The following is a 72,089-nucleotide window of genomic DNA, read 5'->3' as shown; positions in this document are numbered from 1 at the left end:
ATTGGATAGGGTGCTAGATTGATTCCTAGTTTTTCAAGTTTTCATGATTTTTTTGACTCCTGTTTAAGATAAACAGCTGTAATTTTTAGGGATTAATTAATTCAACATTATACATATGTTTTTTAAAGAATTGCTATTGGTTGGGGTGCTGTATCGATTCCCAGATTTTACGTTTTTCTTATTAGCTTAATGCTTCAAAAGATATTATACATTTTTAAAAGGTTTCGTGATTTATTTCATTTATGTCTTTTTAACATACTCAAAAGATTATTTTTTCCTGATGTCTATCAATAAATTTTGAGCTTCGCTACTTATGGATGTGGTCATCCTTGTTTACATCTATGACCGTTTTCGGTCTTCTTATCAAACATCTCGCAGTAAAATTGTTATTTTAAGGTAAGCCACCAAACCCAAGAGCATCAGCTGCACATCAGACAGAAGGGTCAGGTCAAGATCCAAGTGGGAGGAAAATGGAACCAACTTTTGGGACAGGTATGCATCAAATTTGAAATAACTAGGTAATTTGTAAAAAAGAGAGAAAAAGAAAGTGACAGAGAAAGAAATAAAGAGACAGATGGATAGATAGACAGATAAGAGAATGGACAAAAACTGATAGACACAAAAGAAAATCAAAAGATAAACAACGAGAAAAAAGAGATAAAAATTTAATGAAAAAAAAAAGCGAAGAGGTAGAGGGAGAGGGAGAGTGAGAGAAAAAGGTAGACTGAGAGAGAGAAATGGAAAGGGTGAGAAAGAGAGAGAGACAGAGAGAGACAGAGAGAAGGATGGAAAGAGAGAGAAAAAAATTATATGAGAGATAAAAAAAAGTTAACCAACGCGAAAGAAAGGAGAAAAATTAAGCTAGTAAAAGTGGCTGACTCAGATTATGACGTCAAAAAATTAGCCAATGAGAGGCCACTATAAATTTTACCATTGGTCAATTACAGTGTATACTTGCCTCTCATTGGTTTATTTTTTTGACGTCATAATCTGAGACAGCCAGTTTTACTAGCTTCAGAAAAATGAAGAGAGAAAGAGACATACCATCAGAGCAAGAGAGAGAGGGAGACAAAAAAATATAAATGTAAAAAAGTTAGGGTTTATTCGTAAAACAAGGATGACAACATCCATAAAAGCGAAGCTCTGAACGATATGACAGACGAACATTAACTTTTGTTGAGTGTCAGAACTGAATATACAAAATATGAAAATATAAGGTTTGACAAAATTATACGTAAATTTGTTGCAAAACTTCTTAAATACAGAAATACAGAATACAGAGTTGCTACGCTTTCTAAATCGTACCTAACTACTACAGGAATCACCATGCAAAGTTTGAAATCGATAGGACAATTCTAACATGCCTAAATTAACGAATAAAAGCTAACTATCTCGGACGGACGTACGGACGGACCGACCCTAATTATAGAAAAGCTTCGCTTTTTAAAAAAGTTGAAGAAAAAAATTAACTTTAGGTTGAGCATCCCTACTATGGAGTAATGGCTGGTTTAGTTTACAATGGAATCAGAATTCTAGATATTGCTAAAGATAAATTAGGTAGGTTTGATACCTTTACAAAAACATTAGTCAGCCTAAAAATTTTAGATACATTCCTTATTCAAACGAGTGGTTTAAAGTTCCTACCACTTTATTGCGGAACCTAAACCTTCGGTGCCCTAACTCTAAAGTTCCCAATGTAATCTAACTTAACCTGACCGAAAGAACAAACAAACAATGAAAAACTAAGCCCCCACTTATTTAAAAAGTAAGGGGAGGTTCTACATGTATACATTGTCTAAATGTCTATATTACTTTTATATTCTATCCGTGGAAAACTATTCGATAACTATACAATACAAATTGATTATTATTCTTAGGTGGTGCAGTTTTAATGGGAGATGTACGAATGCTTACCAATATTCCTTTTAACTACAGGTATAATTTTATATTTTTCTCATCACTTTGCTTTTAGGGATGTTTTTTTTCTTTTTATACATATTTTTATATCTTAGTTTTTACTAGCGGCTACGCCCCTAGAGGCCTCAAGTGGCACTTTAAATGTTTTTTTTTATATATTTAAATATGTCTATGTTGCGTTTGAAGTTTATGTTTCGTTGAACACTCTTTGGTAAATCGAGAAACGTAATTTTTTTAGATTTTTTTTTATTTCTCTTGGGAGGGTGGTGGTACCATCCCCCAAAATAGTTATAAACCTTCCCGGGACCTATGAGAATTTACCCTGTTAAGGAGAACCCGATCGGTTCAGCGGTTAGTTAGATCTTTCGGTACAAACACACAGACAAACAGACATCCTGTTACTTTAGTATAAGGATTTCTGTTTGTTCATATGTTCGTATGTCTGTCTGTTGGTCAAACTATCTTTATTATTTACACTATTAACATTAATTAATTGTGTCCGTCAAAATGTAATATTAAATATTTTAGCAGGGATCTAAAGGGATAAGGCAAATCCCCCTTCTGTAAATTACAATCAGTAGTTTAAACGTTTGTACCTAATGAACCAACCAATTTAAATTTAATAAAAGTCCCAAAAGTTATAGAGCCAACGAATAATAAAACGTTATTATAACACTTTTGGGACTAGTGTAAAAAACAGCTAAATTTTTTCCTACCTCCATGGCCATTTTTTATCCGAATTGTTGGCTTTTAGTATAAAAAAGCGAAGCTCTTTTTTCATTTAAAAAGTAAATTAATTTTCATAAAAACTAATCTTTTTTATCCTTTTTAATTATTCAGGGAATTAAACCTGGAGCTGTTTGAGAAAATGCAACAGACAGCTAGCAGTAACTCTCCAGGTGTTCAGGTAATACAGTCAGTTAGATAGATAGATAGATAGATAAACAGACAGCCAGCAGTAACTCTCCAGGTGTCCAGGTAATACAGTCAGTTAGATAGATAGATAGATAGATAAACAGACAGCCAGCAGTAACTCTCCAGGTGTCCAGGTAATACAGTCAGTTAGATAGATAGATAGATAGATAAACAGACAGCCAGCAGTAACTCTCCAGGTGTTCAGGTAATACAGTCAGTTAGATAGATAGATAGATAGATAAACAGACAGCCAGCAGTAACTCTCCAGGTGTCCAGGTAATACAGTCAGTTAGATAGATATATAGATAAACAGACAGCCAGCAGTAATTCTCCAGGTGTCCAGGTAATACAGCCAGATAGATAGATAGATAGATAAACAGACAGCCAGAAGTAACTCTCCAGGTGTCCAGGTAATACACTCAGTTAGATAGATATATAGATAGATAGATAAACAGACAGCCAGCAGTAATTCTCCAGGTGTCCAGGTAATACAGAGAGATAGATATATTAAAAACCATCTGACAAAGCAGCAGTTTGAACCAGCATCACACTCATTAAAATGCTTAAAGTAATTATGTGTTATTTTTTAGTTAAATAAGACGTAAGATGACGAAGTATTTTTTCTTCAAATGTGTACATGTATCAAACGCCAGTTTTAAGTCAAACTGCTTATAATTACGCACTTCAGTTCAGGCTACTTGATAGAGGAATATACACAAGTTCATCGTATCATAGACTGCACTCCACAGATAGCAAGATAAGAAATATTGACTTCAGGTTTGTTGTCCCCGAGGAGCCATAGGCCAAGGACAACAAAAGTGATATTATTTTTTTCATTTATATTTTAGATTCAGTATTAATTCATTTTCTTATTTTAGGATAGCATAATAACAGCTAAATGTGCGTCCAAAAGAAAAAATCTCAGTTCAAAGTGTCATCAGTATTCAGGTAGATAGATAGATAGATAGTTAGATAGATATATGGATAGAAAGATAGATAGCCTAACTGATAGATAGATGGTAGATATTAAATGATATCTACATGTAATATAAATATATTTTAATGTAGAAAGAATTAAATAGATATAGAACAACAAATTTGGTGAATTTCCTCAATAAATCGATTGTAAAACTTATAACCACCCCTTGAACCAAAACAAGAGAATACTTGAATATAGCCTAAAACCAACCCAAGACATTAATATAAAAATGAAATAGCCTAGAACCGATCCGGGAGCTATTTAAAGCTTTTCTGTAATAGAAAATTCGATTGTTTTAGTGATTAAAAAGGAAAAACAAACATATAACTTTATTGTTTTATACCTATCGAATAGCTTATAAAGTTAAACTATAACTTGGTATTTTTTTATTTTTGGAAAAAGTTTATATGATGTAAATTAACACTTTAGATTGATTTTCAATACGAATTACTAGGTTCATTAGGTGTAATGTTATATGGAAATATCTCTGTAATCAAGTCTAAAAATGTACAAGAGCACCCTATATATAATTTTTGAATAGATTTATACGGAATTTTTGTTCCGACTTCTAAATAATGTTTAATAAATGCATCGTTACTCTAAATTTTTTAATGTTCGTATGTCTGTCCGTCTGATTTGTTGTAGAGTAAGACGGGGGTGAAAGAATTCATCCGATTACAAAATAAAAGATTATACTACAAAATTTTCCTAATCCCCTCCAAATAAGGGTGCAAATTTTTAAATCCCCCGGGTTTATTTATCTTTTCCCATATCTATTCTCTCTCTCTCTCTCTTTCTAACTCTACTTTGTCTTTCTATTTCTTCATTTATCTCTTTTTTTCTTTACCCTCTGTCTCTCTATTGCAAATACCTTACTATCTATCTATCTATCTACATATCTATCTATCTAATCCTCAAACATTAGCCAAAAGAATGCGAAAATTTGCAACCAAAATTTTTGCTTGAAAACTTTGCATGATTTACAGGCGGTTTCCACATTGCTAATACATTTTTTAAATAGCTAAAATGAACTATTTTGATTTTAGAAACATTAAGTTCTTATAAAATTACATTTACAAATCAACAAAGTTTAAATGTATTGATTATAGAGTTGTTATCCTTACGTAATTCTATCTAATTGTTACAAAAATCAACAAGCCCTACGTAATTGTATCCAACGGCTGAACATACAGATCATGCCCGCACACTGTTTTAAGCGGCATAAGAAGGCCTACAAATAATCTGGAATAGCCCTAAATCAATAATGCATAATTACCTTGCAGTGCAGAGAAATGCGCGAAAAAGACCTATTTTGCGCGTTTTTTCTTCAGTGAAGCTTTCCCTGTGCATCATTGGATCTTGGCTATTACAGATTATTTGTAGGCCTTCTTATGCCGCTTAAAATGGTGTGCGGGTATGATCTGTACGTTCAGCCGTTTGGCAGCTAGCAGCCTTTAAAATTCATAGATTTTTGGAAATATTGCTTACTAGCAATATTTTACCGTGAACTGCAGATAGATATTTTTAATAAGTAAAGGGAAGGTCAATAAAAAAAATTAAAATATTTGAAGATAAAATATCCTAAAACTAAGTCTAGACCAATGTAAAGCTACACTATAAAGAGGAATCCAATCAGTTCAGATTAACGGATAAATAAACAAAAAAAACATTACTGCTTTATATAATACTAGCGGCTTCGCCCCTAGCCTGCAGGGCCTTTGCCCCAAGAGGTGATCAATAAAAAATAAGGGTGAAATTCGTAAAAGGACCAAGGAAATTTCTTGCAAAAAATGGGGGGGGAGATTTTTTGGTTTTTTTTTTGGGGGGGGGGTTGGGGGTGTCCCTCCCCCCCCAAGAAAATAGCCTAAAACCACCACAGGACCAGCAGGTATATACCCAGAAGAGTAGAATCCAATCGGTTCAGTGGTTACCGAGATCTTAAGCTTCAGACGGACGAACGGACAGACAGACGGACAGACATCATTCTACTTTGTATTATAGAAGAATACCATGCTTGGTTAGTTTGTAAGATAACTAATTTGAAGCAAACTTAGAACAAACATACACACACACACTCACATAAAAATCAAACAAACACAAACACACATGTATTACTTTTACAAAAGGTTTATAATATGTTTAGGGATTGAACAATGGAAGATTAATATACATATTATTCCCAATTATTGCAGTTAAAATTGTCTATTTTTGGTTGGCTTTTTAAACTTGTCTTTTTTATCAAACATACATGAGTGTTTTTTATAGAATCAAGGATAACAACATTCATAAAAAGCGATTTATAAAAAAAGGCGACAGGAGACGGTACTACAATACATTCAAAACATCCACGAATGCTCACAATTAAATCGTTTAAACAGTTAGGATAGGAAGCTCAGTTGGAATAGGTATTAAAATCTTATTTTATATGTAATTGTACAAGTTAGTAACTATATTATAGCTGCGCTACTACTTGTACTCATACACACCAGAGATCTAAAGTGACAAGACAATGGCTGATAAATTTTTATACATCCTCAATGTTAATACACAAATTATCCTTCTGCAGATAACAATTAGTTGTTGAAACGTTTGGACACTCAACTTAATAAAAGTCCCTAAAATTGGTAATCCAACTAAAAAGAAAATGGAATCATAAAAGTTTGGGGACTATTGAAATAAACAGCCTAATGTCCCCTCCCTCCCTTCACATACACACACACAGTACAAAACTTATCAAAACCTTTCCTTCAAAACTTCTAAACAAATTTTACTTGTTTTGTGGGTTTCAAATATTTAAACTTGAAAATTTTTGGGGTTTTCACAAAATAGACAAAAAATCTAAATAATCGTACAGAAATTAAAAACTTTTTGCTGTTCTTATATTAAAATAACCACCTATAATTAATGAAATATAATTGAAAATTGATGGTATAATCAATCATAATCGAGCATTTAACCCACCAATACCCCTTATTTCCATATAATTCAAAACTAAGAAGAGAGTATGCCAGGTTAGGTTGTATTGGGTACTGGGTAGCCCCGCAGGGATAGGGCAGTGCAGGTACAGGCCCCGCAGGCGAAAGCATAAACAAAAAAGTATTAAATATGGCCTCAACATTTTGATATAATAAAAGTACAAACATTTTCAACTCCTTTTCAAGAACATTTCAAACTTAAAATAAATGCACTTTGAAGTTAAAGCAATCACACTTTAAAAACTAGAAAAAGCACTGAAAGGAAGATTTATAGATAAAACAGCCAATGCCCCTAGCTTCTAGGACCTCTGCATATTTGTTGTTGGTGTTTGGGGGTTCAATCAGTAGCCTAAAACCGTCCCAATATTTTACAGAATGCATTGTATTTTTAGCTTTTAATAACAATACTAGGAGATTTTTAGGGATGAATCGGGGAAATAGCCTAAAATAATCCTAAAATTCAAATTAAAATTTTTAAAAATTAGAATTGTCATATTTTTCTCTTGTTTTATCCTACACCAAAATAGATATAAATATCCCCCAGGGACTGTGAAGCTATATTGTAAAGGAGAACCATATCGGTTCAGCGGTTAGCGATATCCTTCGGATTAGACGCATAGATAGACATCCTGTTACTTTTATGTAGAGATGTATCAACGGATGAAATCTAGATATACGTACTAAGTAGGGAGCAAAATTGGATGGTTGATAATTAGAAGTAGATTAACGTATTTTCCATTGTTCTGTCACTGATTGAATATGTTTATGTCAGGTGCAGGAGACGAACTGATCACCCCTGTATACACAGCTCCCACCAGATCACCGGGATATGAGGTAAAATATTTTCCAGTATATTAAAACCGGTTCTCAGCCATACTGAAAAATCATGTATGGAATCGTATTATAGACAGTTTTCCATGAATATTAAGATAAAAATCATAGAATTGATACCAGTTTGTTAGCCCGGAGCTTCGGCCCCTTGGATCTAGCAAAACTGGTTTTATTTTTCATTATGATATCCGCGGAAAGCTGTCTATAATACGATTTAATAATTAACTTAACTTTGTTATCAGATGCGAAGCTAAAATAAAATTTGTCGTAAATTTAACTTAATAATATTGACCTCATTGATTGGTCTGTTCGTTTATCCAGTAGAAAGAGAGGGGATGGGGTAAAGGGTGGGGACATGAGAGTAACGTTATTTTGGTCAGCTGTGAGTATCACTTTATTAGAGTTTCTGAAAATCTGTTGCAACAACCATGTAATAATATATCCATTTTTGTAGGTGAGCACTACCTGGGCCCAGAACTGTGTGGACGATGAAGACTGTTGGAAAGGTGGAGGAGGGGGTGTCGTCGATGACAAGGGAAGCTGGGGAGGTGCCGGGGGTGCTAGCGGCGGGGGATGGGGGGAGGATGTGGAGGGAAGTGGGGCAGGTGGTCCCTCGGGGGGAGGGGAGACAGTTACTAGTTTTAATCCTTGGGAACGTAAGTAGCTTTTTAACATTATATGAAATAAGGCTTATCTTTTATGTACAAAACATTAATAGTTATTGAATGAATTTTTATTTTTTATTTATTTAGTTAATAATTCTTCACATAAATTTTCGTCTATTAGCTATATACAATACATTAACTAATCAACTAAATATTGCACCTGGATGTCAAAGGTTTGAAATGATATTTAAGATAAACCGCCGAACAAACCAATACGACATGTTTGAAAGATGTTAAATTAATTTAGACAAGTTAGAATATTTCCATCGATTTCAAAATTTGTATAATAGTTCCTTTATGAGTAAGGTGTGATTTAGGAAGAGTAACAAATTTTAATCATTACCAGAAAGTCCACAAAACCATTTAAAACTTTTATCTTTTTAAAATATTTTTCTTTGTTCCAGCTGCTACCTATCCAGCTTATTATGATATGATAACCCAGGCACCTGATCCTTTACCTCCAGTAACTATTCTTCCACCTGTACAGGTAAATATCTATCTATCTATCTATATATCTATCTATCTATCTATCTATCTATCTATCTATCTATCTATCTATCTATCTATCTATCTATCTATCTATCTATCTATCTATCTATCTATCTATCTATCTATCTATCTATCTATCTATCTATCTATCTATCTATCTATCTATCTATCTATCTATCTATCTATCTATCTATATATCTATCTATCTATCTATCTATCTATCTATCTATCTATCTATATTTTTATCTAGCTAGCTATCTATATATATCCAATTGTCAATCTATCTAATTTTTGACTGTATTAAACAACCGTGGCTCTTAACTTATTAATTACAGTTTGACATAAATATAGCACTTGATTTATATGGCTACAGAAAGCATCTAAACTTTCATTCTGATATGTTATAAGATTTTATTTCTTTTTATATACTAGCGGATGCGCCCATAGCTTCTTTTCCTTAAAAAAACACTTCATAATAGTACCTGCCCCCATAGCCTCTATACAGCCTGTATCTAAAAGAAAATAGCATAAAACCACCCTGAGGCTTTTATATGAGGCTTCCTAATAAAGCTTAATTCAATCTTATCAGCTACTTTTGAGATCAGACAAAAAAAATTGCTAATTATAATACCTATAGATTGTTGTTGCGCTACTTGTGTGTATGTAATTGTCGTAAAATTCATTATTTTTTAGGTCCATGACACGCACAGCTACGACAACCAAGGAATTAACTTTAACAACAACAATTTCGGCGGAGGCGGCGGTAAACAACCCAGCTATGAAAACTACGACCCCAAGTACAACCTGTACGAGAGCCCTGACGGCGAGACTAACGACAATACCAACAGCAAAGCCGCCGGCGGTGAAAGCGCGCAGGACGACGCCAAGACCCGTGGCGGGGAACGGGTAAAAGTGCGGATCAATTTTACGGGGACGTTGCTAGTTGTCGGAATTATTTTTGTCGTTCTAATCGCCGTTATTTTGATAATCGTTATAGTGCTAAAAATGCGCACTAACACAGACAACAATATAAAGGCGGAAAGCAGTGATAATTTGGCCGCTGCTGGCGGCTTTGGCGGCGCTTCCGGTGGCTCCCTAATGGCCGCCAACACGGCGGTTTTGGCGCCGAAACCCAATCCGCCGTCAATGGCGGTGAAAAATAATAATAATAAACCAGTGAAAGAATGGTATGTATAAAAAAAAATTATGAATATGCAATTATAAAAATTATAAATTTAAACTATGCAAGGTGATTTAAAAAAACTTAAAACTAAAACTAAAAAAAATTCTTGTTAAAATTTCTCATGTGATATTTGTACACAAATCTAGAAGAAGAAAAACTATTTGGATAAAGTGATATTAATGTTTTCATGCTTTTAGTAGAAAATTTTAATAATTTTTGAAATGTTAATAAAAGTATAATAATGTCCATAAGAAGCGCAGCACAGCAATAACAGAAGAAAAAACGTATGTATTTATATAAAATTTCTAAGATGAATGTGCCATTGGCACCCTCAATTTTTTTAAGAGGGTGGGTGGTGAGGAAAACGAAAATCTGATCTATTATTAAAATCATTAATTTCTTTAAATTAATAGGAGGGGGGGGGGTCTTGATTACTACCCATTTGATTTTAAGATTGCCTTTATAGCTATGAGAATGCAACTAAGGACTGCTTACAGAGTAGCTGCATTTTATATGATTGTGGGTAGGTAAAATTCTGTATTTTGAATTATAATTTTTAGACAATTTTTGTAAATTTTGTGTTGAATATTTATATTAATTTATATAGATATTTTACAAAAAAAAGTCTTTTAATAATGTTTTCTTATTTGTTTCTTAACAAGTTTGGAGATATTTTTTTTAATTTTGATTTGTTGGTTCATTTAGTATCCAAACGTTTCAACCACAAATTGTAGTATACAGACTTCAGTCTTAGGATAATTTTGTAAAAGCAAAAATAATTGCTTTAAAAAACTTTCAAGGGTCCAAAGAGAAAAAACATTGTTGCAATTAAAAAATACATAAAACATTTTAATTAAGCTAAAAGCGCAGTGCCTTAATTTTTTTTTACATTTTTGTTCTTGTTATTTATATGAGAGAGAAAACACTATGTATGATCATTTTTTGAAAATCACATTTACATTTACATGTTCGCGGAAAATTATATAAATTTAGATAGGAAAATTCAAAGTTTTAAGCATTGATGCAGTAATTGATATCAATAAAGTAAATTAGCCAGGAATAAATGTTATTTTTGATGTAAACAATCATATTTAAAAAATGATCATACATAGTTTTTTTTTCATCTGTAGTTAATATAATTATTAAAATTATTAGATTTATTAATAACGTGTATTTGTCATTTTATTAATATAATTCATAAATAAACTTTCATTAATTGTTTTTCCTTTGTTTTCTTTTGTTTTTAGAAGCTAAGCTACTCTAGGGTTTAAATTTATGTATGTAAATTAGTCAGTTCATCTATAATACAAAGTAGCTTGATGTCTGTCCATCTGTCTGTCTGTCTGAAGCTTAGGATCTCAGTAACCACTGAACCGATTGGATTCTATTCTTCATGGTATATACCTATTGGTCCTGTGGTGGTTTAAAGCTATTTTCTTGGGGGTAGGGCACTCCCAACCCCCTCAAAAATGAAAATTTACCTCCCCCCTCCCAAAAAAAAAAAAAAAATATTTTCTGTTTGAACTATTTTAAAACAAACGGAAGCACCAGAACTTATTTTTTTTTAAATTACCTCTTGGGCGGCAAAGCCCCTAGAGGCTAGGGGCGAAGCTGCTAGTAACTATATAAAGTAAAATTTTATTTTCTCGGCTGCTATGTGTAAAAGTCTTTCTCTATAAGTGCATATCGAACACTGAAACCTCCACCCATCTCAATTTTTAAAATAAATTGAAAGTAAGGGAGTTAGTAGTTATCTTATTTTAAATGCGGAGGCCCACCCTATCTACGTTGCCTAATTCTGTGGTGCCTTTAAACCAACGGCATAGGCGTAATTATAACGTCTGGGCTTGCTGTTGGGTTCGAGTCTGGTCCACACCGCGTCATACTAGAAACGTTAAAAATGGCACCTACTGCTGCTATGTCAGGCGACATCAATAATCAGAATGGGGGAAATGCCTTGACTCATAAACAGGCGCAACTCATTTTCATTTACACTTAGGAATTCCAGACAAATGTGTAATCAAATGGTTGGTCATCTATCGGGCGGGAGGAGGATTTCTGTGCTTGCCTAGGAACTTTGAGGTAAAGTGCCGAATTTATATGAATATTGCAGCTTATAGTGCCTTATAAAAAATGACGTCATACAATACAAATGACCAATGATAGCCCAAACATTGTAATTGACCAATGGTAAAATGTATACTGGCTTATCATTGGTCATTTGTATTGTATGACGTCATTTTTTATTAGGCACTATAAGCTGCTTTAGATTCTCCTATTTTATAACCATCTACCATACAATTTACTTTGTCTGTACGTCCATCTACAATAAAAAATTTAATCATAATGGAACGCTATTAAACAAAAATTGCTCTTTAATCCAATCATCTGTAAATATTTTGCAACTATTTGAATTATCGTAGCTGTCTATAGTGCCCTAGCATTATGGGGATAGATGTCACTGCATTTGGCCTACCTATTCTATAGACATCAGGAAATACCTTATACCCCATCTTTCTCTAGGGGGTTTCTTTCACCCTTCCCTTTCTCTTTCCCTCTACTATGAGGTCAATAGAATAGGTAAGCCAAAAGCGGTGACATCTATCCCCATTTTCCTAGGGCACTAAACACAACTACGAATTATCGTAAAAAAACAAGGTCAAAAATGAAAAATATTTAGATTTAAAAAATGCTGAGTAAATAGGTATATAAAATGTTTGCTGCGGTTCTTACAAGAGAAAGGGATTACAAAGTTTAAATACTTTGGAAACTTTAAGCCTTGGCCATTTATATGGTCTATACCTGCTTACAATATTTATCTATCTATTTATATGGTCTATACCTGCTTACAATATTTATCTATCTATTTATATGGTCTATACCTGCTTCCAATATCTATCTATCTATTTATATGGTCGATACCTGCTTCCAATATCTATCTATCTATTAATATGGTCTATACCTGCTTCCAATATCTATCTATCTATTTATATGGTCTACACCTGCTTAAAATATCTATCTATCTATTTATATGGTCTATACCTGCTTGCAATATCTATCTATCTATTTATATGGTCTATACCTGCTTACAATATTTATCTATCTATTAATATGGTCGATACCTGCTTCCAATATCTATCTATCTATTTATATGGTCTATACCTGCTTACAATATTTATCTATCTATTAATATGGTCTATACCTGCTTACAATATCTATCTATTTATTAATATGATCTATACCTGCTTCAAATATATATCTATCTATTTAGGTGGCATATACCTGCTTCTAATCTATCTATCTATTAATATGGTCTATACCTGCTTCCAATATCTATCTATCTACTATTAATATGGTCTATACCTGCTTCCAATCTTTCTGTCTATTAATATGGTTTATACCTGCTTCCAATATCTATCTATCTATTTACATGGTCTATACCTGCTTCCAATATCTATATATCTATTAATATGATCTATACCTGCTTCCAATATATATCTATCTATTTAGGTGGTCTATACCTGCTTATAATATCTATCTTTCTATCCATTTATATGGTCTATACCTGCTTCCAATATCTATCTATCTATTTAGAGGGTCTATACCTGCTTCCAATATCTATCTATCTATTTACATGGTCTATACCTGCTTCCAATATCTATCTATCTATTAATATGATCTATACCTGCTTCCAATATATATCTATCTATTTAGGTGGTCTATACCTGCTTATAATATCTATCTTTCTATCCATTTATATGGTCTATACCTGCTTCCAATATCTATCTACCTATCTATTTATATGGTCTATACCTGCTTCCAATATCTATCTATCTATCTATTTATACGGTCTATACCTGCTTCCAAAATCTATCTATCTATCTATCTATATATGCTTCCAATATCTATCTATTTATATGGTCTATACCTGCTTCCAATATCTATCTATCTATTTAGAGGGTCTATACCTGCTTCCAATATCTATCTATCTATTTAGAGGGTCTATACCTGCATGCAATATCTATCTATCTATTTATATGGTCTATACCTGCTTCCAATATCTATCTATCTATTTAGGTGGTCTATACCTGCTTCCAAGATATATCTACATATCATTTTATATGGGATCTTTGGCAAAATAGCCTCGGACAAAATAATCTAAAAAGCCTCTGGCCTGCCAAGCCGCGGGCACTCGGCTCTCTAGCCATATAACCTAACCAAACCTAACATAAAACAATTTTAAAATATCTACCAACCACTTTTTGAAATCCACAAAGTTAATTTAGACAATTTTCCTCAAGTAAATATCCTGTGGCTTTTTTGGCTCTCAAATGTTACGTTGAAGTCAAACTTACAAAAATGTTTAACCTATTCATACTTAAATTCATCTTTAGGCATTGGCTCTGAAAAAATAGCCTAAAACCAGCTAGGACAAACTCAAGGCTTCCTTACATATGTGTGAAGATGTTTAGAAGACCTAAACAGAAAAACAACTAATCTAATAAATGGGATAAATTTTCAACTTGGACTTAAACGGTTTAGCTGTAAAGGGATTATGGCTAATTTTTTAAAGTGAAGCTTTAGTGTAACTCCATCCGTACTTCCATCAGCTGTAATAGATAGCTCTTTTCGTTAAATTATACATTTTAGAATTGCTCTATTGATTTCAAACTTTGCAAGATTGTCAATATAACAATTAGCTATGATTTGGAAAGTGTAACAACTTTATAATCGTTACAAAAAGTCTGTACAAATTAATGTTCGCTTATTAAGTTCTGACACTAAAATAATTTTGTTCGTTTGTCTTTTCTTTTTATTTTGAAGCTTATCTTTTATGGATGTTGTCGTCATCCTTGTTTTAAAGAATACCATATCAGATATTAAAATTCTTTATATTCATAAAATTTTTGACATTTTCATTGAGTTTTGACTTTTGGGGGATTTAAAAGTTGAAAGAAAAATATCTATCTTTCTATCTATTATCAAGGAGAGAGAAAAATATTACAGTATGACCCTCGAAAAAGTATTTTTAAGCATCTGCAGCCCTTATTTCTCAATGAATTATTAAAAAATGCATATGTCCTTGTTCTCCATAGTATTCCACGTAAGTAGATATAAAAATATTTTTTTTACCTCCATTAACAACAGAGATTTTTAGTGCTAAAGTTTTGAAAAAGTGACTGAGGAAAAAGTAACTTTTAACATAAAACGATTTTTTTAGCAAAATTAAGCTAAAAATCCTTTTATTTTTGTTACTAGCAGAAACTTTATACAAAAATGAAATAAAAAATTTAGTTTTTGAGTAAAAAGCATTTTTTTACACATATTTTTTGAGTCTTTTTAGTTTAATGATATTTTGAAAAACTTACTTATTAGGCAAAATTGTTTAAGATTAAAAAAACAAATAAATCTCTATGAATATAGCAGGAAAATTGTTTTTGTTTCACAATCCTAACTTTAATAACAAAAAAGTTATAAAGAAAATAAAAATAAAACATAATGATTTTTAGTCTAAAAAGCTTAATTTACCCCCTATTAAATAATTGAGATGTCAGAAAAGTAGGCGGAGCAACTGTCATAATTAATCCTTTTCTATAAATAAGGGTTAATAAATAACTTAAAATTTGCAAATAATAAATTCATTCAGTAGTATTTTTTGCCATTAAAAATTTATATTTTTTGGTGGAATAAAAAAGAAATATTTAGTTAACTTGTTTTTCTTTGTGTCTCATTATTCAGTTGCCACAAAAACATAATATAACCATCCAAAAAATAAGAGAAACAAAAAAAAATTATTTTTCTCAGTCACTTTTTCAAAACTTTAGCTCTAAAAATCTCCGGTGTTGATGGAGGTAAAAAAAATATTTTTATATCTACTTACGTGGAATACTATGGAGAACAAGGACATATGCATTTTTTAATAATTCATTGAGAAATAAGGGCTGCAGATGCTTAAAAATACTTTTTCGAGGGTCATACTGTATAAAAAAGATTTAGTGATTTCCCACTAAATGCAGGTTGAGCCCTGATACCCCATCCCCATTATCATTTTTTAAAATTGTAAAAAGGAGTAGTAAACCTTCGATAGTGTCATTTAAGGTAGGTGTCTGCAACGGATGGCTCAAAACATTATTTTAAGTAGAAGCATCCTATCAATTTAAAACTTTTCATGGTAAAAAAATTCAAATTTGGAAAACATAGTGACAAGTTGCACAGGGTTTTGTCAGGGGTTACATCCACCCCCTTAAGTTTGAATATATTTTTTTATTTGTTAAAAACGCTTTGCTAATATGAAAATTATCATGATTTTTTTTGCATTAAAATAATCTATAGCTGTGTATCTATCTATTTAAATTTTAATTTTAATGTCATAGGATTTAAAGTTAAAAGAGAAGGATTTACTTTTAGAATATTTCAATGACAGTTATGAAGAAAAGATAGATAGATAGATAGTGAATAAGTTATATAGACAGATAGATAGATAGATAGACATTGAAAAAGTTATATAGATAGATAAATAAATTATAGGCAGATAGATAGAAGGTAACATTTGACCTTAAATTGTACTGGAATATAAAGTTTTATAACCCTATTGTCTTATGCGTTGGCACAAAAAAAAATTTGGGTACTTCTATGTAATTTCGATTGGTTGGTTCCAAACTAATTAATGTTCAAACTTCTCATCCAAAAACTTGTATTTACAAAAAGGGTAATTTGATTTATCATTATTTAAAATGTGTATCAATTCAATGTCCATTGTCTTATCCCATTTATAAGATCGCTTGAATTAAGTTGATAGATTGCTATAAAAGGTTAATGGTCACAACTGCGAGAAGCCTTAACCTTAAACAAGGATGACAACATCCATAAAAGCGAAGCACTGAAACGGTAGGACAAACGGACACTAACACTTGTATAGTGTCATAACTGAATAAATAGAATATAAATGTATAAATGTCGAAGCAAAATTGTAAGTAAAATTGTTGAAAAACTGCTTGATACAGAATAATGTTTATGGACATACTTACATTTTTAGGACTTGATTATAGAGTTGCTTCGCTTATAATATTGTACTTTGTTGTCCCAGGAATCAGTTTACCAAAAATCAGATCAATCGGATTATTAGATCACATAAAAATTAGTTGTTAAAAAAGTAAAAAATCAACGTGTTTAAAATGGACGTACAGACATTCTGGAAATGATTATAGAGTTGCTACGCTTTCTAAATCGTACCTAACTACTACAGGAATCACCATGCAAAGTTTGAAATCAATAGGACAATTCTAACATGCCTAAATTAGCGAAAAAAGCTATCCGTTACGGACGGACGGCCGGACGGACCGACCCTAATTATAGAAAAGCTTCGCTTTTAAAAATAAGAATTCAATATTTCATATTATTAAACTATTTTCTACGTCAAACAAAAAAGGAAAATAAACAATAAATTATCAATTATATATTTTCCTCTTTGACATATTGGAATATCTAAATGAATTATTGTCATGAGATTTGTTACATCAAACTAAAGGCTTCGCTAAAGTTTCTAAGGAATTTGTTATTACTGTTTGTTGTCCGTCATCTCAAAAACAGCCTAAAACCACTCTAGTATTACTAAGTAGTAACTTGGAAAACGGTACTACTAACTACGAGTTTCTGAGCTATCATGCATCAACTTAAAAATTTGATACAAAGGGTGCAAGGTCATACAAGCTTTCATTTTTTTGGGGGGGGAGGGAGGGATTAATTTGTTAAGCCCTGCCAAATTTTAAAAATTTACATGGGGCGTAAAATCTAGAATGTACCTAGAAAATGAACCTAATTTGAAAAAGGCTTTGAAAGATTTTGGGGTCAGAGTTATTTTTAGGGGAGGGAGGGGTATTCTAATATTTATTCTATATAATATCTAATATTACTATATAACATTGATTTTTTAATGACCTTAAAGGGTTACAAATTAATCTGTTGAACTGTCGGATTATAAGACTTATAGAAGAGCTATGCTTCTAAAAACGTCTGTAATCAAAAAGTCATTGATTGGTATTTAAATAAAAGTAGATAATGTCATATTAAATTTTCAATATTGGAGTTTTAATACATTTCACTTAACCTTTTTATTATATCTATCTATCTATCTATCTATCTATCTATCTATCTATCTATCTATCTATCTATCTATCTATCTATCTATCTATCTATCTATCTATCTATCTATCTATCTATCTATCTATCTATCTATCTATCTATCTATCTATCTATCTATCTATCTATCTATCTATCTATCTATCTATCTATCTATCTATCTATCTATCTATCTATCTATCTATCTATCTATCTATCTATCTATCTATCTATCTATCTATCTATCTATCTATCTATCTATCTATCTATGTCTATATTGAATTAAGTAAGTGTTAGGAAATGATTTCATGGTACCCATTAAGGCTGGTAAAAGCAAAAAGTTGACACTATATGTACATACAAAAGTAGTTGTAGGAAAGTAGTCTTGCATTTTTGGGTGCATTTTAAAATACATCTACATAGTATTTTTCTCAACCTTTGAGGATATAGAAAATACCCCCTACGGGCTGTTTGCATTTAAACACCCTCTATTTACACTTTTATATAGTCTACCTAAAAGATTCAAAACTCAAAATATCTTCTTTTATTGATTTATTACTTTAGTAAGAGAGCTTTGGAATATATATTCACATTACTTTACACTTAAGCCACGGTGGTCTATAAATGTGCAATATTAAACAATTTATATTAATCAGAATAGATTTATCAACTATTCCCTCAAATTGACCATAGTTGAGCTCTGAAAACGATTCCATTAAGGGGAAGGGTAAGTCTTTTTTGTATGAAAATCATAGGGAAAAGAACTACCCTACATTATTTTTATTTAAAGATTAGTAAAGGGGTAAATAAGAAAATTATTAAATCTTTAAAGAATTCAAAATAGTCCCATTTTGTTGCATTGTGTGAGATATAACAAAAGAAACGTCTTTACTCTATGTGACTTCATTGTCCATTATAAGAATGTTTACATAATCCAACAAATCAGATGTTAATCTTTTACAGCTAAACCATTTTACAGGACAAATCGTTGTGTATATCGTAGACTTTTCATTGATTTTTAAATGTATTCATTGCCAGATTTATTTTTAAATGAACGAGCAGTTTTATTCTCTTATTTGTTAGCTCAAAACTTTGGTCACTTAAAGAGTGTTCAAAAGAGTTGGGGTGGGGGGGGGGGGGGGGTATTCTAATTCCCGCCTACAAAATAGGTCCATAGAATAAGTTAATTTACTGTGACTTAAATCTTGTTTTCCTTTTTAGAACATTACAATTGCATTACATATTTTTTTTATATTTTTGATTAATTATTCGATTTAAAAACTTTGATATTAATACAATACCTATAGTCTCTATTTTTATATTGCTGCGCTATTTATGAACATATTACTATTTGCTAGAGTGTGTGCTAACATCCATTACTTTATAACATGCAGTTTTTTTACACCACATTTCTATACAAAAGAATCAATTTATTTGTGCTTTTAATATTTCTTTTGGTCGAAGATTATTTTTAGAAATGTTTACATTAAATAAATACACTACAATAATTTCAAGAAATGGAAAAAATCAATTGATTTGATTGGTAATATTAAAAGGTCAAAGTTGATTACATCAAATTTATAGTAAAATTATTGGCATGCTAAAGTGTTATTTTGTCTATTTGTGTGTTTGTCTATCTGTCCTCTGTCTGTAAGTTTGTCTGTCTATTTTTCTGTTTGTCTTTCTGTTTATTTTCATTGGTGTCAGAAGGGCACTTTCTCCCCTTACACCAATTTACAGTTTAATGACCATTACTCTACAGAATTGTTTTTCCATATCGGACTTGTCAATAAAAGACTCAATCCAATGAAAACTGAAATTTTTGTAAATTTTCGGCCGACCAAACCTACATAAACTCAGTGATGGAGAGGATATTTGGCTGTTTATTATACTAGTCCCCAAAATTTTATAATATCGTTTTCTTATACGTTGGCTCACTTTGGGGACTTTTCATTGAAATATGAATAGTTGTTTCATTAAGTTGAGTGTCCAAACGTTTCAACCACTAATTGTAATCTACCTAAGGAGTTATTTTTTGTATCAACATTTGGGATTTACATAACTTTATCAGCAACTGTATTATCCCTTTATATCCTTGACTAAAACTCTACCAAAACTGGAGAGAAGAAAGAAAGAATAGAAAAGGCTGTGTAAATCCAATTTGTAAAACTGAATAGAAGTGGAAAATTAATTCATCTCACAAAATATAAATTAATTATCAAAATGGGCTCCGTCCGCCATTGGGTGTTCCTGTAAAATACAATTATTTTTCCATAAGCAAAGCCTGATACTTTATGATTATTAATATTTGTCTGTCAATATTTGAGACTATTTTGGAACTAATAAATCTATCTTATCACTATTAGTGGTTAAAACATTTGAACACTCGACTGAATGAACCAATTAAAGTCCCCAAGGTTGTTAATCCAACGAATAAGATAATGTTACTATGAAACTTGAAGGACTATATAGTTTAATATCCCCTCCCCCCCATCAAAATTAACATTTAAAACTGTATAATAATGTGTTATATGAATCTAAGCCAATAGAGAACAAGATACACCATGAGATCTTATTTTGGTGTATCTGAACCAAATTTCGTTAATAATGTGATTGATTATATTGTCAAACGCTCTTTAAAAATACCAACCCTTTGATTGCACGACTTTTGTATACTGATCTCAACTGAGCATGTTTCAGACCAAGGCAGTACCTCTACCGGCCCTGACATAGCAGCAGTTGGAACCATAGTTTTGACTTGGTGTTAGACCGAGATTCCAACCTATCACCCTTCAGCGGATGTGCTTCTTGTTACACCACAGTGTTATATGATTCAAATAAAGTAAAAATAAAAAAGTTTGCTGTATCCTATAAACACGCCACTTGCCTAGAACTAAAATGCCTTAAATGATAAAGACAGTGAAACAGAAAAAAGGGAAGGATTTAGATAAAAAGTAAGGACAGGGGTCATAAGAGGTAAGACAATAAAAGAAAAATTTATGTACATCTCTAGTTATAATAATCTATGTTACTCCTTTGATAGAATGAATTATTGGTTCAAAAGTGTAAACACTACTAGTTTAGAATCAAAAATAATTTAATGAAGATCCAAAAAATAATTACAAGTGTCCAAAGTTTTTGAGCCAATGAATAGGAAAAATTGAATAAAAAAAACTGTGGGTACCAGTGGAATTTACGCTCCAATGTCCCCTCCCTCCCTGACAAAGGGTAACATATGGAATTTTAAAACGTTCAAGGCTCATATTTATTAATTCTGACTTCGTCCTAAGCCTCTAGAGGCATTTTGGGTTTTTGGAAATCTTATTGGACAAATCCCTCTTATATAGTATTGTACAGACATTGTCTCTAGCCTTTGATATTATCCTCTTAGGAAATCTTTTTTCATTTTTTTAAAAACTGATTGTTGATGCTACAAATTAATATAATTTTTCCTTGTTGACATTTTGTAAGAGAGAATATTTCTTTTTTTTAAACCACAAAGAAATGTTCAAAATCAAGTAAATTTCCAACTATGATGTTACAAATTTTACATAATAGACATATAAATTCTCTAAATAATATGGATATAAGAATATTAGAGTGTTCAGGAAATTTTAATCTTTTAGAACTAGTGAAAATTTTATTGGACGATTTTAATTCAAATATAATTGTCCATAATATCTATTTTCAAAAAAGATTTAAACTCGTTTAAATCTTTATTTTCAATTTTATTCATTCTTGATAAAAATTAAGTCCAATTTTAAATTTAGTTGAAACAACGCTGAAAATTCCATAAAAACGAAGCTCTAAAAAAGTAGGACAATCGAACATTAACAAGTAGAGTGTCATAACCTAATAAGCAGTTTTAAGTAAATTTGCAACAAAATTGCATAAATACAGGATACTGTTAAAGGACATACTTACATTTTTAGGACTTGATTGTTCTTTGTTGGCTTAGAAATCAGCATTCCAAAAACCAGATGAAAGAATATTAGACCTGTTTCTCAAAATAAACTTTTTCGAATTCAATTCTGCTGCTGGCCTAAAAAGTTACTTTAGGGGCCTAGAAATACATGTACAAAATTTCATCTCTCTATCTCTAGTATGAGAAGGGGCTAGTTTAAACCTTCTAAGAGAAAGAGCCCTAGATAAACTATCATCTCAGGGTATTTTGACACACTCTAATGAATATATTATAAAATAGAAATGTAGCTCAGATTTTTCTCTTTCTTTCTCTTGATTAAATTTCCAATGTTTATTCTTCTTATAACCAAACATAATACTCAAATATCATTTACAAGGTTTAGCTTTTGGGTACAAATAAAGTATTAACTTATAATAACAGTCGTCGATCAAGGGTTGACTTTAACAAAACCTTAAATTATTAAAATACTAAAATTTGAAAATATCCTAAAATAAAATGGTATCAAATGTATATAACCAAGTCAAATTCCAGGTTACAGATATGATCCTGCAGATCCTAAAGTTCTCCAGCAAACTTTATATGGCTCTTTGTACCGCAAATTTGAGAGTTAAAATCTTACGTTACATATCTTTTGCTTACTAATCATTCAATTTATAGTTTAGGTAGCTCGGGGTGTCAGAATGGCCGAGAATCTGTTCTAATACAGCATTTATTAACCGGTTTAAAGACCATACTGTAAATCACTTTACCCACATACAGTTACATACTGACGGACAGACAAAAAGTGAGATATTTTTTTAAGGCCTTGTAAAGTAAACATTACAAGGAATAAAATCCACTTTCTTTTATATTAAATTTTTATTTCAACATTTTTTTGAAGCGAGGTTTGGGGTCTGTAAAACAGATCTATAGTATAGATTTATTTACAGACAACTACCTCCCTTTATTTTTCAAAGACCTCTTTCGTCTGCTTCTAAATAATTTTCTGCTACTTAGCTGTGTTACTATTAATATAAGCGATACCATTGGTTGATTTTCAATGACCCCATAGGAAGGTTGCACAAGACGATTGCAATGGGGAGATACAGTTATTTAACCCTTTCTCCCTCTAGTGTTTTACTCAAAAATCTGTAAGTCGACTTGACAGAAAATCATGGATGACCAACGAACAAAGTTAGTTATAGAGCAAATGATGGGCTGTATTAAAAGAAAAAGAATATCTGAAAAAATATAGAAAAAATTAAACCTTTATTATCTATAATACAAAGTAGAATGATGTCTTTCCGTCCCTAAAGATCTCGGTAACAAGTAACAACTGAACCGTTTGGATTCTACTCTTCAGGGTATATACCTACTGGTCCTGTGGTGGTTATAGGCTATTTTCTTGAGGGATAGGAAACGCCCAACCTCCCCCCCCCCAAAAAAAAAAACAATCCTCCTCATGTTTTTAAAAAAATCAGTTTGAATAGTTGATGCAGCTCCAATTTTTAATTTTTTTTAAAATAACCCTTTGAGGCAAAGACCCTAGAGGCTAGGTACGAAGCCTCTAGTATTATATAAAAGTAGAGAGCTTTTTTTCACCCGTAGCAAAGGATCTTGCTAACCACTGCACTGAGCTAATATAGTCTCCTTTACAGGGAAGCATGTTATAGGTCCAGGGTTGGTTTATAACTATTTGGGGGGGACAGCATATCCACCCTCCCAACTGTAATCGCCCAAAGAAAAATAATAACCCCCAATTTGTTTTAAAACCTGAATTTAAAAAGAGGAGGGGTGGGGGTCAACTTCTTTTCTCGCCATTAGTGCCTCTAGAGGCTTCTAGTGGGCGTATCCGCTAGTAAAAGAAGATATATTTTTATAGAATGACCGAAAGACAGACCAATTAGTAGTTAATACATAAAGGATGCTTATTTTAAGGGAACCTTCACAAAAAATGTATTGCTGAAATAGTACCCGAGAAAATCCCATTGCCCCAATAGACTTGCGTACTAACTCACGGACATCAGACAGATACAGTGACTTATGGATAATGTCATCCTTATTTAATACTGGCTTCTACGATGGGCTCAAGTATTTTCCAGTAAGGATTTGAAACTGATTAATATCCGCTGGATTATAACTTGTTCTCGGACATACTGAAAAAATCATGTATAGCATTGTATTACTGGGAACTTTCCACAAATATCCGCGGAAAACTGTCTATAATACAATGCGATAAATAGCTATTCTTTAACTGAAAACGTACGTAAACATGTCAACTTAAATCTTTAATACCAGCATTAAACATGAACAATAATCCTTGATATTTTTTTAAACACCCAAGTACATCATTTTATTTCCTTGTTGTATATGTAGTATTTATTTCACATTTTAAAAGCAAAGCTCTCTATAATTAGGGTCAGTCCGTCCGTAACGGTTAGCTTCAAATGTTGAATTTATAAATGTTAGAATTGTCTTATTCAAACTTTGCATGATGATTCCTTTTACAATTAGGTATGATTTATGAAGCGTAGCAACTCTATTATCGTTACCGTAAAGTCTAACAACAACTTTTGTATAATGTAATTACCCTATTCATTTGAGGAATCTCTATTATAAAATCCTAAAATAAAAGTATTTATTGCAACAAACTTATGTCGATTTTGTTTAGACTTACAAATCAATGTTCTACTTATTAAGTTCTGACACTCTATCATGATGTTATTGTTAGTTTGTCCTTCCTTCTGATTTTAGAGCTTCGCTTTTATGGATATTGTCATCTTTGTTGAATATATGAATTTGAAGAGTTCTGTATTGCTCTATATGCAAAGTTAATGAGAGGAAACAAATATGGATATACAGCGCATACAAATCATGATAATATAGAGAGAAACAGAGAAATAAAGTAAAAGAGAAAAAAGAGAAAGAAAAAAAAGAAAAATCAGCAAAATAAATAGGGGAAGAGAGAGAAAATGAGATATATAAAAGACAAAGAAAATAATTTTCCCTAAAGTGTCTAGTGTTTTTGTCAATTATTTTGGGTTAGATTTTATCTGGTACATGGTGTCCCCGCAGGAATAGGACTTACGTAGTAATTAGACACATAAGGAAAACGACCCCCCCCCCCCCCCACCTTTCTTTTATTTTCACTTTAATTTAAGAATAAGGGAGGAATGGAGTTAATAAAAAAAATACAAATAAAAACAGCAAGATTTAGATCTAGGTTGACAGTAAGAGGAATATAAATGAATAGACAAAGAAAAAATCATAATAAGAGAAATAGATAAATATGTGATGGATAGATTGAAAAAAGATGGATAGATTGATAAGAGATAGATTGATAAGAGATGGCTAGATGAAAGACAGATAGATAAATAAAGATATAAACAAATAAATAAATATATAGCATCTAGAACCATAATTTTTTTGAAGTAAATAGATAGATAGTTATAGATAGATTGATAAAAGATAGATGAACAAATAGATAGATAGATAGATAGATAGATAGATAGATAGATAGATAGATAGATATATAGATAGTATCTAGGACAATTGATTTGTTAAAATAAGATAGATAAATAGAATATAAACAAATAAATAAATATATATATATAGTGTCTAGAACCATTGATTTTTAAAAGTAAATAGATAGATAGTGATATATAGATAGATAAACAAATAAATAGACAGATAAATAGTATCTAGGACCTTTGATTTGTTGAAAGGAAAGAGATTCTCTCAACCTTATTCTCCTTTGATCATGTACATACAAACATGTACAAAAATAATACAAATTACCTATCAATTACCTCATACGGGTGAGGATGCAGTCCATGACACTTTAACGTCAGGTCCAACAACTCAGGATAACTAAGGGGTGCCAAGTATCACATTTTCCTTCCAAACACTGGGGGTATTAGGTTAAGTAATACCCGTCAGCCATCCAACTCTTTGATTGCACTACCTTTGGCTGGAAGTTCTATCTGTACATTGTAATGAGTTGCGCCTGTTTTGAGCATTCCACCTGCTATTATTGTCGCGCAGATGACATACCAACAGTAGGAACCATTTTTAATGTATTCAATTATGATGCCGTGTTGAGCCGAGATTCGAATCTATCACATCCCCGACGACGAGCGGATGCACTACACGTTGAGCCAAAATCTTGCCAGGCCTTATAAGAAACTACACTTTTAAGGAGAAACATATCAGTTGATAGATTAGCAAAATCCTTCGGCACTCCCCAAGTTACAAGACTCATACAAACCTTCCATTAAAGCATAATGCCATATAAAATTCTTACATTTCAAAATATATTACACTTTTTTGCTGGGCTGTTAAAACACTTTCTTTGAAGATAAAATAGATTTTCTACTATTTGGTTTACACACAAGTGTGTCAGGGAAATTTCAATGGAAAATTCTTCACAATAGTATTGAAGGTCTGATTAAAGGTACATTTAATCAAAGAGTAGCCCGCGACCGCGTCTCAACAAGTAGCGCATCCGGAAGGTGATAGGTTAGAATCTCGGCTAAACACTGCGTCATAATTAAAGAAGTTAACAATGTGATACCTACTGCTTCTATGTTAGGTGTGCGACATAAATAGTTAGAGTAGGAGGAATGCCTTGGCACAAAACAGGAACAAATCATTACCATGCACAGTTAGGACTTCTAAAACAAGGTCTTGTAATCAAAGGCTTGGTTGTCTTTATGGGAAATGGACGCTTTATATTGCAATTAAGACGCGGAGTATGTTTCAAGTTGCGTTGAAGGGTCTAGAACCCGAAGCGACGCCAAGACCCCAAGAGGTCATCATCTACTCTAAAAGTAAGTAACATAAAATAGCATGTAGCAACTTGCAGGGAGGAAGGGGACAATGGACTGGTACCAAAAGTTATAAAACTACATTATCTTATAATTTTTTTTATAGAATTTTGGTTGGATATATGGTTCTAAACTAGCAGTGTCCAAACTATTAAGGCAATACGTTTATTCTACAGAAAAGGTATTTTTTTATATCATCATTAGGGAAAATTAGGGTAGAATAGTATTTCTCTTTGCCTAACCCCTGTTGAAGTCTAAAACCTGCAGTGCCCTAACAATGCGGGGCCACACGATGTCCAATTTAACATAACCTTACATAAACTGACCTTAAGTAATAAACAAATAAACGAAAAAACTAACCAACCGACCTTACTAAAAATTTATTTCGAAAATAAGGGGGGTAGGGGACTGTATATTTTCACAAGAATCTTTAAAACGATGACAATTTATACACCTTCCCTGAAAATATGAGAAGCTACATTGTAAAGGGGAACTTTCTTAAAAAGTTTATGGGAAAACTGGAAAATTGGAAAGTAAATTACACTGGTACCCAAAGTTTTTAAAACTTGATCTTTCATTTGTAGACTTAGATAATTTGGGCTTTTTAAAATAAATCTACATATTGTTTTTTTCAAACTTATAATCTTTAAACTTTTCAACCGATATTTTTGTCTTAATTAATTATAATTTTGTCAAGCATCATCAATTGTCATTTCGTCCATTGTCTTATTGAAAAACTTTTAAATAAAATTTAAAAATCTGAAAATATAATAAGATTAAATTTGATAAAAAGATGATTTTTAGATAAAAATAAGGTAAAAATATAAAAATTATAAGTTACAAATAACACGTTCATTGCAAAACATTAGAGAAAATTTCCAATCATTTCAATATACTTGAAATACCAACAAAATTGTGCGCTTATCATATAAGGAATGCCGCGGAATGTTTTCTACACAAAATATGCAATCAGCTGTTCAATGTTTATTTACATTTTGTCGAAAATAATAATATTAGAAAAATATTATTTATTATTTTTTTTACTCTAAAATATGAAAAAAAGTTATTAAAACATTGATTATAAAAAAGTAAGTTTTTGTAAATTAAAATATGATTAAATTAATCTTAATAAGTTATTTTTAATTTGGAATTTATTATTCTTGACACATACATTTTCAAAGGTTGCGTTGATTACAATAACAATACAATGTAGCCCGGGGTTATAAATTATTATTTTACCCTAAATATTCAAGTTAAGAATCTGGAAATTTAAATAAAGATGAACATGTTTTCTTATATAAGACTTCTCAATGGATAATTAAATGCGGTTCTAGCTATAAGGATAACCACAAAAGCATTCTTCACTGAAATGTTTTTTCCTTTACATTTCGATTAAGAATGAAAACCTCAGTTTTTTATACACATATTTGGCCTTGGGTTGAGATAGATCAATAGCTTACAAAAATATCACAAATATTATATAATAATATTTTCATATCCTTGTTCAAACTCTTCAATGATTTTTTTCAGAAACCATGAATTTTAAGAGACAAAACAACAAAAAGTGATGAAACACTTGCAACGAAAATAACTAACCCAAGAAGGGAGGGAATGGACATTAAAATTTAAAATTTCACTGGTTTTCAAGTTTTATAAAGGTACTTACTCTCTCGTTAGTTTAAAACATTGGGTACTTGAGGCTTTATTAAATCTTAATATGTTGATAAAAATTTCAGTCAATTTTGAAAGTACAAAATTAGTCAATTGTTTTAGGGGTAATCAAATGTTTGCATCAAATAATAGTCCATTGTCTCATCCCTTTAGAGCCCTGAAAATAACCTCAAAAAAATGGCCAAATCAATATATTTGCAAGATTTAAACCAAGAGTTGTTAGAACGAGAATGGGAAAGCTCTGGGGAATGGGATGGGGAGGATGGCAAAATCAGAGAAAAGAGAAGTAAGAAGATTAAAAAGAAATCCTACATTACGAAATTGGTAAGAAATTGGAAGTTTCTAAGATAGGTATTTATGAGTATATTTTTATCCATTAACATGCCAGTTTTTATGATTTTGGGACATAAATGAGTAGTGTTACAGGCTTTAGTGCAGTTTTTAGGCGGAAGAAAAATAAATACCCATAATATACCTATTGTTTTCATACATTCCCTTTTTTGTTGTCGTTGGGGGAGGGGGAACAATTGCATTTAAGATTTAAAGAGGAAATTCCTCACATCAAAACCTCTCTAAAGAAAAAAAATAGGTTTTTCTGACTAGGTTCTAATCAATTTACCGAATTATTTTGCTAAGGTATTGATTATACATTACCTATGATTATAAAATGCAAAATGTCAGAATGTAGCAAATCAGCAACTTATTTGTTTGGCTAATAGGTAGGTAATGTTTTATTTTTAGAAAAGAAAACTAGACCTGAAAAAGAAGAAAAAAACTGGAAAGAAAAAGAGAAGTTTTAAACCTGACGAATGTGAACAATATGACACAGATTTCAACGATGAATTAAGACTAAGGTAAGTACATATTTTAATTCAGGGATAAGACAATGGATGATAGAATGATGTGCACTAAACACAATTCAATATACAAAATTACCCATCTCTTAAATTTTTTGGGGGGAGAAGTTTAAACAATTAAGGGCTGTACCCACCAATCAAGATTTAATAAAAGTTCCCAATAATAAACTTTGCAAACCAGTAAAATTTATGGTCCACTGTCCTTTCCCTCTCTCCCTCCCTGTAAAATGTAGTCTATACAATATACATACTAAGGTAGTTCTAGTAGTGAAACTAAACGTCTGTATAAATGGCAGCTACCATTAAATTGAATACCAAATCGGTTCAATGTAAATGGTATCTTGACGAACAAACAAATAGCTTATTATTTCATAACTTGTATTATTTTTAGACGACAAGATTGTTGTTTTAAGAACCCAAACTATGCAATAATCTGCGATTTTTTTATCAACTTTGGAGAAATTTTAGAACTTCAACCCATCTCACTCAAAGATCTTCAATTAATGATAGGTAGGTAGTTAAGTTTTTGGATCTACTGCAGTTCACGGTAAAATATTGCTGGTAACGAATATTGCTAAAAATTTATGAATTTTAAAGGCAGCGAGCTGCCAAACGGCTGAACGTACAGATCATGCCCGCACACTGTTTTATGCGGCATAAGAAGGCCTACAAATAATCTGGAATAGCTATAAATCAATAAAGCATAATTATCTCGCAGTGCAGAGAAATGCGCGAAAAAGACCTAATTTACGCGTTTTTTCTTCAGTGAAGCTTTCCCTGTGTATAATTGGATCTTGGCTATTTCAGATTTTTTGTAGGCCTTCTTATGCCGCTTAAAATGTTGTGCGGGTATGATCTGTACGTTCAGCCGTTTGGCAGCTAGCAGCCTTTAAAATTCATAAATTTTTAGCAATATTCGTTACCAGCAATATTTTACCGTGAACTGCAGTAGATCCAAGTTTTTTATATATATTTGGACGTCTGTTTGATAACCGTCCATCTGTCTCATCAAAGTCGCAATATGACTTCTTAATTGACCAATGTAAAATATTTGGAATTTTAACTTGAGAAAAACCTTCCCAGGATTTTTACTATGTCTTAGGTAGGTAGGGATAAGAGAATGTACGATTTATTGTTGTAAATCCCCAATCATGATGATTTAAACAACCCATCTTTAGATAAGAATTATTGCTTCATCATTTTTTTTCTACACTGCTAGATTGAACCAATCAATCAGGACTTAATATATGCGCGTTAAGGAGAGAGTTTGTTTAGGGTAGCGTGGGGGTAATTCCACCCAATATTTTTCTTCTTCCTAAAAACTTCTAATAACTTTTTTCAAAATATTTTACAATATTTTAATATAAAACTTACAATTTACGTTCCAATGTACCCTCGACTCCCTTACATACAATTTTAGGTCGGTATGCTTCCATTTATTATTCCTTACACTATGTTGTATCTTATCCCTATACACAAGAAAGCTATGGTCAATGGTCATTATAACACTATATGATTTATCTTTAGGTTGCACTGGTGAAAATTTGCATCCCGACCTTATAAATCTACATATACAACTGTTAAAGAAGCTTAAGCTGCAGAAATTTGCTGTGTATGAGAGGACTTGGTTAAAAGCGTTAGGTATGTAGTATTTTATGTAATACTAATGTGTATACAGTTTTTAAATACTTTAAAGCATGACCTTTGTAAATCTTACCTTTGCAGGCCTATACCTGCGGTGCACTTACTCTGCGGTGCTACCCCATTTATAGCCCTACCTGACATAAAGTAGGTAGGTAATAAAAAAATAAACGAAAACTTACCTCTACCCTTTTTAAAAAATAAATAACGTTTTTTTAGTGGTCAATAAGATACTTTGTGTGAAAGCGCTAACATGTTTTTATTTGTAGGTATTTTCTGTGCCACCAATCAGGACCTGGAGTTGGAATGTATCCAGCTGGAGATTAATGGATATTCTCATCTTAGTATTAGCTCCAGGTATAGGTATCTATAATCAGGACCTGGAGTTGAAAATAATCTAGCTGGAGATTAATGGATATTCTTATCTTAGTATTAGCTCCAGGTATAGGTATCTATAATCAGGACCTGGAGTTGGAAGGTATCCAGCTGGAGATTAAAGGATATTCTCATCTTAGTATTAGCTCCATATATAGGTATCTATAATCAGGACCTAGAGTTGGAAGGTTTCCAGCTGGAGATTAATGGATATTCTCATCTTATTATTAGCTCCAGGTATAGGTATTTATAAACAGGATCTGGAGTTGAAAGGTTTCCAGCTGGAGATTAATGGATATTCTCATCTTATTATTAGCTCCAGGTATATTTATAATCAGGACCTGGAGTTGGAAGGCATCCAGCTGGAGATTAATAGATATTCTCATCATAGTATTAGCTCCAGTATTTATAATCAGTACCTGGAGTTGGAAGGTATCCAGCTGGAGATTAATGGATATTCTCATCTTAGTATTAGCTCCAGGTATAGGTATCTATAATCGAACCTAGAATTGAAAGGTATCCAGCTGGAGATTATTTGATATACCGACTCCTTTTTGTATTTAAACTGTTAAAGTTAATACTTTAAAAAATCTTTCAGTGGGAATATTTTTTTCTTTGGGCGATTTATCATGGAAGATTGAAGGATCCTTATTCCTCCAAAATAAAGAAGAAAAAAATATTAACCGTCTTTACTCTCTAGAGCCACATTGTAAAGGAGAACCCAAATTGGTTCAGTGGTTAAGAGATACTCTGCTTTAGACACACAGACAGACAAATAGACATTCTTTTATTGTAATAAAATAACTGTAATAACTTTGTTTGCTTTATCTAGATTGGAAATACTGAAATGTCTGTGTGAATATCAGTTGGACAAGAATGAAAGCCTGCAGCTGTACTGCCAAGACATTCCCGCGGATGAATTCCGACAGGAGCCAGCAGGCTTGGATTTCCAGGGAAACAAATACTGGAGCCAGGTAGGAACAGTATTCAGTAAGATCTTAGAAACTACTAGACTGTTAAAGTTCAAATATTCAAATTTTTAAAAAATATTTTAATGTTTGCGTTGACTGGAAGTAATTTAAGATATTTTCAGTCGTTTTATCCTTCCTTTCATATATAAAAATAACAAGATGTTTGTCTCACTTCTGTCTGTCTGTTTGTATTATTGTGTGTAACTCAAAAAATTTTCATTCTTTTTTTTTAAGGGGGAGGGGGGGGGGGTTTGGTTAAAACTAATTAAGTATTTTTTTAAAGAGTAGCTGCACATTTAGAGTAAATGTATATCTAGAAATCAGATGAAGGTGACCTGAGAATCTATGTGGAGGATCCCGACCACACCACCTGGGACACTGTGGCTCAGACTAGAGAACAATTAGGTTTGCTAATAATAAATACAAACGTATAACCCAGACAACTACCTGGGTCCAGTATTGTGGACCTTTTTCGCCTGCTAAAAAATTGCTTTCTGCTCTTTTGTAGCGACTTCGCTGTGTTAATTTTCCCGACGCTATTGGCTGATATTTAAAGACCAATTGAAAGTCGTTACAGGGTTCACAGGATGGGGACATTCAAGTTATTGAAACCCTTCCAAATTTATTGTTTTACTGTAATGGTATGCAAAGGTGCTCCCCGCAGGGGTTAGGCATCGAGATTTCGTGCTCTATAGATTTTTACTAAAACTTATTGTTAACCTGATTTTTCAAACAGTTAAATTAGTCTGTCTGTTTGTGTGTCTGTCTGACCGAAGGATCTCGCTAACCGCTTAACCGTTATGGGTCCGCTTTCCAATATTGCTTCTCATAAATCCTGGGAACTATTTAAAACAAAATTAAACTTTGATTAATAGTGGATGGAGAGCTTGGCTTCTCTACCAACCTTACTTACCCATAGAGGCCTCTAGGGGACTCTCCGCCAGTACCTAACTATTTAGCCTTTTTTGTTATACTTTTATGAAATAGTTAGGTAGGTATGTTATCATAAAGATCAAATATTTTTAGTTGAACTGTTGTCTAAATTAAAAGAGGAGAAAATATACGCAGAAGAACAAAAAAGATTGAAAGAAGAGAAAGAAAAACTGGAGAAAAAGGATGAAGATAATGAAGATCTAACACAGCAATTAATAAACGAAATTCAACAGGTTTTGGATATTTCTAAGAGTTTTGCAGCTACTCTTAAATCTAGGATATATCTGTACGATCAAAAGAGGGTAATTAGATTTTAAGTGACTGTAATTTTTTCGTTTTCTTAAAAGTTTTAGGTACTTTAATTGAATTTTTAGTGTTTGTCTCAATTTTGGAGGGCCAAAACTTCAAACCTATAATATTAACAAAAGGAATGATTTTATTTATTAGGATCATTGGGAATGTACATTAGTTTACCGTCCTTTGTATTATCCCTTGAAATTCCTAAGAGCTTAAGGCAGTAAAAACTAATCTTTTATTCTAGTCTTTTATAGCTGTGCTACTTACTGACACAGAAATTTACTCGTTAATAGCAAAGTTACCCTATAACTAGGATATATCCTTCCAACGTGAATTGTAGTGACTTAGTTTCAAATATTAAAAAAAGTATTTATTTAAATCGCTATTTCTTACTACATAACATTCCATTGTTCTATTTAAAAACTAGAAATGTAGTTTGTTTATTAATGCTGTGTCACTTGTTTTAAAGGAAGAAGAGAGGTCACCTTTGGGATGCGAAATTTGTCCTTTGGTAGCCAACACGAGACTGCAACTTATGGAACACTATTCTACTGTTCATTTAAATAGACAATTAAAAGTAAGATAGTTTACTTTGTTTCCACAGTTTATGATTGTGAAAGTATAGTTATTTCTGTAGTAAAAGATCTCGCTAATTGTTGCAACTGTATGGCTCCTTTTCAGTAAAACTTCTTACAAGTCTTTGAAAAATTTCGGAGGTTGATACCCCCACCCTTCGCAGAGAAATCAAACATATAACAAAATACCCTTTACATTATTTCTATCTTTTTAAAACTAAAATTTAATGAGTGAATTTGTAAAATCATACTTGTAACTTAACATGTGGAGTATGCAAATCTCAATATATCACTAAAAACCGAACTTATTTTAATAATCTTTAATACTTACCTATTCACTTTATTTATCTAACTTTATTTACTATCTGTAATGCAAAGTAGTACCTAAGGTTTTTTTGTCTACAGACCTCAGAAATTGCTGGTCTAAATTCGTTGTACTTTTCCGCGAATATTTACAAAAGGCTTGAGATGGTTTTAGGCTATTTTCTTGGCAACACCAGCCCTCTTCTATAGACTAGGAGTGCAGCAAATTGTTTTTAACAAAGGACAAATCTAATGATTGCTATATTTTGGGTTGATATGAGAGAAGATTAAAAACAAAATATTGGTATTTTTTTATTTTGATCTTTATTTTCATTATTCTGATTTTAGATATTTGTTTTAAATTTTTTTTAACACAATTTCTTTTTAGGAAAAATTCAGCCATCTCGTTTCTGGGACAGTGTGCAAAGTTTGCAAGTTCGATGCTGTTTGTCCATCTAACGATGACAGGTAATGTCTATCCATTCATCTATCTGTTTTTCTGTCTATCTGACTGTAATACAATCCATTTCCTTATCAAACTTCGTATGTTTTATCCATCTAATAATGTTTTTGTTCATCTATCGTTATATATTTTAGCTAGGCATTAATGAAAGGTATTTGTTTTTGTATCTATTATATTTCTAACACCAAGCTATCTATTTAAAATGTTTTAAGCATCTGGTTTAAAACTCTATTTGTCAGTCGTATGTCACTTGGACTATTTTGTAGATGTGTTTCTAATACTGATAAATATTTAGTAGTCCTTTTATACATACCTAGTGAAGTTTCCCTAGACCAACAAGCATCTATTTTCACTTTGTCTGTTTTAATTGTTTTTATATTTCAGTGCTTCGCTTCTAATTGACTATAATCATCCTTGTTATTATATTTTATTTATATTTTAGTTCTATGACAATGGACAATGAAGAAGTGGAAAGCCTTATTTGGATCCATATCGGAACTATACACGAGAAAATAAACATTGTTCTCAAAGATGAAGGTCTATCTCAAATACCTGACAAAATACCCATCCAAAATACACCCAAAAATCTGCCAATAACTACTGAAGAAAATCTTCTAACGCCCGACAAAAAAAATCTCCCAACATTATTTGAAAAAAATCTTCCAACAACCAACAACAAAACACCTCAATCAATCGACAAAGTACCTACTACTGCTACTACTAATGCTGACAAAACTAGTCCTGAAAAAATTTCAACCGACGATTTGTCGAGTGCTGACGACAAAAATTGTGATAATAATGAAGGCTGTGAAGAAACAAAAAGGTGAGTTACAGTTACATTATTTGCTGTAAATTTATATTACGGGATATTAGGATTTCTTTTGAAATTCAAGTAGTGCAAAATCATAAACTTTTGTTTGTTTCAAAATATCTTGTTCCTAGCCAGCTAAAATCTCAAAAAACCTATAAATATTGGCCACCAATTCTCAAAACCGCTAAAAATAGTTTAAGAGTTTTTGTTGAGATATTCTCAGGCTAGGAACGAGATATTTAGAAACGGACTAAAGTTCCTGATTCTACCCCTCAATGACTCTTCTGGAAGCACCATGATGACATAGTTCTGATACTATAAATTTTGACCTACATAATATAAGGGGGGGGGGGGGCTAAAAAAATGTTGGCCGGACCGTTCATATAGTAGGATAGGAGGGGTTTGGGTAAAGTGAGTGGATTGGGGGGGATAATTATTTTAGAACAGCTACAAGTTTCACTAGAGTACCAATACATTATCTGGTGTAAGATCCAAGTAATAATAAATCCATTTATTCACCTTTATTAGGAAACCACTTAATACCCTTCCTTTAACGACTATTTTTTTATTTCAGCTGTGATATTGATAAACAAGATGTATTTAAAAGTAAAGGTATAGAATTTTAAATCATTAACTAGACAACCTTAAAAAAATCATTCAGTACTTTTCATGACGATTTTTTTGGAAAGGGGGAATAAACGATTTTTAGATTGTGGTATAAAAATATTGGGTAGGATAGAAAGCACTATTTTTTTGGGTATAAATCAACTAAGATTTATATTTCAATATATCCCAAATCAAATATGGTCCATATTCTTGATTCATTATGCATTTCTTTCAAAAAGGCATATAGTTTTTTACTTTGTACACTTATTCCAAAACTTTAAATTAAAAAAAAAAATATTTTCTTGTCCATTGTATATTCATTTGGACATATAAATCGATGGTCTCCCAAAAGATTGTCTGTCTGTTTTTAGAAGTTAAGATTTTTATTACGCAAAGCACACTAATTTTTTAGTATACATAATTGTAACAGTTTGGAGCCGTCGAAATATCTTTACACCACCCCTTAAATAAAGGTTCTTTATTATTTTAGACAAAGAAAAAGATCTGAATGCTACTAATGAAGAAAATAAACCTCCTAGTCCTAAACCTGATAATGAATCTTTGGCTGCTGTTGATGGTGGTGACGATGATTCCCCTGCTGATAAGGGCCAGATTGTGTTAGAAAATGTTGCTGCAGACAGCTCACAGGAAAGCAGCGATGACAGGTCAGTTTATTCTATTAGTGTACCTACTCTAAAGAAGTTGATCTACCCAAATGAGAACTCTACAGTCTATGCAGTTTTTCCCTTTACCTTTACTACACAGTACACATACCTACTTTACCTATTCAAAACACATAGATACCTAGAACAGTAAGAAGTTATAACAGTAATAATCATGTTTTCAATGGACAAACAGACTCTCTGTTATCGATTATAAAGTTGCTACGCTTTCTAAAATATACCTTACTATAAAATCATCATCCAAAGTTTAAAAGGACAATTCTAACATGCCTAAATTAACTTAAAGAGCTAACATTTACTGATGGACACACGAACTGACCCTAATATAGAAAAGCTTTCTTTTAACAATTATTATTTTTTTAGTGGCTGTGAAGACGTAAATGACGAGAGTTTCGAGCCAAAAGTTCGCCATACACCATCCAAGCCTATAAAAGAAGTTTGGCAAACTATTGAAAAAGAAACTAATGTTAATAATACATCTACTGATGTTTTAGTTGGCATTGATTTAGAGAGTGATGAAACCAGGTATTGGCAAACAATAAATTATGTCCTTAGGAGATAGGTAGTGCAATAACAATTACAATCCTATTATATAAAGTAGTAAGCTTTTTTGTTGGTCTGTTAAGTTCTGTCTAAGTTTTTTTTAGTTTTCCAACTTAGGTAAGCTTGTAATAGGTCACCATATATGGTTTCAGGCTATTTTACTGCCTAGTCATCTATATGCTAGTGGTGAAATCGATAGTTATGATAAAAGAGTACCTACCTAATAAAAAAGAAAATATTTATTAAGAAATTGAATCTGCTTTCGCTCCTACCACAAAAAATCCTCTACTTATGTTTAATGTTATAAAAAAAAAGTTTTTCGCCATAAAAAAGGAGCGAAAAAAAACTTTGGATCTACTGCAGTTCACGGTAAAATATTGCTAGTAACGCAATTTTTCAAAAATCTATGAATTTTAAAGGCTGCTAGCTGCCAAACGGCTGAACGTACAGATCATACCCGTACACCATTTTAAGCGGCATAAGAAGGCCTACAAATAATCTGGAATAGCCAAGATCCAATGATGCACAGGGAAAGCTACACTGAAGAAAAAACGCGTAAAATAGGTCGTTTTCGCGCATTTCTCTGCACTGCGAGATAATTATGCATGCATTATTGATTTATGGCTATTCCAGATTATTTGTAAGCCTTCTTATGCCGCTTAAAACAGTGTGCGGGCGTGATCTGTACGTTCAGCCGTTTGGCAGCTAGCAGCCTTTAAAATTCATAAATTTTTGGAAAATTGCGTTACCAGCAATATTTTACCATGAACTGCAGTAGATCCAAAACTTTTTTTTTCAAAATTGGAACAAATTAGGTATTAGTTACCATTTTATAGCTGTACATCATCCCTGTATACCTGTACACGAGAACACTATAGGTAGTCGATAAAACAAACCAAAAATAGTTATCTAGGTAAAAACCTTTTATAAGTGAAGTATTTTTTCAGTGATCCCGCAACGAAGATAAGAAGAAGTACAAGACTTAACAAGGCAGGACATCTAGTTGTTAAATTATACTTTTTGAAACACCTTTGTACATTTATTACGGAAGTCTGGTCTTACAATTATATGAACATTTTGGGGCCTAAATAATATGTTTCTTGCAATTTACTAGCATACCTAGAAAATTCTCTGAATATGTTTTTTATGACCACAAACCATTGTAGCAATAAATCTGTGTGTGTCGAGTGGTGAGGGGATGGGATGGACTGTTCTTAAAGTTGTATGTTAACCTCCTAGTGGTAAAATATTGAACTAGAATGATGAAAATAAACAGGCTGGTCTGGATCCCGCTACAGCTAAAGAAATAGAAGCAGCAATAGAAGAGGAGAAAAAACTTAAACTTCAGATTAAATTAAACAGGTACTATAATTTTTTTGTTTTTCTATTTATTTAAATTTGATACCTATGATTCTGCTTGGTATCTTTCCTCTCTTTCATGTTGAAAAAAGGCCAGAAATCGATCTCTTTAATTGCATGTATTTTTTTAAGCAAAAAAAGAAATGTGCTTGACCGCGCTTTTAGATGATGGTAGGGTATTACTTGTGCAATCGGAAAATATTTTAGAGTTCTTAGATCCAAAATTCTATAAATTAGAACAGTAGGTATCAAATGAAAATATAGGTACCTCCCAAATTTAACACTTAATATAATATGTATCTAATAAATTAAGGGAAAGAAAAGCTCTAAAAGAGTGCTGTAAGTTGTGTAGCCTGTATGAGGAGAGTGGCAACCCTATCTACACATGTACCTGTACCTACTCATGGCATAAGCTTTGTATCAAGCCACCATTAAGAACAAGGTAAACCATTTTATAAAGAAAAAGAGGGAAAGGCGAATGAGATACTCTTTAAAACCAAACCTAAAACTCAAAGAAACTTAACATGAAAAAAGTTACAGCACTGAAATTTTGCATGCATGTTGTTTTCATGAAGCACATTGTGGAACTATAAATACGGCCATAGAACTGCCGCTCTCGCCTAAACCCGCCGTTTTCCGCCGATTATTTTGCTTTTCTCACCTAATTAAACAACTTTGAATCATTTAAGATTAACTTGTTCTTGACACTTGTAGTTTTTTTATTGAGTATTCACATGCATCAAGAGAATTTATATCAATTTAACTATGTTTTTTGGCATTTTAGGAAACAAATTACTATATTTCAGACCAACAGTTAGCTGGAAATGTCCGCTGTGCAACCATTCCTGTCTGGTAGCTCAGCTCCAGGTAGTCCTCCAACAATTTGATGCCAACATGGATCTTGTGGAACAGCGCAGGCACAGAACTCATTTGAAATGGAAGCAGCTAGGTTGACTAAAAAGGGGTGGGGATTGCACAGTGTACATTAAAAAAAAAATTAATAAAAAAGCTAAAAAATCATATATATTCTTCTAGTATTTATAGAAAATCAGCTTTTTACAATGTCTAAATTATTGTTAGGTTCACAAACTTTCAACAATTGAAAATCTCTTTTGAAAAATTATCTTCAACTTTAAGCAAATTTTGAAGTTTTTTTAAATTTTTCATATTTCTTAGCAAAAATATTCATAATTTATTCCATTTAAAATTTGCTGAACACTGAACAGGCTTGCTGAACTGACTGAGAACAGGGCCGACACATGTCTTCCTGGGAGAGGGGAGGAGGGAAAAGAAGAAGGGGAGAAAGCAGATGGGGAGGGGGACGAACAGCAGAAGGAAGAGATGACCGCTAATCAGGATGAAGATTTAACTCAGGTACAGTTAGACAGACAGACTACGTACTGACAAACAGACCGACAGAAACACATTTTGACGGACATAAAACTTCTTCCAATGAAATAAAAAAAATGGGGTGGGGACCCTTACCAAAATGGTTATAAACCTCCCCTTGACCAATAAGAAGCTTCATTGTTAAGTTGAACCATATCAGTTCAGAGAAGTTAGTGAGATCCTTCAGACAAACACACAGCTCGACAAAGAATCATGTTACTCTTACTAATATAATATACTCTTATAGTCCTTTTTTGTTAAGTCAAGCCCTGAGGTTGAGGAAGTGCCCCGTAGGGAGAAGGCGAAGGCTCAAACCTTCTACTACGAGTCTGACAGTGCAGAGAGTGAGGAGGAGAGAGAGAGGGAGTGGGCAAGAATAAGGTATGCATGTCACCAGGGATATTAAGGGATACGATAATGGAGGTTAAAAGGATGTTCATTCCCAATGATGATTAACTAAATAACCCCTCATGTATATTTGAGTTATTGGTTGATAAGATTGGACACCGTTATTTTGAAACCAACCAATCAAATTCAAAAAAGTACCCAAAGTTTAGGAGCCAACGAATAAGATAATATAGTTATGAAACTTTGGGTACAAGTGTGATTTTCAGTCAAATGTCCCCTCTCCCCTGTTAGTTACACTTTTAAAATATACGGAAACAGTCTTAATCAGACAAAGGAGAATGGGTACCTAAATACCTTCATTTATTGGGGGAATTTACTTCTTTGTTATTTATGATACAAAGACAACTACTTTTATCTATTTATTGTATTGTACAAGATGAATCTAATGCACAACTTTCTTTGTATGTTCGTGTATCGATGCTTCGCTATTTAAGGATGTTAAACTTTAGGAACACATGCTTATGTGGTAATCAGAAGACGTGTGTTTACTGTAAGAGGTTGAAGGGCTGTACATGCGAGGGAGCTGGATCTTGTAGACTCTGTGTACATGAAGAACAGTTAAAGGAAATGGGAATTGCAGATCAAAATCAGGAGGTAGAAATATAGATAGATAGACAGACAGGCAGACAGAAAGAGACATATATTAGCATTAAACCTAAGCGTTCCACAGATATCAATGATGTCTCGATGTATGTTCTGTCTCGCTGTGCTGATACCATTGCCACTCCCCTAACACATGTTTATAATTTATCACTTCAAAATGGCACTTTTCCTGAAAAAATGAAAACTTCCAAAATAGTTGTCCTTCACAAATCAGGTTCACTCAGCGAGGCAGATAATCATCGAGGCATTAGTCTCATTGATAACTTTTCCAAACCCATTGAAAAATATGTCTGTGATACGCTGGTTGAGTTTTTAGAGGATCGGTCTTTTTTTAGCAATCGCCAGTTTGGCTTCATGAAAGGGATCTCAACCTTTCACAATGTACTGAACTTAAGCACAATGATCACCCAAGCACTCAGTCGAAACGCTTCCTGTATGGCCATATTTTTGGACATAAGGAAGTGTTTCGACATGATAAATAGGGACATCCTTTTTAGCAAACTAGAGAATTCAGGGATAAGGGGGGTTGCACTCGAGTGGTTCCGTAGTTACTATGCAAATAGAAAGCAGCGTGTATTTTTTAGGGGCCTTTTCTCCTCTACTATTGAATTCATTATCATTGGCGTACTCCAGGGGTCAGTCCTGGGACCAATTCTTTTTTTAATTTTTATCAATGACCTTGTTTCATGCAGTGAAGAGATCTTAATCAATCTCTTTGCTGATGACGCAGTGGGCTTCATTGAAAAGCAGAATATTATTCAATTAATTAACCTTGCAAGGGAGCTTGTCCCCAGACTGACCCAATGGTACAATGCCAATAAGCTTCTCATACACCCCCGCAAGACCAAATGTATGGTCTTTTCCTCCCCCCGAGAGATACTCACCCCCGCTGAGCTCGCTGCTAAGACCAACTTCGAAGTTTATGTAAACATGAACAATCACAATGAAAATGATGAGTCAAAAATCACTAAGTTGGATCTTGTGAGCGGTACCAACGAGGGTAGTATCAAACACTTAGGAATTCAATTAGACGAGAAAATGAAGTTTTCTTATCATCTTGAAAAAGTCTATAGCAAAGTGTCTAAGATAATTTATAGTATGAAAGTAATGCGTCATTTGTTGGACAAGAAACACCTAAAGCTACTCTATACGTCTTACATTAAGTCGAATATCGAATATTGTTGTCTCCTGTTCACTGCCTGCCCTATGTATCTGTTAGCACCAATTATTAAGCTTCAAAAGCAAGCCATTAGAATAATCGAAAACTTGCCAAGCAGAGCTCACACAGCTGAATTTTTTAAATCTAATGGCATACTTCCATTCAACCTATTAATTGAATTCAATGTTTGTAAATTCATGCACGCCTATAAATTAGGCATTTTTCCCAAAATCTTTGAAAACACTTGGAACTTTGTTCAAGACAGACATACGTATGGCACAAGGAACAGGAACAACTTTGCTTACGAACCGGGCACCAATAGAAACTTTCTCCTGCACGCCCCTCTTAACTCTTTCCCAACTATTTTTAACAACCTTCCACTTGAAATTAAATTAATTGATAATAAAAATATTTTCAAGCAAAAATGTTTTACTTATTACCTAAGCAAGATTGAGTTTTAATATGCAAATATTTTTTCTTTCTTTTACTCAACAATTGTTTTGCTAATGTTAAAAAACTCTGTTCTTTTGAATTTTTGAATTTGAATTTCTGTTTTAACTAAGTTTCTATCCGTACTTTTTAGCCCTCGACTTTCTGTAAGCATTAAACTTCTTTGTTAAAATTCAATAAAATAGCATTTCCTTAACCTCAAATCACAACGAATAGGTTCCGTAGGAACCGACACACATACCCAAGTATAGAGTAGCTTGGCATAGTTTGTTTTTTATCCATTTTATTGTTTTTACATTTTACATTTTGACTTTATATTATTTTATCCAGCAGCTAACGAATCGCGCAACCTCTATCTATATAATAAAAAAATAACAAAGTTTTTTGTTGAATTTTGGCCGAAAATATATTTATTTATTTAAATTTAGATATCAAAATTTATTATAATGACTATCGCAGACTGGTTAAGCTCATGAATAGTGGGCATAGCCATCTACTCGTCGTAGTCGCTGGAGTCGTCGACGCCGTCTGGTTCCTGTTGGAGTAGCTCCTCCAGAAGGTCCTGCTGGACGGTGACCAGGCGGTCCATTGCGGCGATGGCATCCATGTTAGCCTGGAAGGAACGGGCGTACGTGGGCATTACTGATATTAACCTCACGACTAACCCATAGTTGGAATACATCATGCGGAGGACTTCCTCATCGATGGCATCGTTGCGGAACCTCCTCCACATCAGCATGTCGCCCTCGTGCACAACGCCCATCAACCTGCGCTTGACCATAAACCAGAGGTCCAGACAGCGCCTGTCTACCCCCGGGAATGGGAGTAGATCAGGCACTGCCGCGAGGTTCAGCAGCTGCTGGACGCCGTGCACGGGTACAGGATCATCGACTTCATCGCTAGAATTGAGCATAGCGATGAGCTCCTGCACCTGATCATGGAGGGGAACATTTTCCTCACCTCCAGCCCCCTCCGGAATTTCCGGCGCCCCATCTGGTATAGCACCTTGGCCTTGTCCTACTTCTTCTTCTTGATCTGACATCTTGGAAGCAATTGAACTTTGACCTTACCTACCCCATATTTATACCCCCTTTGTGTTTTAATACCATGCATTATGCAATCTTTAATTTAAATTATTAATTAGTAATACACTTTCCCCACTTCCGTTTCTGCGCAATTTTCCCCTATGCTTCACAACCAATTGTTTCCCTCCCGCCCTTTTTTCTTTTATTCTACTGTGCTATACCAGGAAACCACTCTTCCCCCCACCCCCTATTTTCTCTCCCCACCCCCCCCTATGCACATACCAAACGATAAGCGCCGCTCCGTCTGTCTGGCTGGTAGCCACGACCGCGCACAAACCACTCACCACGCCCCATTTTCTCCCCCTCGTTTTCCCCCCCCTCCTCCCCCATACCTTTTCAATTCTTTGATTTCTCTCCCCTATTTAACTAGTCTCTCACTTCATCAACTTATACTTTTTATCCTTATTTTTTTTTGATGCTAATGCAAAATTATTCCATAGCAACATATTAACAGACATCCTATTGCTTTATACATCTTTTCAAATAATAAAATAAAAGTTCATAGCAAGATATCTAGGATTTATTAATTAAAACAAATCGATGAATTTATGGTACATTTAAAATTATATTTAGCTCTTTTTTTTCAAATTTTTTAACAGTATTATTTCTCACAAAACAATTTTTTCAATAGCCATATCAGACACATCTTGTAAACGATTTTGCAGCTTTTTTCTCTGTTGATTATTGTTGATTTTTGTGGATGTTTTGCGGATGTTTTCGCGGATATTTTTGCAGATATCTTGTATATGAAGTCGTAGAGAACTTGACCATAACTGGTCCTGACCGGTAATGGCCACTTTCTGGAGCTAAAGTTGGAGACAGGCCCCCTCTTGTGCAGTTATCTGCTGAGCAATTTCACCCAATTTAGTTTCATGATACTCCATGTCTTTGTTTGGGTTGTACAGAGTGAGTGCCAACTCGGTTTCTAGATAACCTTGATGGTATAGTAGACGGGCTACCTCACGACGCACTTCCTCACTGACATTGTCACCATTAACTATATTGAGAAGGCGTTGATATGTTATTGTCAATCTATTGCGTAGCGGCTGCCACATTTGTTGGTATTCTTCCTCTCCGAACATTTTCGTGCCTAAACAACAATAAGATTAAAACTCCACTAAAAGCTAAGCTATGACCAAATTGTGCGCGCAATAGCACGCCACAGTCTTTTTTTTCTTACCATGACCCACTTTCACCCTTCTCTTTCAAAAAAGTGAGATTAATGGATTAATGTAAACGTTTTCGAGCACAAACCACTCTCCCCTCACCTCCCCTCACCTCACCCCCCCTTCTCCCACCCCCCCCCCCCATATTGATGCCCCATTCACAGCTATGCTGTGACCAGTTCTCAAAACATAAAAATCAGATTCCGGAGGAATCGAACCTTACACATTTAGGGACACACTCCCATTGTCTCAAAATACCAAAATCAGATTCCGTAGGAATCGCACATGACCTATCTTTATTTTGTACATTTGTACATCAGAGGATTATTATATCCCTTCTCAAGAAATAAAAATCAGATTCCGTAGGAATCGTAACCAACCATTACACCTTGTTCACTTAGGTACATAATATGTTATATATTAGAGTATCTTATTTTACTTTTGGATTTTTGGATTGGACCAGCGTTACCGCGATATTTATCGTTATCCTGTAATTATTGGTGTGGAGATGTCCTTAGACCCGGACATAACTCCACTCTATAATGAAAATAATTTGTTACAAAGGAAACTGTCTAGGTAGAGCTGAAAAGGGATCACAACGGGAATAGCGACTTCTTTTGAAGGTTTTGGTTCCTTAATTGTTCCGAATCTACGCTTGGAGAAGTTGCAACTGATAGTAGGAGGATGTCTGAAATACACAGCAAGATATTGTATTCTATCATTGTTAAGATTATTTATTATTTATTTGCACATATAACATTGTATCGGCTTGGCAAGCGTCAAAGTACACCAGTGGCTCCACAACCCTTAATGGGTTATGCCAACTATCTGGTACAATGTTGCATGGAATTTTTTTTGTAAAATGTTATCTTCATCCTATTCGAACTGGCCTGGCAACTAGGTGGAGACGAAGTTCGGCCAATTCCATGCTAGGTACTTAATAATAGTTATTATGTATATTATTATCAAACCTGCATCAAACATAACAAAACAGAAGAATCAAACCAATCAAAGCATAGTAACTTAATGTATGATATATATCTAATAAAATATGTTGTACCTTTGAGGAAAATAAATCTTATCTTATCTTATCTTATATGACAGTTAGACAGATTGACAGACAATAAGATACTTGGACAAGCATCCTGACAGACGGATAAAGTAAAAAATTAACATTCCAAAATTCAAATTCCCCAAAATGATAGATAGCCAGGTTGAAGTGTATTTACTATTTAGTTAGACAGATGTATGTCTAGATAGATAGTTTGGTAGGTAGCTAGACATAGAAAAAAAGATAAACAGTTAATAATCAGATAGATAGAAAGTTACAAAGATTACTATAGACTGATAGACATACCTAGACAAACTGGAATATTATTTTATTATTCTTTTAGGAGACTGATACTGTTACAATCAGAGAAATATTTCAAGATGATGAACAAATTACAGAGATTTTATCAACTGAGGGGGTAAGTAATTCATTTCAATTACTAAAGTTATAAGATCTGTGTCTGTCTGTCCGGTAATATCTTGTAAACTGTTTGACTTTAAAAGTCTTGAATACTCAATTTTGTGTTTCTCTAAAAGACGCTAAATTCAATAATATATCCACTGTCTTAAATTTTAAAATAAAATAATGCTACTCTGTAATTTGCCTGTTCGTAACGTTATTTGGGAAAAGTGATTTTCTTGGGTGTTATTTTAAATAAAAATCTGTAATTTTTGGTGGAGTTCCTTTACTATTGAGAATCTAGTATATATTTTACATTGTCCGTCGTTCTGTGGGTCATGCTTCAGTTGACCTCAATGTTCTCTCTTTATTTTGTATTAAAACTGAACATCTGCTCTGTAACTCACTCTGTCCGTTTTGTCCATCCAGTATTTTTATACTTCGCTACTTATAGATGTTTTGATCCTTGTTTTAGATGTCTACAACTGAGCTGTTTTTATTGACTGGAAAGACTAGAGCCACCCCAGTCCAATCAGGTATGTACCAGTCTTTACAGGCGTAGCTTTATTACATAAATATTATATCGGTCTGTGGCAGATTATTGTTACACACATCACAAAATCATATACATATTAATATTAATATGGTTTCCCGTATATCTTCGAAACCGATTAATGTCCGGTGGATTAGAACCAGTTATCAGCCGTTCGGAAAAAATTATGTCTAGCATCGTATTACATGTATCCAGGTTTCTACGAATATAAAAATGTACAATCATAAGATTGAAACCCGTTTTAACCTTATAATTGTACATTTTATATCCGCAGAAAGCTGTTTATAATACGATGCGAGAAATAACTATTCTTTAATTTTAAAAGCACTTCCAATCTTTTATTATTAATAATAATATAATCCTATAATATAAAGTAGTAAGCGTTTTTTGTCTGTCCCGAAGGATCTCGCTAACCGCTGAACCAATATTGTTCTCCTTTACAGTGGAGCTTCTTATAGATCCTGGGAAGGTTTTAAACTATTTTTGGGGAGGGTGACTTCACCCCACTCCCCCCCCCCCCAAATTTTTTTTTCTCTTTTGAAACTCAACTTTAAAATGGGATCAGGTCGACCTTTTCCTCTCCTACCTTAAGTGCCCCTAGAGGCTTCTAGGGGGCGTAGCCGCTAGTATATTATATAATAATAATCATATTTTGGTAACCTTTAAGTAGTCCTTCAGAGAAAAGCCTTTTTAACCAAAATTTTTATCTACAGAAGGTATAAGTTTGTTTATCATTATTTGAGCCGGATGTATATTAACATATCGTCTATTGCCTTATCCCTTTAGATTCCTGAAAATTCCAGATAACAAAGAAAAACTCATTTTAGATCCTGATATTTTGATGGAACCATCACAAAACACAACACCCAATAAGAAGCAACCTGCCAGTAAAAAGCCAAGAACTCCTAAAACTCCCCGAACACCCAAATCTCCCAAAACTGCGGGTGGCACTTCCATCACAGAAGGGAGTGGGAGTAAAAAGGCCAGGAAACCTAGAACACCTAAACCTGCCGCCAGGAATGATGACGTAGAAATTATGGAGGTTGATCAGGAGTATCCATCACCAACAGTCAGTTATGTTAGGTAAGTTGGTGCTTTCCCTTAATGTGTTTATCGTGCACTGAAACTCCGCCTCTTATTTTTTTAAAGGGTGCTATGCCTTACCCTTGCAGGGGCACTAAAACTTCTGGGCTACCCAGTACTCAATATAACCTAACCTGACCTGACCTAGAATAACAAATAAATGAATGAAAAACTGAGCCACCTATTAATTAATGCTTAAATTATTAGATAAGACTAAATATTACTTTATTTTTAAAAGATGGATGTTTTTTTAAAGGAATAAAAACATAAATTGAAAAAAAAGTTAAGGTCTAGTTGTAAATTCACTGTAATGTTGTAAGCTATTTACTTACATTGCTGCTCTCCTTATTAACTTTTTATTCTAATTTTCTTCACATTTAGACAACAGAACATCAGCAACAAAACACCATCCAAGCAGTATATTAATAAAACCACAACATCCAAAGAGTTTGTAAACCATTCTACACCATCCAAAGGGTATTCACACACCACAACAGCATCCAAAGAGTATACTAACAACATTACACCATCCAAAGAGTATGCCAATAATTCCACAAAATCCAAAGTGGAATTGGTTGATTTGGAAAGTGATGAAGATGAAAATAATACTCCTATTCATCCAAGCTCTGCTGCTGCAAGGTATATTCTATTTATATAAAGGGTGTCCAAACTGTCCAACAAATAATAAAATCTGCATAAGGTTTGATTTTGTTTATCATCAATGGGGATGTATATAAATTTATCGTCCATTGTCTTAACACTTAAGGTCCCTATAAGTCAAAATAATAGCTGAGTTTACTCATAGATTTTTCACCCCACTAGGTATAGTATGTTTATCTGTCATATAGGATAACATTTTTCAGTATTAATAATAGAGAATATTTTCAACTAAAATAAAATAAAATAAAACTAATCAAATAAATCCCTGTTTTATTGTCCTCAACTTTCGCCCCATAGAGAAAAACGTAACTAGAATAATCTAAAGATTTTCCATGTTACTATCCGCGTTTAACTGTATGATGCAATAACCATTTTGTTCAACATGTAGTCCACATATAAAGTTATGTAATATCCAGGTATTATCCTGAACGTGTGAGCCATGAAGCAAATATTCTAGTCAACAATGAGAACTACAATCAGCAAGTTGCCCCAACCAGCCACACTAGTGAGCCAAGCAGTGTAGTGACGTCACTGATCAGTGGCAACTCTCCAGCTGCAAGATATTATCCCCACAGGGTTAGGGAGCAACAGTTACCATCCGGGGCTGCTTTTTCACAGGAATGTTTATAATAACTAAAAAAAATAAGGGAGGGTGGGAATATTGGACTCTAAATTTTGCTGGATACCAAAAGCTTACCTAAAGAGCATAAGAATAAGCTTCAAAGTCATAAATATTTTTAGTAATTTTATTAAATCTTGATTGGATGGTACCAACTAGTATTGCCCAAACGTGTCAACTAATAAATTTAATCTAAAGTAGTAATTGTGATTTTTGATTTATTGATGTAGCCTTGCATATACTTTCCTATTTCTTGGCCAATACATTACGAACTTTAAACATGTGTTTTCATTTAGATTTTGGAAACCATTAAATATTATATAATTTTTGGGAAGGAATGTTACATATTGGCTTTGGTCTGGTTCTAAGCTATTTTGTCAATGGTTAGGTTAACATCTGAAAAGATATAACACTCCCATTCAAAAAAATTAAATTCACAAAGTTATTATATTTATTTTCTAAACTAGGGTAACATATCTGAACCTGGAACACCTCAAAGAACACCCAACTCAGTTGGGAGTTACTACACACCTCCCTATACACCTCCTACCACACCCAACAGAGGGAGAGTTACACCCATGACTGGAACAAGAACACCCATGACGCCTGTGCAAAGAAGGGCAGCTCCAATATTGTCATCGCCAGGTATATTTAATTTCTTACTTTTCAAGAGGTACAATCTTTTGTCCCTAGTAAAAATATAAACGAAATTATGACTTTATCCATAAGAAGTGAAACAAATAAATAAAATAGGATAATGGGATTTACATCTATGCTAAAAAAGACAATCATCCCTATTGTAGTTTTAATTATTTGGTTAAAAAGTTTGTTCACTGCTATTTTAAACAAAACTATCAAGATTTTATAAAAGTACCCATTGTTTTTAGCCAACAAATAAGAGAGTGTATTAATAAAACTTTAATTACCAGTCTAATACCCCTTAATAGTACACTTTAGTACACTAAAACTTTTATCATTTTAGGTCAACAACAGTCAGTACGCAGAAGATTGCCTATGCCTTCACCAAGAGGATCTCCAAAGATGAGAGGAGCCCTGATAAGAAGCCCTGCGGGGGTAACTGTAAGGCCTAACCATTCCCCAAGTGTGTATCAACCACGGGGACAATATACAACAACATCACCAAGTATGACGACGCCTTACAGGGCTAATTCACCATTAAGATCAAGGAACGGATCGAAATATTTTATTTTAGAGAACAATGATGACAACATTCATTTTTCAATCAAGGATATTGATAAGAACATCCATAAAAGGGCAGTTAAAAAAGTAAAAGATATATTATAGCCACGTAGCTATTTAAAAATGGAGGAAGAAAATAAAGAAAGTATTGAATAACTAAAAATTGGTTTACGTCTTTTCCCCTCACTCTCGCGTTAAAAATTACAGCTCAAGACCAGAAGATACCTATATTTTTTTAATTTCTTCATGGTAAACTATTTTTTGTGCATAAAACCTCGAATTGTCTGCCTTCACTGTTCCTAACACATTATGTTGTTCATACCCTAATTATTGAGAACCTCCGATAATAAAAATATTAAAATCCAATGTTAAAGGACGCCTCTCGGAGTATCTACAAGATTCTCATCACCACCATTAAGAGGTGCATCACCACAATTAACATCTCCTCAAGGATACCGACAACAGCAGCCAATGTCGGTTCGACGTCAGCTTGTACAGCAGCCGTCCACAAGCTCTTCTTATACAAGGTATCAAGGTTTCTAAAAGCTAAAATAATTTACATATTAGATTTTTATCTTTTTAATTAATTAAAAGTTTCATTGACTTCTCATCATTTATAAAGCAATAGTTTCCAAAAATTTCTGTCGGTTTTCATCTGATTTACAATTTTTTTATGCTAAAACTTTATTAAATTATTTCAAGACGATTTATGTAGAAATTGTATGTTTATCTACAAAAGAAGTAGAATGTATGTGTGTTTTTTTTATGGAATTTGGCGTACCTTGGTCATTTTTATCTGATTTTCCATTTTTTCATCAGCATAAAATATTATCTAATCGTTCGATGGGTGGGCTCTGCATGTCTGTACTCGAAATGACAGTATTTTTTTATTTAAAAAAGACGAAAAGTTTTCATTAAAAACTACTCTTTTCTAGGCGACTACCAAATACAGAAATAATCCCAGTCAACTATGCAAATCAACAAACAAGAACCTCACAGTACAATCAAAACAACAGAAACAGATCTCAATCGCATAGCTCTTATACAAATCAGGTAACTTTTGTCAGAATTGAATAAATTCAATATTTAGGGCTCTAAATAATAGTAGCCTCCATTCGCAGTTTTTTTTATTTAACGAGCTACAACAAACCAAACAAACCAGACTTTTTTTTACAATCTGAAGCAGTATCTGATAAAATGCCTTTTATTTTAAAAGATACAGCGACTCTTCTAAAGTACTATTATATTATAGAACGGTTTTACATAGTAATTTTAAAAGGTTTTGAAGATGAAACTTGCAAGTCAGGTTTGAGAGTAAATGGGATTGAATCCCCTCCCAAATTTCTTATCATCTATTCAAGCTTTGAAATGTTTTCAATTTGTATCTAATGTTTAGGAGGAAATAGTTCTTGATGAAGATGGGGATGATGACGTCATCGATGTTCCAGCTGATGATGATTATGACGTCACCAGCGTACCTGCCCATGATGACGTCACCAATCTACCTGTCTACGTAACCAGTGTTTCATCTGTAAATGATGACGTCACAAGTGCCTCAGCTGTTAGTGATGACGTCATAATTCCTCAGGGCGTGCAAAATAGTTCGGATTATTATGACATAGCGGAATTGTCGCCTGTGGTAAGTTTTATATTATGTCTGTTTGTACGTACATCCCTTAGGATCTTGCTAACGGCTGAATCGCTTAGATTGTACTTTTGGTCTGATATACCTACTTCTTATAGAGTAAAGACAAATATAGTTGGTTTTTCAAGCTTTTCCATTGGCTATTTATAATGTGACAGTTGACCTAACTTCCTCCAAAAACCAACTGGGACCTTCATATTAATTAAGGGCAAAGGTGAGCCTAATCAGTCTATATATTTGTAAAATCTGTTATAGAGATAGACTCACTGACACACAGATAAATAAATACTTTCCTCTTAAATAGATAGTGGTATAATTATAAAGAAATCGAGGAGAGTTTGAACTGCTTCATTTAAGATATACTCTTTAAAAAAAACCATTATCAAGGAAATCTAAAGAGAAGGGAAATTATCAGCACTTTATAAGTATGTATGTATTTCTAAAAAATTAAATATGGCAGGACAGACATAATCACTTTTGGTGTAGCTTCACGTATAAAAATATTTAAACTTTATTCTTTATTATAGAGACACGATGATCCTGATGATACGTACAATTATATTGACACTGCCGACTATTCTAATGAAGATTTCAGTATTCATGCCAGGGTAAGTTTTTGCACATTTAATCAGCTATAGCAATCAGGGATTTAAAGGGATAGGACAAATGCAGATAAATGTATGCACATTCCAAAAGATTGTGTGTGCGAATGGGGCGTTTGTCCAAACTTTAGGTATGGAGACCGCTCTTCTATGAGTACTACTAAAAACCTACTGTTACTGCAATACACATAGTCATTCTCATCGTCGGTTCGTTTGTTTAGAATGCTTAACCCTCTATTCCCACAAGTATAATACGAATTTGGTTGAGCTGGTGGAAGCTCAACAAAAGACCCACGCGAAGTATTATGTTGCTTTAATCTAAGAATAAATGGTTGGTTTTGATATTCGATCAGAATTATATAAGTATATTAAGTATTAAGGAATGAAAATGTTTTTATAAAGTGTATTTATATTACAAGTGCATAAGTTAAGTATGAAAATATTTACAGGATAAGTGTTAAAATTATAAGTAGAGTAGGACAGAAATGTGCCCTAAGTCCCAAGCAGTGAATTGTGCTAAGTGTTAGAACTCTAACATAAGGCCTAAGCTCAATTCATGCTAAGTACTAAGGGGCCTAAATTTAAACTACAATGCATGCCAAACAACTAAGTCATTACCTTTTAAAGCCAGAAAGAGAAGTTGATGGTAGGAGAGTCAATAAATAACTAACTAAATTTAAGAGGTACATGCTATAACATTAGCTTTGGACCAGGATCTTAGTGTTTGTCTGTACAATTAAATGTCTGTGTGTTAATATGTGACGTAAATCAGGCATGGTTGTAGGCATACATATTTGTACTGATTATTTACATGATTACTTTAACAATAAACATAATGTCTTTAATAAACATATACTATTAGCAAATCACATACAAATTACCATGAATAGGCTAGCGTTACCCATATATGGTGTCATATAGGTAGAGATAGGCCTATGAATGCATAAAAGGATACAAATAATGCCTTGGGCCTAGCTAAAGTAATTGTGTCTTGCGCCTGATTGCTACTGGATAATTGCGGGGCACATGTCAATCAAATATTCATAATCTGCTCTATAAAGTGTTGACTTTATATCAAGCATAGATAGATAGCTTTGGATGCGAAGCATTTCTGTAAAAGTCTTATATGTACGTTCAAAGAATTTGAAAATTGAGGATCGCATCTCCAAGATGATAAACAGAATTTCCCCTTCTGTAGATTAAAATTAGTGACTGAAACACTCAACTTAATGAATCAACTAATCAAATTAACTAAAATCCTCAAAGTTGAAGCAAACGAATAAAAAAGCGTTATAATAAAACTTTGGGGACTAGAGTTTAATAAACAACCCTTTTTTCTCTCTGTGTAGCAATGGAATAGAATATACGTAGATATTATGACAGGGGGAAAATTGTCGTCAATTCTATAACTCATTTATTGGTAAGTTCGTTTATCCAGTAAGAGGGGATTAGATGGGGGAATCGTTATTTAAGCCAGCTACAAGTTTAATTTTATTAGAGAAACATTTCTAGCTTTGTGTTGGGGAGGGGGACAAGCCCAGCTGGGTCCTATCCCTACAGAATACTGTAACTGAGGTGTAACACTCGTCCCAAGCGGTGCAGGTTCTAAAGAGCAGCTACATTCTTTGCCCGTCTGTCTGCATGTCTTTCTATAAATCAGCAACTTGTTAAGATATTAAGAAACAATTGAGTTCTATATATAAAAGGATTACTAAAGTAAATCCTTGTCCCGCAATGGTCTAAAATCCATTTTTGGTGATCTACTCACTGTGTCTTCGCTTCTGTTAGTTTAAGGTTTCCTCGTCTGCGTTTTCAGTAAAACTTCTTGACCAATTTTTTGCAGTGTTTTTACACTTCGATCTTTAAATAAAGTTTGACTGACAATATTATATTAATATGCACTACTTTTTTACATAAATATTCTTATTCAACTTTAAAAATCTATTTAAGGATGATATAATGGAAGTTACAGTAGAAGCAGATGACGATGATGACATACAAATTTTATAATAATGTTTTCCTTTTATATATTTTTATTGTTATGTATTTTTGTTTGTTTCATTTAACATATTAAGATATAAAGCAATATTTAAATATTTATTTCAGTGGCGTGCAGAGGGTTATGCAAGAAAATTTATACATCCCCTTAAACCAAAATCGAGGGGGGGGCAGCTTGAGCTTTAGGTGTGTGTATTAAAGACAAGTTAGCTAGAGTTAGGGGGTTGGGTAAAACCAATTACGTGTCCACCAACTCACTCAAAAGTCAAGAAAGTGTCCAGAAACTGGTAAATTAACGCGCAAAGCATGCACTTTTCCTTAACATTTCTCTTGAGGATAAGGTTTTCGTAGATTTTTTACCCCCCCCCCCCCCTCACCAGGCTGTATAAGGGGTGTTCTGTAAAGGGGTGTATAGGGATAATACTTATGGGGGTGTATCAGCCCCCTTGATTTTGATAGTGTGGTTAATGCACCCCCTTTCTGCACGCCACTGATTTTATTTGTTTCTCTTTCATTGATGTTCTTTTTTTGGGCTAGAAGTGGGGAAGAAAAGAAATTAACTCCTAAATGGTTTTTACATAACTCAAAATACAAAAGTACAAATCAAAAATGTATAAGATAAATTTTATGGTTCTATTTAAATAAATATTTAATGAAATAGTTTTTTTATGCTAATCTGTAGGTAGAATTTCTGTATGTGTGTTTGTTATAATTATGTATTTTCCTGTTTAAAAGCGAAGCTTTCCTATAATTAGGGTCAGACCGTCCGTACGTCCGAGACGGATAGCTTTTTGCGTTAATTTAGGCCTGTCAGAATCAATAACAATTTTTTATGTCATCTAATTATCCGAATGTTCTGATTTTTGGTATTCTGATTCCAACAAAGTACAATTTTATAAGCAAAACAACTCTATAATCAAGTCCTAAAAATGTAAGTATGTACATAAACATTATAATCAAGTCCTAAAAATGTAAGTATGTACATAAACATTATCCTGTATCAAGCAGTTTTTCAAAAAAATTAATCACAATTTTGATTTGACTCTTATACATTTATATTATGATTATTTAGTTCTTACACATACAAGTGTTAATGTCCGTTTGTCCTACCGTTTCAGAGCATCGCTTTTTTGGATGTTGTCATCCTTGTTCAAAGGAAAAATGGATGAAACAGCGGGTAGCTATTATTGTTTATGGTCGTCTGAATTAAGAATTGTAACAAGTATATATGTAAAACCAAGAAAACTACCTGGTCCCTGTCTTTGGGACCTTTTTCGTCTGCTAGCAAACTGATTTCTGAAATTGTGTAGTGACTTGGCTTAGATAATATTTACGACACTATTGGCTGATATTCAAAGACCCAACTAAAAGTCGGCTCATGGTCCACGGGGTAGGGAAATAAAGTTATTTATCCCCTTCCCCCCTCTATTGTTTTATATATAATCCTGAGATCGATACTTGAACAAATATTTAAAAGATAATTTTTTAATATTAAATCATAATTGAATCGACTTCATTATTTCCTAGTGAATCAGGCAAAGTAGAGATCTGTGAGTGAAAATCATCAATCGAAAGAGATTCTATGTATCTGTCAAGTTCATATAGGACTTAGTTTAAGAGCTCTTAAGAAACATCCTTACAATCCGCGACATTACGTTAGAGGGTAAAGGAAGCTAATATCGTTCTTGTAGCATCCATTTAGAAGCCTTAGCTTAATACAATAACATTGACCACTTACATTTTTGTAATCCTATATGTTTTTTTATCGAAAAATTAATAGATTTAAAAGTTAACGCAGCGGATAACTTATTTAATCCGCCAATTGGCGGTACCGGCAGGCTAAAGTGGTACCAACACCAACCACAGTCCAGCCAGCAGCGGCTCTGCCTCACCTGGGCCGCCAAAGAGAAATCACTTAGTTTATCCAAATTAACCAGCAATGTTCACCCGTAATAATTAAAACTGTATAATTATTAGATAAATATGAATATATTGATTTATTAATATAATCGCCATGTCATAATGTAATAATTAAAATGTCTATGTGATTATCTCATAACAGGGTTGAAAGAGTTATTGAATAAAAGTTCTTATTATTATTATTATTATTATTTTCTTTTTAGCACCAATATTCCTATAAAAATATGGTGCTTAAGGAAGCGTTGTTTAAAAACTAATTTTCTTGATTTAGGATGATTTTGAGGTTATAGAAACTGTACAGCAATATAACGGCTATTTAATAGGGCAATTTCTATTCAGTTTCTTTTATTAGATATTTAGGAGATAGATTTTTAATATTTTTACTTTGGTTATAGACTTATGGTGCTAAAAGACGTTTTTTAAAACATAATTTTCTCATTTTGGGGAGGAAAAATAAAAAAAAATTACAGAACCTAGACATGATATAAACGTCTACAGTTTTATGTCTCTATTATAAATTTTAGCATAACAGGAATATATTTTATAAAAAAATTTCAACCTAAAAAAATATAGAAAAAACGTTTGACATAATATTTGATATTTCTTCATGATATCATATTTGTTTTTACATTTATAAATGTTGAAAATAAAGCTTTTGAACTTTAAATATAAAATTAAGTTATCTTAAAATTTAAATTGATTAAAATTTTCATTTTTAAAAAGAATTTTATGACAAAAAAAAACATTTCAAAATTCTGGAAATAAAAAATGTAATTTAATATTAAACTCAATAATTAATAATTTGACAACTCTGACAAATTTGACATATAATATTTAGCACAATAAAGAATTGCTAATAACTATCTCTTATGCAAGATTTAATGTTATCACATTATTTCAATATATTAAAAGAAAGCCCATATAATACCAAATGGTTTCTACAACAGCAGTTTTCTTGATTTTTTGTTTATAAGTAATAATCTTAAACTTTCCCTTTATTTTATTGACAAAAAAATTAAATAAAAATAGTCAAAAAAAAAATTTTTTATTTTTTTTCATAAAATCAAATTAGGTGGCTTATCTAGAAAAAGGCTTTTCGATGCTGCTTGTATTAACCTCTTCTAAACCACTATTAAGATTTGAACTAGATTCTCAATCACTTTAATTTTTATAAAATTTTTAGGCAAAGTTGGCTTTTTTACCTTTACACCACCTTGGCTGCTAAGTGATTAATTAAGTCAACATTCTACACCTTTTGATCAAGTATTATAAAGACTAACTATTGGTTAGGGTGCTAAATCGAATTTTAGATTTTAACCATTTTATATTAGCTTAATGCTTTAAAAGACCATTGTACATTTTTAAAAGGTTTCGTGATTTTTATTATAGAAGTTTTTTATGACATACCCCATAGATCATTTTTTCCGGATGTCTATTTATAATTTTTGAGCTTCGCTACTTATGAATGTTTTCATCCTTGTTTCAACCTCTAATTTAAAATCTGTATTAGCACCTTACTAGTATTCTTTATATAGCGAAATCTTTGAAGTTAAGGTGATAGAAAGATAAGAAGAGAAAGAAAGATATGGAGAAGGAGAAAGAGAGTTTTAGTAAAGAACAAAATATAACATGAACGTCTTCCCTAAGGCAATCAAGACTTTCCAGTACTGCTCTGATTCATTTCAATTGAATTAAAATCGGTTCCAAGCCTTACTGAAAAATCATGTATAATATCGTATATATTGGAAAGAATTTTTATCTAAAATAAATAATAATTATAAAATTTGTCCCTGATTTTTTTGGTCAGTCGGAACACAGAGGCATTCACAGAAATTTGCCCGAGGGGTGGTATCTCACACCATCCTACAATAACCCCTGACCCAAACCCACCTGAAAATAGGGGGGGGGGGGGCTAAATTGGCAAAAATCTTGATTACATTAAAAGGTGGTGTGATTATGAGAATTAGAGCTTAGTAAATAATTTAAACTGGATAAAACTAGAAACTCTTAACACCGATAAAATTTAAGTCAACAGCCCTGGGCTTGTTCACGAGTCTGACATTCATCATAAATTACATCAAAGAACTACTTTGTATTTTTATGGAAATCTATTGGGATCATACAGTAATTATTGATTTTAGAAACAATAATTTAAAGAAATAATCCTTCAAAGATCAATTATTTTGTTCTGTATATAGATTGGTAAATTATTAAAGTCATAATGTTGAGAAATCGTAATGGACTTGCAAACTTTGCATATGGGGAGGGGAGAAGGTTAAGAGAATATGCAACATACATTGAACATTTCATTTGGAGAGGTGTTTACTTTAGTTCATTTGGGTGTACCACTCAGAAGTATTCCCTTCTATTAAAAATAGCATTATGATTAGATAATTATTTCATCAATTACAGGTCTTGCACTATGATTCCAATGAAAACTTTACATAATCTATGCAGCATAGACGTCCAAGATGGGGAGGAGGTAAATGGGTGTTTACTCCCCTCAAACTTTAAAACACCATGTTTTATTTTTTAACTCCTTAAAAATTTTAAAAGGACATATTAACACCCTCAAAACCTCCTTTTACCTCCTTGAAAAGGCTTGGACGTCCTTGTTATGAAGATGTAGATTTTTAGACTTTCTCACAAATATTTTTTTTAAAGAAAACCAATCATAATTTTTTTTTATAGAGTGTGGCTGGGGAAGTAAATCAGCAAAAAATGATTTACTCACCCTTCAACTTCGCTCTGTGAATGCCTGAAAGTTAAGGTTTTTTTTAAAAAAGTTTGAGAGAAAATTTAAAATTTCCAATCTAAACAATTTTTAGTAAGAAGGGTGAAAAACTGATAATGCACAATTTCTTTAAAACTTTGCATTGAAAATTTGACAACGTCGTTTGTCTGTTGTTAATTTAAATTATATCCTAAAAACATTAAATAGCTTTGCCTATAACAAGAATGGCAACATCTAATAGTAACAAGGCTTTTAAATAATTTTGCAACCAAGAAGAACAGAAAATAAGAGAGTTGATGAATTTTTTATAAATCTAATATCTTTAATAGCAGCAGAGAAATTAATAATAATATCCACTTGCATATATTAATTTATAGCCTATTGGACTAAGTAAAAATACATTATTTGAGAAAAAATCTACCCTCCAATGTTTTAAATTTTGCATTTATGTCCAAAAGTAGCGCAACTATATTTGTCTATCAATAAGCAATAATGAAAATAGAACAACATGGTATAATAATATAAAAGTAGGGTTAAAGTTAAAGAGTAGCTGCGATTCTAAGAAGGTTAGGATATCAGTATTAAAATGACACTTGCATGCAGAAGCATGCACAGAAAACCAGCAGGGGGTGTGACACCATAAGGGGTGAATAAATAGAAGGTAGGTTTTCCCAATTTCATATCCCCCTACATATATACCACCCATTATCACACTCCACTGCTTATATGATAATAGCATATTGATTTATAAATAATTTAGGATACAAACGGCATTGTTTTAAAAGACAAACCTATACAAAACTGTGCAGCCTGAAATTGTATAAAATGAAGACATGTTGATTCAAGATTTTCTATCCTGATTTTCAGGGAGGGTGGGGACATTATGGACTGGAAATTATACTGGTACTAAAAGTTTTATAATCAAGTTATATTATTAGGTGAACCTAGTAAAAGTGTCTGACTCTGATTATGACGTAAAAAAAATTAGTCAATGAGAGGCTAGTATACACTGTAATTGACCAATATGGTAAAATTTATAGTGGCCTCTCATTTGCTAATTTTATTTTTACGTCATAATCAGAGTCAGACACTTTTACTAGGTTCATAATTTAAATCCACAGGAAGTAATTACTTTTCCATCAAAATATGATGTAAATCAATTTATTGTCCATTGTCTTATCCCTAAAGATCCCTTTCTGATTTGACAGATCAGCACTTCTTTCCCCCTCCCTTTATTTACCCCACGTTTGTATTGCCTTGCTTTAATGATTTTAAAATAAATGTATTTTATGACATTTCAAGTCCATTGTCCTTTATTTTTTTGCTAAGGGGGGGTTTTTTAATGCAACCATCTCGTAATCAATGATTAAATGGCACTTAGAATTCGAATTTTGATCTGAAATTTTGCATGAATAATCCTTGGTAAATCTATTTTCCCTAATTCGAACAAAAAGTTGGAAAAGTAACGGCTAACTGCTGGCGGCTCAGTCGTTTTTCCATTTTTTGGGTTTCTTAAAAGCAAATTAGTCACGAAACCTATCACCACATAATACTTTTTTTTGCTCAAAAACCTTATAAAACGGTTCTAACCGGTTGCTGTTGGTACTAGAAACTTTAAAAATGGCTATTGCTATCATTTTACAAGAATTAAACCAAAAATATGTTTTAAAAAGTTGATTCCTACGTAATTAATGATGAATTTGCCCTGAAAATAGGCAAAAAGCGGCTAAACGGCTGAGCCGCCAGCCGTTACTTTTCCAACTTTTTGTTCGATTTAGGGAAAATAGACCTACCAAGGATTACCCATGAAAAATTTCAGATCGAAATTCGAATTCTAAGTTCCATTTAATCACTGATTACGAGATGGTTGCATTAACCCCCCCCCCCTTTGTTCTTTCTATAATAAAAAGTAGTAAGGTATTTTTTCTAAAGCTAAAGATCTTGGAAATACAAAGCCCTTCTTGGTTAAACTTTTTAGAGAATCTTTAGAAATGTCTTGGTTTGATTTTAGACCATTTTCCTAACCTCCCCTGCCTTCCCCCATAGAGGCTAGGAGTAAAGCAGCTAGTTTTAGATAATATATTTTGACCTAAAATTGAAATGTACAAAAATATTGCATCAGAATTTAAGATTTGCATTACAAGCATTTTTTCAAATATCCTTAAAAAGAAACTCTGTAGTTTTACCTATTAGTTTCAAAGCAGAGGCGTGCGAAAGGGCGTGTAGAGGGATGTCAACATCACCCTGCAATAGAAAAGGTTTGCCATTCTCTTTTTTTCTAATATATTGTACCCCATAAAATTAAAAAATGGATTATTAATGGGTGTATAAATGCCAGTGTTAGATTTACTTATGACAACGTTACTTTAAGTATGATTGTAATTTTGTCAGAGTTTTATACATTAATTATGTCCAAAAAAATCATCCATCTATAAATGCTTAAATTTTTTATAATCTCTATAGAAGGGATAAATTTGTTTATAATAATTATGGGTGTAAATCTATTTATCGTCCATTGCCCCATCACTTATAGATCAAGGCATTTCCCCTATTTCTGCTATTACATTCATATGTCAGGCATAGCAGCAGTAGGAACTCTATTAAGCTGTACTAAGAGACTGTACTGTTATATACTAATTATACTTACAGTGCAGTGTATAAATTCCTACTTTCCACCGTTTTTTTTTTTTTACAGAAATCTTAGCATATATTAAAAGGTATTTCGTCAGATTTCAAGTTGCTAGAGTAGTAAAAATAAACTGCTGCCCTTTTTTGGCCTTAAAAAGTACATTAATGCACATAAAAAAAACTTGATTTTAAAACGAAGTATTTGGGAAAGAAGTGAAAAAAAGGTTTTAATTAGTTGTACGTGTGTTTTAGCATTTTACATGATTATATGTATAAGATTATATATATATATATAAACATATATATGTTTTTATTTTTTTTAGTAGCGAAGCTACTCTATAAACAGGGTTGTCCATTCTAACTTACATCCGACCATCTGTCTGATAAAGATATTCAGTAAAACCATAAGGAAAATTTCTCTATGAGTAAAACTCAGAGAGGAAGGGAACATTGGACCGGAAATTATACTAGTACCCAAATTATTATTACAATCCTCTATTTGTAATTTTGGATACTTTTCTTAAATCTTGATTGGTTGGTACAAATCTAAAGTATCCAAACTTTTCCACCAATGATTTTGATCAACTGAAGGGTTAATTTTGTTTATTGTAACTGGTGGCGTACATCGTCAATAAGACTTTTTCAGCTGCAATTAAAATTGTAAAGTTTTATGAATGGCTTCTTTTGTATAATTTTGTCCTTGCTTAATGTTTTTGTAACCCTCTATAAAGCCTTAGGTTTAGATCGCGCCATAATGTCTGATCTGTTCCCCCCTTTCAATATCTATCTATATCTATCTCTCTCTCTCTCTCTGTCAAATTGTATCTGCCCCCCTTGCGCCGGCCTATAATAGGGTTGTCAACCTAGTTTCTTTCCTCGATACTTAAATATGTGCAAATATCTATGATACAAAGTTGAACGATATCTGTCTGTCTGTCTGTCTGTCTGTTTGTTTGTTTGTACCAAAGGATCTCGCTAACCGCTGAACCGATTGGGTTTTCTTTAATTTTGTAGCTTCTCATAGGTCCCGCGAAGGTTTATTACTATTTTGGGGGAGGGTACAACCACCCTCCCAAGATTAATAACCCCATGAAAAAAATCACCCCATACCAGAAAAAAATAATTATAATCTAAAATAAAAATAATGGGTTTGGGATTCTAAACCCCCATCTTCAAGTGCCCCTAGAGGCCTCTAGGGGGCGATGCCGCTTATACTCCTATAAAGCAAGATAGTAATAGTATAGTGTTGGTAAAAAACATTTTTTTGTTTTTCTGTTTGTTAAGATCTCAATAAGCCCTGAACTAATTAAATTCTTCTTTTTAGAGAACTTTACATAGGTCTCAGGATAGTATGTTTTTAGATTTAAAGTCTTAGGATGGTTGTAAGCTCTTTATATCATTGAACAGCAGCCGCTAGAAAACACAAAATGGATTTTCCACAAGATTACCCATTCTGTAGATTACAACTAGTGGTTGAAACGTATGGACACTCACCTTAATAGTTCAATAATTAAAATTCAATTAAAGTCTTTTAAGTTGTTAAAGCAACGAACAAGAAAACGTTATTATAAAACTTTGGGTACTATTATAGTAAACTGCAAAATGTCCCCTTACTATCATCGCCTAAAAAGACTCCCATCGTCGCTCATCTTTAAAAATGAGCATTGTCCAAAATTTAGCGCCGGCAACCATGTTTAGAGCCTATATATAACACTACACACTCGTAATGAGAACTCAATTCAAGTCAAAACTTCAGTCAAGACAGGAGCAGAGGAGATTATAAACATATATAAATACTAAATATATGTTATAATCTTGTTAGATTTTTATTATAAACCGCGGAAACTGCATAATTTACAAATGAGAAGAAACTTGCAAGTGTTTGCTGCCAGCTATAGCAACAACCAGACAGCGTCTATGCCGGCGGGAATGGCAGTTTTCAACATGGATCAGGTAATTTTAATTCTTTATTTTTTTAATTGAAAATTCCGTCTAGGTCACAATGAAAAAACTTAGGTTTTTTAGACAATTCTAGGTTAATTTGATTTTTTATGGCCTATCCTAACTAAACCTGTTTCATATTTTTTCCTAATATTTTAGATACATTATTTATATATTTACTAATTAATAATCATTAAATAATAATCATGCTGAAATCATACTGGAAATAATTGTTCAATAAACTTCTGAATTAGTAACTAATAATCTGAGTGATTTTTAAAAATGGCCAGTTCAAAAATGTGCTTTTTAACACGAATTGATTGAGGCGTACTTTGCTCTTAATCTGCTCATCAAAAAAATAACTTGTTTTTTTTTTAATAAAGCTTGCTTCAGTAAAAAATAACAAAATAGTTAGTTCATATGATTTAACACATATTTTATTGTAAATTTCTGTACTTTGAATTCTGAGTTTAGGAAATTTTAGAAGTTTTTAAGCTTATCAAGACTTTTTACATTCAAAGAAAATCAAACTTAATTAGTTTAATTATTTTTGAGCACTGATTTAAAAAAATAAAGTTACTTTTTTTCTCGTTGTTTTGGTTGCAATATGTACACAATTCTTGATTTGATGGAAAAATTTTGATGAAATCATTGTTCTTAATTAGTTTAACTATAGTAACTGAGAAAATAGCCTGAAAATTTTAACTGTACAGACAGTTATTTTAGGATTAAGAAAATAGTGTAAAAAAAAACGTTTTAGTTTAAGGTATTTGTTTTGGATTTTTCTTAGCTATTTTTGTAACAGAAAAAAGGTGTCGCCCATAGTAGCTAGGGTATATGAATTCTCAAAAAGAACTACCCTGATATTTAAATACATTTAGATTTAATTGCTGAAAACCAACCTGGGACTAACCTTATCTTAATAGTCGTTAAAATCTTGGTGTTGTGTTATTGCTGCAGCACCTTTATAAAAATTTATTTTTATTTATTTCAGAACCAAGTAGCCGCAAATGCAAATTTCTGCGGAACCAACAACTCGGGAGCTATGGGAGGCGCGGCAAACAATTCCGTAGCTGCGGCGGGTAATAACGGTGGAGGTGGCGGCGGGATGTTCAGCTCTTTCTTTTCCGGCGCTACTTCCAGCGGCGGTTTTTCTAGCCAACAATACGGCGGCTTTTCCTCGCAAGACGGCGGTAAACTTGCGGCCAGCGAAATGGGAGTTGGAGCCGGCGGGGCAGGCGGCGGCCTCGTAGAGCGCGCCATGCGAGATTTCAATGTTTGGATGCCGCAATCAATGTAGACCCATTGATTTGCGGCCAACTAATCCAGCATATTGTATGAGCAGAGCCTTTGGTGATATTGCGCTTTTCGGTTGACTGTGCGTTCTGTGAATGCGCTGATCCGCCGCCAACCCAAAATGACACAGTACAAAACTATATAGTGATGGAATCTCACTACTAACTTAAAACTTAGCTAATTATAGTTATTTAGAACAGAAAGAAAGATATAAAATATCTAGTGATATAAATAAATTAAAACAAGAAAACGATGATTATGTATATTTTAAATTAGAATTATATTTTTCTCCCATAATAGTGCAATAATTCTCTTTTTTTGGCCTTTTAAATTGTTTATTTTTATACAAAACTGCTATGTAGTTGTAAATAATTTTAAAATGTAGAAATGGGTATTTTCATTTTACGCATCTAGCCATAAGAAAAACTTATTTATTTTCTCTCATATATTTACCAATTATACATATGATATAAATTGTATAAAAAAGATTTATAATATTGCATTTAACCAATGATACTAGCAATAATAAAAATTAATTATTGCCTTAATGAAACATTAGATAATTTGTTATTGTTATGAGCGTAGCTACTTTATAGAACTATAAATGTCTGAACGTCGGTCATAGGTTCACTGTTCAAACTTTTAATAATCATAATTACAGTATCTACGCGGGCTCAATACTTATTTCATATAGCATCGTATTATCTCTTGTAAATATACTCTACAAGTATTTTTTCTTTTATCAAACATCCATAGTTCTGTAATATTTCTACCAAAAGCTTTGATCACCTTTAGTTCAGATGTTTTATCTTTATAATACCTCAAATAAATACACTTTAGTCTTGACATATCAACAATTGGTAGGGAAGCATTTCTAAATTCAGTCCCTCCTAATAATAGTAAGGATAGAGCAACATTCTCTATGTAGTCACCTAGTACAGTTAGGGAGTTGAATCCATTTTTATAGAAGCAGAAATATAATCTATGATTATGGTTTGGACCCTCTAAAACTGTAATCTACCCTTCCACTTTCCCCTCTCTTGGTGAAGATATCTTCAACGCCGATACGATTTTTGAAATATAAGATTCCACTTTTGTCTCTCTTGTTGAAGATATCTTCACCAAGAGAGGCAAAAGTGGAATCTTAAATTTCAAAAATCGTATCGACGTTGAAGATATCTTCACCAAGAGAGGGGAAAGTGGAATCTTACATTTCAAAAATCGTATCGGCGTTGAAGATATCTTCACCAAGAGAAGGGAAAGTAGAATCTTACATTTCAAAAATCGTATCGCCGTTGAAGATATCTTCACCAAGAGAGGGGAAAGTGGAAAGGTAGATTACAGTTTTAGAGGGTCCAAACCATAATCATAGATTATATTTCTGCTTCTATAAAAATGGATTCAACTCCCTAACTGTAGTAATTCTAGATGATGAAGATTTGGTATATTTACATCTCCAACATCAAAATGTCTAGATATTTCACGATGAACATAATGAGCTGGTCCATGCTCAAATTTTATTAACTCTAATATTAATGTATTAATGGTATTCTTGCTACACTTGATCAATGCTAAAACAGATTCACCAGACATACAGCGTAATTTAAGATATTGTAGCTTTGGAAATGTGAGATTATCTAAATTTCCCATATCACGTATAAAACATCGTATTGACAAATGATTAATGCTTCCATTGACAACTGCATCTATAAAGGAGTGCACAATGTTTACGTCAACATAATCAAATTCAGATTTTAGTTCAGATAGAGGAGTCAATTGAAGGACAGTATTGTTGGGTAATTTTAGATCCTTAACGACAAGATGTTCCAGCTTGTCACCATACCTGGCCAATATTGCCTCAATGATATTTTTATTTATACTCTTATCAATGTTGCGGAAAGAAATAGCTAGCCTTTGAATCTTAGTAAGTTCCAGATCAGGCTCCAACAATATTTCTGAATAGTTATTTTTATTACTCAGTGGGATACCTAATGAGATTATATTCTCCTTATAACGGTTCAACATTTCTTTCATTTTTATATAAATAATACATGGACTGTTTATGTTAGAAAATTTTCAGTATTTCTAGAGGATATACATTAGAAGATAAATGGATTTAACCCTTCCCCCTCCCCCATTATGATAAACAGAATTACCTTAATGTGTAAGTAAATTATGCAGCAGAAAAAAATTTATGTGCACTCAGAGGACCAAAAATCTATAAATGAAAAGTAGTATACGTCTGGGATCTAAAAGGGATATAACAATGGCCGATAAAATAATGTTCTGTACATCTCTGACGATTCGATTTAGATTACAATTAGTGGTTGAAACGATTGGACACTCAACTTAATAAACCATCCAATCAAAATTCAATAAAAGTCCCCATGGTGGTTAAGCCAACGAATAAGAAAACGTTATTACAAGACTGGAAACTAGTTTAATAAACATTCCAATGTCCATAGTCTTTCGGAGAATAATATTCTTATAATTAAACGTATAGAGGAGATGCGCTTCTAATAATTTTGTTTACACAAAATTATTGATTGCTCCCTTAGTAATTATTTGGAAATGAGGGGATAAATTTAGAAGGCTAAAAAATTATTTGCTCAATGCACTATCACATTTGAGTCAAATTTTGTAAAAATGGTTTGTAGTCTGATGTGTAACTAGTTTTTAATTTTTTTCACAAAAAAAAATATTTTTTTTAAGGTTAAATTTTTAAAAAGTTTTTTAAGGTTTAGATTGAAAAATCGTATATCTAGAACCTACTTCTGAGGCTTCAATATATCCTCCCACCTCTTGGAAAAAAAAACTATTTTAGTATAGCATTTATAGGGATCTTACTGGACATACAAACATAAACAACCAACTACTTCAATATTTTGAATTGTTTAGATTAGATTATTGCTTAACCCTTGAAGCTGTAAAGTTAAATCATTGACGTCATAGGATTAAAAACCAGTTTTTAGGGATGAATGCCCCTCCCCCCCCTCCCCGAACAACCCATGTGGTGATAACCAAATTATTCCCTCCCCGTTTTAACTATTTGTTTAGGGTGGGAAGGGGATATTGGACTGTAAATTATACTGGTACCCAATGTTTTATAAATGTAAAATATAAATCTCATTCGTTTTCTTTACAACTTTGGATACTTTCATCAATGTACATACAGGGTTATTTTGTAGGGAGGAAGGGGACAATGGTCTGCTATTACACTAGTCCCCAAAGTTTTATAAAAACGTTTTCCTATTCGTTGGCTTATTAACTAAGGTGACAATTATTGAAATTTGGTTGGTTAGTTTATTAAGTTGAGTATCCAAACGTTTCAACCAATAATTGTAATCTGCAGAAAGGATAATTTTGTAATTGGGGATGTACATCAATTTATCGGCCATTGTCTTACCCATTAAGGTCCTTGGATTTGCATCACTTCAACATTTTGAAGGTTGAGAATGTTGTTTTGGCCCCAGGGGAGGGAGGGGGAAGTCAGGAAAATAGCCTAAAACCTAACAAGCTATTCATTAGCTTCCCTGAATGGTACTTCCAATTTAGACTAGCAATTTCCGTGATCTTAAGCTTCAGACAAAAATACCTTCCTACCTTATAATATAGGATTACAAAGATTAAATTTTTATACTTTTTTCATGCAAGGATCTTAAGGGATAGGTCAATCGACAATAATTTGATGTACATATTCATAATGACAAACAAATGACCTTTTCTGTAGTTGTTGGTAGAAAGTTTGGACACTGCTAGTGTAAACCAATCAATTATGTTATTATAAAAAAAAGTTTGTGTCGGCTAATATAGAGAGGTAATAATATGTAAAGGGATAGAATAAAGGATAATCTTATCTGATTATTGCAGGGAGAGTGACATTGGACTGTAATAAATACTTCTTGCCCCCAAAGTTTTATAAACAAGTTATTTCATTCATAGCCCTTAAAACCAATCTAGATTAACTTGAAGTTAATTTTTTTAAATCAATAATTAAATTCTACAGAATGGTTATTAAGAATTTACATCAATGTTATCGTTCATTGTCTTATCCCTGAAAATCCCTGGATTATTGAAGAAATAAGAAGTTTCAATGGGCTTTCTAAATTCAAATAAGCATATTCAAAGTACGTAAACAATAGAAGATAAGAATAGTTATTTCTCTCATCGTATTATAAACGGCTTTCCGCGGATATAGAATGTACAATTATAAGATTAAAACCAGTTTTTTAGCCCCGAGGTGCCGTGGGCACGGGCTAAAAAAACTGGTTTTAATCTTATGATTGTACATTTTTATATTCGTAGAAAGCTGGATATAATACGATGCTAGACATAGTTTTTTTTCGTATGGATGAGAACCGGTTCCTATCCACCGGATTCGAATGAATACGAGAAATAGATTTATTATATCTTAGATCATACACCAGATTATCATGATAACTTGCAACTGGCCCAAAAACGATTTTTGTCAAATATCCAGATAGATAGATAGATTGTCGCTTGTAGATTAGATTTGCTACTAAAAACATGCTGATTTTGCAAAAAATATGTTAAATTAGATAAAATATGTACATTAAGTACTTAGCTTTGTAAATAACAACACATGATTATTAGCTGAGCAAGGATAAAAGGATAATAATATATATTTCTCGCACCGTATTATAAACAGCTTTCCGCGGATATAGAATGTACAATTTTAAGATTAAAACCATTTTTTTTAGCCTCGAGGTGCCCAAGGCGCCGGCTAAAAAAAACGGTTTTAATCTTATGATTGTGCATTTTATATTCGTAGAAAGCTGGATATAATACGATGCTAGACATAGTTTTTTAGTATGGATGAGAACCGGTTCTTATCCACCGGATTCGAATGAATACGAGAAAATAAAATATGTACATTAAAGGGAGTGTGAACCTAAAAATTTCTCATCTGATTATCAAATCTTAACATTTTCTAAGCACATTTTACTACACTGATCAACCTAAAACGTCCTATTAACAAAAATATCCAGGAATCATGCCTTGATTTTATGGTATTTTGGGAGGGAAAAAGGAAAAAACAGGGAAAATCTGAACATTTTTATTTCTTATAATGTTTGTAGGGATATTTAACGTGTCATATATAGTTGAAACAATTTACTTACTGTTAAGAATTTATTTTATGCTATAAAATTGCCAATTAGTTTTTTTATCACGTAGTAATTAGGTAATAAAGACCTATTTTAAATTCGTATTATTGACAAAAAAATACCTCACTGTCTACAAAGGGTTGAATCTCAAAGGTTATTTAAAATAATAATATCCTTTTTTATTGTGTTGGACAATAAATAACCCACTTTGGAGAATTAGTTTACACTTTTATCAGACTGTTCATAAAGAAATATTGCGTCTTTATTTTTTACAAATTTGTAATTAAAGGTGGGCGAGAGATGGGCCATCTAAAGTTAATTGGATTATAATAAAAAAACCCGTTTCTGGCTTTGTTATTGTATTTGGTTTTCAATAAAAAATATTGCTTATTTTATCAATTTCTAAGTAACTATACATTGTTTTAAGGCAAGGATTATGTTAAAAGTCAGCTTAACCGTTAGGAAAAATCTAGAACTATGTGAAAAGGTTTAATTTTAGGTATAATGGGAGAAAAAAGCACTTTAATGCACACTTTATATAATGAATGAGATGATGTTAAGATTTGATATTAAGATGAGAAAAATTTCCGTTCACAGTCCCTTTAAGTACTTTGTAAATAACAACACATGATTATTAGTTAAACAAGGGCAATCAAATTAGTTATTGTGTCGATTATTTGTCAACATAATATAAATATGTAGTCACCATGTCATCCGACTGTCGATGTTACGGTATTATGTCAGCCATGTTCACTTTATATTAAAGCCATAAAGTCGACATAAATTCTTAAAAGCAGCGTTTTGGAGCCGCTTGATTTTGGTGCAACTCCGGCTCTAGCTCCGGCTACGACATAAAATCAAGAAAAACTCGACATATTTTAAAGTTCAATTTTTGGTAAAAATGGACTTGAAAAACTTAAAAATGGCATTTGCACATGACAAAACAGAGTTACCAAATTATAATTTATAAAAAAAATCTCTTTATTTATCTAGTCCGGAGCCGGAGCCATTTTTAAACGAAAATTACGGCTCCCAGCTCCGGCTCCGAAACACTGCTTGAAAGTTTAATCGATAAAAGCAGTCAATTTTGATATCGAATTAAACTTTTAATGTGAGATGTTATTTACCCATCCATTCTCCCTAATTACTCTATTAGGACGAAGGTGTGTAAGATACTGTATTAAATCAAGTTACTGTCAGTCGACCGTACTGACAATTGCTATATATATATAGAGTATCCTTGCTACTAAAATACAATTATGATGAGATCATCATATATAGATTAGTAGACATTGAAAATACAATGCAATAGAAATCATAATGTTGTAGTTTTTTTACTTCTAGGAAATATTTGATCTAAAACGGACTACTCTTTTGGAGAATGCCGCATCTACTTAATAATTATCTTTGTTGGTATGTCCTACCCGAATGTGTTTAAAATACAGAGAGCGCGCGTTGGGGACTTTGGATTGTAATTTACATTG

The 72,089-nt window shown here is 32.7% G+C and overlaps 4 protein-coding genes across 4 annotated transcripts in view; all 4 read left to right on the top strand.

Moving 5' to 3' along the window:
* Positions 1–10,539, top strand: part of LOC145323687 (neurexin 1-like) — a 46,311-nt gene extending 35,772 nt beyond the window's left edge. Inside the window, exons 21-29 of the mRNA XM_080166136.1 lie at positions 397–492; positions 1,476–1,557; positions 1,878–1,935; positions 2,758–2,824; positions 3,711–3,780; positions 7,559–7,620; positions 8,072–8,273; positions 8,687–8,769; positions 9,465–10,539. Of these exons, the coding sequence (XP_080022262.1) occupies positions 397–492; positions 1,476–1,557; positions 1,878–1,935; positions 2,758–2,824; positions 3,711–3,780; positions 7,559–7,620; positions 8,072–8,273; positions 8,687–8,769; positions 9,465–9,968 (1,224 nt within the window). The 3' untranslated portion in view covers positions 9,969–10,539. The remainder of the gene's footprint in view (positions 1–396; positions 493–1,475; positions 1,558–1,877; positions 1,936–2,757; positions 2,825–3,710; positions 3,781–7,558; positions 7,621–8,071; positions 8,274–8,686; positions 8,770–9,464) is intronic.
* An 18,036-nt stretch (positions 10,540–28,575) lies between these two features.
* LOC145324525 (uncharacterized) lies at positions 28,576–49,526 on the top strand. Its single transcript, XM_080167108.1, has 26 exons — positions 28,576–28,797; positions 29,215–29,327; positions 29,722–29,840; positions 30,858–30,971; positions 31,241–31,328; positions 32,179–32,320; positions 32,635–32,722; positions 33,344–33,483; positions 34,017–34,124; positions 34,814–34,893; positions 35,331–35,711; positions 36,274–36,311; positions 36,796–36,970; positions 37,352–37,513; positions 38,479–38,521; positions 38,808–38,893; positions 39,204–39,332; positions 39,697–39,807; positions 40,117–40,264; positions 40,542–40,660; positions 41,137–41,281; positions 46,545–46,619; positions 47,076–47,136; positions 47,981–48,236; positions 48,618–48,875; positions 49,313–49,526. The coding sequence occupies exons 1-26, from the start codon at positions 28,651–28,653 to the stop codon at positions 49,524–49,526; spliced, it is 3,540 nt and encodes a 1,179-aa protein (XP_080023234.1). The 5' UTR covers positions 28,576–28,650.
* A 460-nt stretch (positions 49,527–49,986) lies between these two features.
* On the top strand, positions 49,987–55,620 carry LOC145323686 (uncharacterized). Its single transcript, XM_080166134.1, has 7 exons — positions 49,987–50,160; positions 50,498–50,704; positions 51,092–51,242; positions 51,651–51,768; positions 52,112–52,354; positions 52,888–52,968; positions 54,913–55,620. Exons 1-7 carry the CDS (start codon positions 50,094–50,096, stop codon positions 54,970–54,972), a joined length of 927 nt encoding a protein of 308 aa, XP_080022260.1. The 5' UTR covers positions 49,987–50,093; the 3' UTR covers positions 54,973–55,620.
* Positions 55,621–63,971: 8,351 nt separating this feature from the next.
* On the top strand, positions 63,972–66,331 carry LOC145323685 (uncharacterized). Its single transcript, XM_080166133.1, has 2 exons — positions 63,972–64,195; positions 65,178–66,331. The coding sequence occupies exons 1-2, from the start codon at positions 64,103–64,105 to the stop codon at positions 65,481–65,483; spliced, it is 399 nt and encodes a 132-aa protein (XP_080022259.1). The 5' UTR covers positions 63,972–64,102; the 3' UTR covers positions 65,484–66,331.
* Positions 66,332–72,089: the final 5,758 nt, after the last annotated feature.

This window comes from Acartia tonsa, chromosome 7 (genome assembly GCF_053477335.1).
Source record: "Acartia tonsa isolate MP-2025a chromosome 7, ASM5347733v1, whole genome shotgun sequence".
Lineage (NCBI taxonomy): Eukaryota > Metazoa > Arthropoda > Copepoda > Calanoida > Acartiidae > Acartia > Acartia tonsa.
The sequence above is the reverse complement of the archived record's forward strand: the minus strand, read 5'-3'. Positions and strand labels throughout refer to the sequence as shown.

Bases quoted from the DNA above. Each gene is read 5' to 3' on its own strand.
- LOC145323686 (XM_080166134.1), top strand. From the start codon at position 50,094: ATGACTGGAACAAGAACACCCATGACGCCTGTGCAAAGAAGGGCAGCT. The intron at 50,161-50,497 runs GTATATTTAATT...TTATCATTTTAG, and splicing joins TCCAATATTGTCATCGCCAG to GTCAACAACAGTCAGTACGC. The intron at 51,769-52,111 runs GTAACTTTTGTC...TCTAATGTTTAG, and splicing joins ATAGCTCTTATACAAATCAG to GAGGAAATAGTTCTTGATGA.
- LOC145323685 (XM_080166133.1), top strand. From the start codon at position 64,103: ATGAGAAGAAACTTGCAAGTGTTTGCTGCCAGCTATAGCAACAACCAG. The intron at 64,196-65,177 runs GTAATTTTAATT...TATTTATTTCAG, and splicing joins CAGTTTTCAACATGGATCAG to AACCAAGTAGCCGCAAATGC.
- LOC145324525 (XM_080167108.1), top strand. From the start codon at position 28,651: ATGGCCAAATCAATATATTTGCAAGATTTAAACCAAGAGTTGTTAGAA. The intron at 34,125-34,813 runs GTAAGATAGTTT...ATTTCTTTTTAG, and splicing joins ATTTAAATAGACAATTAAAA to GAAAAATTCAGCCATCTCGT. The intron at 34,894-35,330 runs GTAATGTCTATC...TTTATATTTTAG, and splicing joins TGTCCATCTAACGATGACAG to TTCTATGACAATGGACAATG.